Source organism: Pinus tabuliformis, chromosome 1_1 (assembly GCF_031772625.1).
Source record: "Pinus tabuliformis cultivar Carrire ecotype Pingquan chromosome 1_1, CPIR1, whole genome shotgun sequence".
NCBI lineage: Eukaryota > Viridiplantae > Streptophyta > Pinopsida > Pinales > Pinaceae > Pinus > Pinus tabuliformis.
Window position 1 is genome coordinate 446,532,939 of NC_142297.1, and position 72,089 is coordinate 446,605,027.

The following is a 72,089-nucleotide window of genomic DNA, read 5'->3' on the forward strand; positions in this document are numbered from 1 at the left end:
TTCAGCCATGCTCCATCTAAGTTCATCAGGACCCTCCATAATTCGGATATGGGATTCTGTCAAAGCAGTTATGTAATCATGCCATTCATGGTGCCATTGAGGAGGTAAGTCAAGAGCTTCAGCAGATTTCCATCCTTGAGAGAGGATGGTAGTGTTGTCATGGTCAACAATGTGAGCAATGATAGATATGTCCCTCTGGTTTAATAGCAGAATTAGATCTCTCGGGAGACGGTAGCTGGCACCCCCACCTGCCCAAGGATCCATTCCAATGCGGACACTTGTACCATCGATTATCTGCCATACAAGGTGATTTCGAATGATCGGGAGGGAATGAATGAGAGCTTTCCAAACAGAGGAGATACCTGTGGTATTCCAGGAAGGTAGACACACCCAATCCATAATCTGCATGGGCCAGATATATTTGTGGAAGGAGACAATGGTCCAGAGGTTCTATCCCATGAGTAGGGTCCATCCCATTTTTGTAGCCAAAGCCTGTGCAAAATGGCTGAGATCTTTAAGGCCCCATCCACCCCATTTTCTAGGTAGTGCAATCTTTTTCCAACTCACCCAAGAAAAGATCCTTTTATCTTGATGACCATTCCAGAGGTATCTGTTGCATATTTGTTTTAGACAGGCCAGTATGTTCCTAGGAAGCCATGCTAGGGACATCCATAAAATTGGTGTGGCCTCCAACACAGATTTGATGAGGACCAATCTTCCTGCTTGGGATAATAAATGATGACTCCAATGAGTCAACCTTTTTTCCACCTTGATGACCAACCAGATTCAATCAGCGATTTTTTGACTCAAGGGCTTAATCCAAAAGCCCAGGTATTTGAAACCTTGATCCAGAGGAAGGATGTTATAAGGAAAGTGGTGCTGGGAAAATGAGACTCTTGTATGGTGGTATAGGCTAGGGTGATGGTGGATTTCCCCTGATTTGCTAGCATTCCCGTAGCCCTAGAGAAAAGAGAGAGTGCATTTGCAAAAGATGCAGAGTCTCTGATGTTGCCATTAAGGAAAATAAGGACACCATCCATGAATAATAGATGTGTGAGGTAGCACTGCTCAGATATTTTAAGCCTGAAAAGTCGACCATTTCTCTTTTCCTGGATAAGGATTCTGCTGATACCTTCCATGACAATAAGGAAGAGGAGGGGTGATAGGGGACAACCTTGTCTTAGACCCCTTTCAGCATGGAAAAAATGTGATGTAGATCCATTAATGAGAACACTGAAAGTGGTTGAGGTAATGCAGGACATGATCCAATTGATGAAGCTGTGGGGGAAGCCCAAGTGCATAAGAAGCATTTTGATGTAAAGCCAACTGACACGATCAAAAGCTTTGGCCAAATCAATTTTTAGTATGATGCCCTTAAGCTTCTTTGACCGAATGGAATGAATGGCTTCCTGAGCCATGCCTATGGCTTCATGTATCTGACGGTTCTCCAAGAAAGAAAATTGTTCAGGGGAAATATGCTGAGAGAGGATGGGACAGATCCTATTGGCAATGATTTTAGCTATGATCTTGTATAGACAATTGCAGAGAGAAATGGGCCTGAAATCGTTAAAGGATGAGGGGGAGTTTGACTTAGGGATGAGAGTAATGAATGTGGTGTTCATAGCATCATATAATCTTCCAGTAGTTCTGCATTCCTCAATCACTTGTAGCAAGTCATTCCCTAGTAATTCATAAAAAGCAAGGTAAAATTCGACTGTCCACCCATTCAGTCCAGGGCTTTTGTCCTTTTTGAACCATTTCAGGGTTCCTTCAAGTTCAGCTGAAGAGACAGGGGAGGTAAGATCTGCCTTCTTATCTTCATCAACGAAGCTCAAGAAATGGCCAGCCACTTGGATGATATCTGCTAAATTTGTCCCAGGAGGTGACTTGTAGAGATTTTGAAAGTGAGTGGTGCCCAACTGAGATAATTTGCTGAAGGTGTTAGCCACACCTCCCTCAGGTAAGGGAAGGTTCCAGATGGTATTAGAGACCTTTCTACCCTTAGCATAATTCTGAAAAAATTTAGTATTGTCATCCCCTGCTTTCAGCCACAGAGCTCTGCTCTTCAGACGCCAGGATTCTTCTCTCTCTTTTAGAATCTTCTCCCTGGACTTCTCAAGCTCGATGAGGTGAAGTTTATCTTGTATGGATACAAAACCCTTATTGCTGTCATCCAATAAACTTTTTCAGTTCAGATTCAATCTGTGTGAGAGCCTGATCCTCCCTCTGTGATTTTTCTCTTGCCCAGGTAGTAGATAATCTCTTCAACTGGGAGAGATTATGACAGAAACCCTCAGCTAAGGAACGATAACCCGAGATAGGGTTTGTATTCCAGAAGTCAGTGACAAGCTTGATGAATCCAGGGTCTTGTAGCCAGGTGTGATTGAACTTGAAAGGAGATTTTGGCTTTGGGTGGGGACCTAGAATCTCCATGAAAATGGGAGAGTGGTCTGAAACGCCCCCCACCCCTACCCATTGTCTATATCTGTGCAGGAACTGCATCAATGGGATCTTGATCATGAAACAATCAAGCCTTCTGGCCAGAGCAACCTCCCCAACCCTACGATTCCTCTAGGTGGGAAGGGGTTTGTTCATGGGAATATCAGCAAGGTTATGGCGATCTAATATGTTCAGCATGAACTCTGAGAGGTGGTCCACTTGTGCTTGTGATCCCCACGATTCTCCGAACCCCAAAGAGAAATTTAGATCCCCTCCCATGATAATATTATTGGCCGAGACCAAGGCAAGATTTAAAAACTTGTGCCAAAAATCCTCTCGTCTGTGGAAAGGCCCGTAAATGTTAATGATTCGGAGCTCCCGACCTAGCTCAACAGAAAAAATATCCAGCCCTATAAATCCTGCGCCGCCCCAAGCAGAGAGGGCTTTGATGGATCTAGGGTTATACCCAATGGCAAGTCCACGAGATCGACCCGAGGCTCCCACAGAGTGAAAATTCCAGCTAGGTTTTAGAGTTGCCAGGGTATTAGTCTTAGCCTCACCCAAGGTTTCTTGCAGCATGATAATGTCGACGGGCTCAGACTCGAAGAGTCTCCTCAGGGCTAGTTTTTTTGAGGTACTAGCCATACCTCTGCAATTAAACGAGAGACACTTCATGAGGGAACCTGCTCCTGGGTATTCATCGCTCTAAGTACCCTATCAATGGAGGATTGTCTTCCAGAAACTATTTCGGCCCCTGCCCGAATAATAGCTTTGGATAGAAAATATTTGCAGCCTCAAGAAGATTTGGTGGAAGGACCAGGTGTAGAGAGACCAAGCCCTGATGCAGATAATGATGCTTCAGCCTGGTGGGATCGAGAGCGCAGATTATATGAGTGAGAGGGTTCAGACCCATCCTCAGAGGATGTGGGAGGGGATGTAGTGACAGATGGGAAGGATGGAGCAGTAGTAGAGAAAAAAGGTGGGGGGATGGAAAGGGAGCAAGGAATGGAGGGTATGAAATGCAGAGGAGATGATGTAACATGAGAAGCAATACATGATACAAAAGCAGAGGAAATGGGAAAAGAGAAAGTACCCGCTTTCCTTGCGGACTCAGCAGCTGCCCTAGATCGCGTCATAGGAGGTGACGGAGTTCTGTGGGAGCATTCTGCCTCTTGGGGGGAGACTGCACGAACAGAGGCCCTTTTCGTCGGCATGGGAGGACAGTCTAAGCGAGGAGTAGATTGTCCCTGAGTATCAACAACTTTGGTCTGTGTATCCGGAGCCTTTTTGACCAGAGGACATTCCTTGAAGACATGTCCAACCCTGTGACACCTCCTACAACGAAATGGGACTCCCTCGTAGTCCAAAATCTGCACCCGAGTAACATTTTTCCACCGAAGAGTAATTTTTTCTTCCAGCCCCTCTCTAGTATCCAAATGGACCAGTATTCGTGTGAGGGTTCGGTTCTTCGACTGGATGTAGGATCTATCATAATCGAGATAGGTACCAAGCATGTTCCCGATCCACACAAAGATGTCCTCCGACTAGTACTGCAGAGGGAGCCCTGGAAGTCATACCCAAAGAGGTCCAGCACCTATCTGTTCCCGTTTCGGATCGAACATCGGGCTCTAGCGCTTGAGGAGGACCGGGGCCATCTAAATATGCCAGTAGCGGGCAAGGACCAGATGTGTGTATTCTTCGTTCAAGAAGTGTAAAGCAAACCATCCACGAGGGAGGAGCTGCACCTCCGGCAGCTCTTTCGAAGTATTTCTGTTGAAAAGTGTGCAACAAGAAATGCTTGTTGAGAATACAACAAGATGATGGAGCTTAGTGAAAAGAGTCGCCTTCACTAAGTGGGCCCGCAGGCTATTTTTGGCGCAAGTCTATTTTTAGACATATGGATCATGTCTATGGATTGCAGGTTGCTGTTTATGGATGATTGGTCAAGTTGGGAAAAATAGATGGACTTCTATTTTTGATCAAAATGTGAATGATCACAGTGTGAGTGATCAAAGTCTATTTTTAGACTGGCTGTCAAAAATAGAAAAGTCAAATATTATTGTCTCATAATAATATTTGGACTATAAACTTGATCTTATTCTCTTGGAGCACTTCAGTTTGAGCTACGGAAGTGGCACATGCAGCTGTCAGAAGGAAATTCATTTTTCTTATGAGTCAGTTGAGTTGTTGCATGCATGACTTCAGTTAGAACTCAAGTGAGTTGAGTTTAGTGGACTGGAGGTACAGTTGATGGAGTTGTGTTCAGTTTAGCTTTGTTAAACTGGTTGTATTTAGTCTAACTGATCAATAGACTAAAGATGAGTTGGGTGAATTAGTTATTAATTAATTCACAAGTTATTAACTCATAATGCAACTATAGAATACATCAGTTAACTCAGTTGCATGTCAGTGCATGTTCAGTTCAGCAGGGACAGGTGTTAGAGGATCAGATTGCTATCAGTTGTGACTATAGCTGTGCATGATGATTTGCACAATCAAAGGATTGAGTATGCCAATGAGTTTGCTCACGTATCTTCATGATATTATAGCTGTTGCTCACGTCCAACATAGTGTGGGTGACTATTTTGCAGTGTAAAATCAAGTTTGGGAAGCTATTCTCATCAGTTCTCGAGCAGGTTTGAGCAGTGGAGGCAGGCAAGCAGCGGGAGAGATTTGGAGATCAAATCTGAGCTGTATTGTGTGTAACAGGTGGAGATACTTGTGAGAAGTATTATGCTTTGTATTGTTACATGATTCAATCAATATAATATACAGATAGTGTGGGGTTTTTAGCGAGATGCTTTCCCCGGGATACATACTGTGTTTATGAGTTTGATTGATGCTTCTATGTGTGCCTGTGGATGTTTCTGCTTCTGTAATTTGATGATCAACGTAGAGGAGATTATGTATTATACATGTTCCGCTTAAATTGTATGATCAGGATAATCTCTGTTGAATATGTGTCATATTATTCAAAATTTCTACATGGTATCAGAGCTAGCTGATCTGTAGAATAAATTTCTACATGGTATCAGAGCTAGATGATTTGTAGAAAAAGTTTCTACATGGTATCGGAGCTGCTTGATTTGTAAAAGAGATTTTTACAGGATATCAAGCGAGGATTGATCATCGGGTCTATTATTCAGGAAGTGTTTACATTTTATTTCTTCAGGCAGAGTCTGTAATCGGGCCAGGTAGCCTCTGGATTCATCCTTCTTTTGGAAGGTGAGATATCCGGTGAATGCCCATACAGTCGATCTCTGTACAAGAAATACTTTGTTCTCACGAATTTTAGATCGGAAGCGGTTGAGTTTTGAGCTGGTGGAATTCGAATTTAATTCCAAAGCAAGAGATAAACTCAGAAACATTCAGTGTGAGAATGGAGACAGTATGCCCCAGTATCTCACGAAGTTCACCCAATGCCAGGATGAGCTGGGAAGTGTGGGGGTTACTATTGATGATGAGGATGGTGAGTCTAGGACTCCTTGACCTTCCTAAGAGTTGGCATAGCTACCAGGACTCGGTGAATGGAAGGGAGAAACTGCCAAATTGGGAACGACCATGGTCGGATTTGATGCAGGAGGAGATTAGACGGAGCACCAGAGACGGTTCTTCATCCATGCAGGATGAGGAGAACTGTGCCTTAGCGAGTAAGGCGAAGAAGGGGAAGGAGAAGGTTTCTCTTTTCGAATCTTGTTCTTCCAGTGATGGGAAGAAAGTTGACAAGTCGAAGGTGCGATGCTTTCGTTGTCATGAGATTGGTTCACGGGTCAGGAACCTGTATGCTCTTGAGGTTCAAGATGCATGCAAAGCCTTGAGCAGCGAGGCAACTGATGGAGACTTGGTGGTTGAGAGGGAGCGTATATTACCTCTCAACATGCAGAGCCAGAAGAAGTCTCAGACGATTGTGGAGGAGCCACGATTGGTGCAGCAGCTTCAGGAGGTTGTGGAGCAGCCACAACAAGGGAAGCTGAGAGGAGATCGAGTAGAGACATCTACTCATCCAGAGACCTCCAGTAGGGGGAAACTTCAAGCCAGGTGGGCTGAGGGATCGCATGCATCCATACCTCCAGGTAGGAGGTGGGGTGATGTGGATTGATTGTCCAAGGAGGAGGGGCAAGATCCTTGAGGTACCCAACCTCTTGGATGAGACCTTGCTACGGGAGCCCCGATGTGTAGTAGCAGGAACTGACTGATTGGGTAGAGACAGATGCGGATGGAGCGGCAGAGAGAGTGACAGTGCAGGGAATCCCAGGACAGCGCATAGCTAGCAGGCTGTAGCAATGCGAGAGGCACAAGTGTTTTGCACAGTGCTAGGTGGCACAGAGAGGTGTGCAATGGTGCGAGATGCATGGAGATGTTGCAGTAGCGCAGATGTCAGAGAGGGAGCACTTGTCAGCTGCAGGTAGAGCTTCAGCATCAGAGGATGTTTCTATCCCAACAGGGAGGTCAGTTGGGAGGTGCAGTGCGGATGCAATGCTGGGAGATAGAACCAGCAGCAGCACGGATGCAGTCAGAGATCAAAGTGACAGAGGCTAGAGTAGTCAGATACTGAAGAGCACAGAGATGCAGAGTTTCAGTCGACAGAGGCAATAGCAGTCAGAGACTTTGATGACAGAGCAAGTGGACCAGCCAGATGTGTTGCATGGAGAACATTCCAGAGTTACAGGATCGGGTTTGAGAGGAAGCCTTTCTTGTTGAGAGGGAGTGTTGAAAAGTGTGCAACAAGAAATGCTTGTTGAGAATACAACAAGATGATGGAGCTTAGTGAAAAGAGTCGCCTTCACTAAGTGGGCCCGCAGGCTATTTTTGGCGCAAGTCTATTTTTAGACTATGTCTATTTTTAGACATATGGATCATGTCTATGGATTGCAGGTTGCTGTTTATGGATGATTGGTCAAGTTGGGAAAAATAGATGGACTTCTATTTTTGATCAAAATGTGAATGATCACAGTGTGAGTGATCAAAGTCTATTTTTAGACTGGCTGTCAAAAATAGAAAAGTCAAATATTATTGTCTCATAATAATATTTGGACTATAAACTTGATCTTATTCTCTTGGAGCACTTCAGTTTGAGCTACGGAAGTGGCACATGCAGCTGTCAGAAGGAAATTCATTTTTCTTATGAGTCAGTTGAGTTGTTGCATGCATGACTTCAGTTAGAACTCAAGTGAGTTGAGTTTAGTGGACTGGAGGTACAGTTGATGGAGTTGTGTTCAGTTTAGCTTTGTTAAACTGGTTGTATTTAGTCTAACTGATCAATAGACTAAAGATGAGTTGGGTGAATTAGTTATTAATTAATTCACAAGTTATTAACTCATAATGCAACTATAGAATACATCAGTTAACTCAGTTGCATGTCAGTGCATGTTCAGTTCAGCAGGGACAGGTGTTAGAGGATCAGATTGCTATCAGTTGTGACTATAGCTGTGCATGATGATTTGCACAATCAAAGGATTGAGTATGCCAATGAGTTTGCTCACGTATCTTCATGATATTATAGCTGTTGCTCACGTCCAACATAGTGTGGGTGACTATTTTGCAGTGTAAAATCAAGTTTGGGAAGCTATTCTCATCAGTTCTCGAGCAGGTTTGAGCAGTGGAGGCAGGCAAGCAGCGGGAGAGATTTGGAGATCAAATCTGAGCTGTATTGTGTGTAACAGGTGGAGATACTTGTGAGAAGTATTATGCTTTGTATTGTTACATGATTCAATCAATATAATATACAGATAGTGTGGGGTTTTTAGCGAGATGCTTTCCCCGGGATACATACTGTGTTTATGAGTTTGATTGATGCTTCTATGTGTGCCTGTGGATGTTTCTGCTTCTGTAATTTGATGATCAACGTAGAGGAGATTATGTATTATACATGTTCCGCTTAAATTGTATGATCAGGATAATCTCTGTTGAATATGTGTCATATTATTCAAAATTTCTACAATTTCCCCAAATTTCTTGAACCCAAAGAGTTAGGCGCTCTGCCGAATATGCCCTTCCCCGGACATGGCCAACCAGGACAGTACTAGATTTATCCGCAATCTCACCCATAGATAACCCTTCACCGAAATTGATTGTAAAATCCTTGGAGGTGGCTCTAATGCACTTTACCTTCCGTTTGCAGGTACGCGGCACGGTGGGATGATCCTGTAAGGGATCCGAGGGAGAGCCCCCTTCCTGATGCTGCTGCGATGTCGACTTGTCCTTGATCACAGGGGTCTCAAAACACCCAGACGGAGAGATAGAGGCTGAGGTGGGCAGACGGGAACCTTGGATCAAAATCCCCACAGATGGGTTTGCGCCACGCCTGTGAGAACTTGTTCACGGAGGGGTGGGGAGGGGTGCCTTTGGTAAATAGCCTCTGGAGGGTGGGGATCAAAATATGGCGAGGACGAAGAGGCCGCAAAGAGCAGGTGTAGAGTGCCAGGTGAAAGCGGCGGACAATCAAGGGCTGGGGAATCTATAGAAAGCGTTCTGAAATGAAGGGAGGAGGCAGAGAGCCCCGGGAGAGTGACCACAGGAGCAGAGTAGGTTAGAGCGGATACGGCAGGCACAGGAGAAGCAGAATGAGGCCGGCTAGGGTTAGGTCTGCCGAAAATGGACTGACCGGGAAATGGATCCAGCGAATAATCCACCGCCTCGAAGTCCATGTCCACATCCATCCCGAACAGTAGAGAACGACACCTAGAGACGTTCGGTGACAGGAGGCAGCTGCAACGGAGGCGGACGCGGATGGGAAGCCAGCCGGAAAAAGGAGCGGCAAGGTAAATTGTCAGGCTGTGGTGAAAACTGCAGAAATTAACCTAACCCTAAACGGAGAGGAGCGAAACGAAGCTCCATCCTTCTTTTTCCATATCGAAATTCAATTATTTATTTAATAGGTATTTATTTATTTATTATGATTGGCAAATTCTTCTCTTAATCTATCAATTTATGTCCTGATGATGGATCCCCTTTGGAGTTTGAAACATCGACATGATGAAAAAGTTACTATGGATAATTCGGGTCATATTTTTCCCAAAAATGACCACATAAGTTTAAAATTTAACACAACTAGTAAAAACCCCTTAATCCTACTTGCATTAATCAAATATATAGAGAATCTATTACAATTTCTAGCTCCAACTATGAGCTCAACCTGCAATAGAATAATTGTTCTCTCTGTTCAATGAGAAGATTTGACCCAAACTTAGTCATTTTCTACCCCCACTTGAGCTCATATTTCCTTGCGCAAATCCTAACGAAATTGGCCCCTATTATTTAGGAATTTCCTCCAAAATTATTATGCAATTCCCAAGGATTGATCACAGATTGCATGCAACACCTCTACACTCAAAACTAGTCTACAATTGATGTTACACTGCCTTGGAATCTCCACCATAGCTGAGCAATTCAAATTCTTGGCATGCTTGAACTATTTTTGGTTGACTAATTAGTTAACTGGATGATCTCTAAGTTATACTTTTGTCCCTCTCCACAACTGACCTCCAACTAGTTCTATTAAATGTCAGAACCAGTTTAACTAAGTACAACTAGAAATAATTGAACTGTATTGCTACAAATTAGAAATCAACACATGCAAACTGATATCCAAGCCCACTAACTCAAATTTACTAAGCTAATTGAGTAACAAGAACCTCGTCACCTCAGTTAACTGCCTCCAAGTTGTTTGTTGATGTGGAAATTTTCAATTTTTTTCAATTTAACTAAGGCTAAGTCAAATTGAACCTTTCTTGCTACACTTCTCAACACGGATCGACTTAGAGATGATCTCAAACATCGATTAAGTTTTAATTGTGCTCGTTGAAGTATCAACTAGAGATTATAAGAAGAGGTTGATGGGTAGATGGAGTTGACACTAGAAGCATATAATCAGTGATCTAAATAGTTTTATTCTCTAGTGTAGGTGATTAGCAGGAGAGATCGGGTAGCAAGTGTTAGAGGGGTAGAGACAGTGAATTCGAAGAAAAAGTTTCAAGTTCCGGAAGAGTCAGAAGAGAAGGCTGCGTGAGATCACCTTATACAACCACAAGGCATGCGTAGATTCTTTCGAGAAGTCGTAGATAAGGGTAGCGCGAGTTTTTTGAGTACAACCATGAGGATCCCACAGATTTTCCTAATATAGTCGTGTGGATCGCGCGAGTACAAAAAATATCACCTGCAAGGGCACAAAAAGGCTTGTGCAGGGGTTGGACAACCGATTTTTTAGAGGGATTCCGTAACCAAGATTTTGCAACTATTTCTCTTGTAGTGGATTTCTCATTTTGGGCATCCAGTTGTACTCAAATCTTCACTGTTGCATAATAATAATAAACCCTCAATTGTTGCACCGATTTTCCCACATTGGGTTTGTTGGCCCCTAATTTTGACCTTTTTCACCATGCACATTCCACCATTCTATCATCCCTTACCACCATATCATGACCATATTTGTCATATTTTGGCCTCTTTTTACACATTAAGGTAAAATAATCATGTCTTTTAATTTTTAGAAATTTTAGTAAAAAATGGGTATTAAATTATTTTTGGCAGAAACATAATTTCCTGTAATGGCTCCATTGAAGTCGTATGTGCAAGACACCTGGGCACAAATTGAAGGCATATTCGAGAAGTACATGAACTAAGGATGAATAGAATCCTATTGGCACACTCCAAATGAGTTAGAACAGACCCAGTCAAAGTTGGTCAAACTTGACCAGTCACTCAGGAAATCCCCTTATTTAGGGGCAGTTTTGTGATTTTGTGGAAACTTCTCATATTTTGTTCAACAAAGGGATGAATTCGACCCTAGTAGGTGGAATAGGGCTCTCATTGTTGTTACAACCATTATAGCTGATTTAGTTATACTTTTAGCCTATTTAAGCACAACAACTAAACAACTATGGACACATATTATTATGATCATTGTGACTTCTCTATTTCTGAATATAATTTGAAGAACTTGCCTTCTATTTCTTGTTGTGATTGTTGTGGGATGTGATTGCTGATCTACTGTAGCTGATAGTCTTCAAGTGTACCAAGCAAAGGTGGAAGGGCCCCCATTCTAAGCTAAGTACATTACATTGTAATTGTTGTGCATAATTGTTAATATCTTAGATTGCTGAATATTTCCTTTACAATTTCTTGTGAATATTTTCTGAGTCAATTCATTGTATGTCATAGCCATTTATATTTTTGAAGTGATTTCCTTTCAGTAATTGGTTTAAGTAAGGAAGGAAAACCCAGGCATCTAAGTTAGATCCTCTTCCTTGTGAGCTAAGAATTGAATTGGAAATTGTGTTTATGCATTTAATCTTTAATTCTTTCTTAATTTAATTGTGTTATGCTTTATTGTGGAATTGGTTTTGTTTAAATATGAATGATGAGGAAGGACAACCAGGACCCCTAAGTTAGAGCCTCTTCTTTGTTGACTATACTCCACATAAAATCTTTGCACATTTGCTTTTAGATCAAAATTTCAATGCTTCCTTTACAATCAGTAATTTACATTTGTAATATGCATTTCCATTATTTTCATCTAAACAACTACTTCCTACATTAGTTAAATCTAAGTTCCATATACCTTGGTGTGCTTCTAAGTTTACCAATCTAGATTGATATTAGAACAAATGCTTTAATTCACCTCCATAAATTTGACTGACATTTTTGGCACCATTGTCGGGGAAGCACGCTTAGATAAGAGCTAGTTAGGAAGATTGTTAAAAAAAAAAAACACTTTTCATTGTGGTTATTCATGCTTAAACATATAAATTAGAAAGTTAGATCCCCCAAAAAATCCCCCAACCACTAACAAAACCTCACTAAATCCATTTGCAACATAAGCTCTACAAAACATGATGTTAAAGAAGTCATTTAGAGAAGGATGGTATGCCACCTCAAGGATCTTATTAAATCCTTGTCCACAATTTAGAATGGTCACTAGGGATGAATCTTCATTTCAAAAGATAAGAGAAAAACAAAGCATCCATGAAGAGGATCCACAAGAAGAGAACCTAGAAACTTATTCTAGTTATCTTTGTGAGGAGATCTATGAGTTATGGATCACATGCGATGAATTTCAAACAATAGAGCTAGAAATTGAAGAAAATCTAGAATATGTGTCACAAGATCCCTTGTGCATTCATGATTTCGAATAAGTTCCACAAGAAGAACTCTGTGTTATGACAGTTGAGGAGAATCAAAGCCTTAAAGATCCACCCAAACTTGGTTTCAACTTGTCATTAGGCCACAACGCCACTCCATTTTTCAACATGCCTTAGTATCAAATCTTTATGATCAACTAACTTTTCATGTCCAAGCATTCATTAAGGTATATTTTTCAAACATGGATATGAGTTTACTTATGATCTTGTTACACAAATGGATGCATTGGAAATTCTCTTATACTTAAGAGAATGCTTTATTTTTCTACAATGGAGTAGGATATAATAGAATAGAATAAATAAATAGGTAAAATGAGTTCACAATAAGACTTTTGGTTCAAACTCTCATGAATAATTCTTCAAATCATTGTTCAAGCCTCATTTGGAAGGATTTTATGGGAAAATTAAGTAAGAACAATCCCATATTGGGTAACCATATATGATCATTTTCAAAGCACGTTTTTAAACAATAATCTCCTCAAATCTAGTTTTTAAACCCATTTTGAATTTTTCAATTTGGATCACAAATAAAAAAACATGATCAAAATAAATACTAGGTCTCAAGTGAAATTTTGATGACAAAGTTAGTACAACCTTGATTCGAGGGGTCTAATAAAAATATTTTTACACGATATTCATAGGGAAGATATCCCTTGGAATCTAGTTTCAAAATCAATTTGAATCACCTCAATCTGACATCATATGAAAAATTTATGCTCAAAATACTAATTGTTTGTTGAAAAGTCGGCATGGTGACAATTTTAGGTATTGACTGTTCATTGGCATATTTAAAATACTAAATCATCTTATTTTAAAAACATGTTTCTAAGGGATATATATATATATATATATTCAAGTCTAGTTTATGACACAATTTGAATCATCTCATTTGAAGGCCAAGTGAAAAAGTTATGCCACATTTAGTGACTGCATGTCTTAAAATCAGCATAGTGAAACTCTGCCTCCTAGGTCTGTTCATCAGCAATTTTGTGATATCAAACTCAGGTATTTTAAAAATATGTTTCTACTGGATAGAAAAAAATGAATCTACTTTAATATCCAAGTGGAATGACATTGATCCGATCTTTAATGAAAAAGTTACGCTCCAAATAGTGATTGTTGGTCTAGTAAAAAATACACAAGCAACTCTATCAAACATGGTACTCCTCATCATTTTTAGCATATCATTTTAAAACATTTTTAAAACTTGTTTATAATGGAAGTAGCCATATTAATTTACTTCAACTTGGCTTTGGAATCACTCTAATTGTACATAAAACAAATATTTTGTGAACAAAATATCGTTAGGAGGTATAGGTTTACCACCATTCCTCAAAAGGTAAACAAATGTATTTTCTTTGTATATCATCTTTGGACTTGTTTTTAAATTATTTATTATAATTATTTTACATATTTCTTGGAAGAAGAGAGACTATACACCTTTCTTCCCCCATCATTTAATATTGTATTGCAGGCAAATGCTATTGTTTTTACATGTCATAGGAAAATCTAATGAGTCAACTCCATGGATAAAGGATTTTCAAAGTCAATCTTTAAAAATTCATATATGAGAATATGAAATGCAAATATTCAAGTCAAAGAAAAGTGGATTCACCTGATGTTGAGTTCATCCAATGAAACTCAAAACTCATGAACCTTGCTTCCAGTTGTTGACCAACAAACTTACAAGATGGATTGAGATCAAGGCAAAAGACATGAAGCCAATCATGATAAGAAGAAGTCAAGTTCTATACCATTAAAAGTCACATCCATTGCCAAAGAATCATTTCATAAGCTATATTGTTCATGATATCATCCATTATCCATATTGTATGTTAAGCTCTGTGATCATGCATGTTGAAGTCCAGACCTATTATCTATCTATCTATCCATCTACTACTAGATCATGACTTCAACCTATCTTACTTTAATAAGCTTTCCATACTTCCCTACTCCATTATACCTCACCTCCATCGAAAAAAATAAAAATAAAAAATTATAATAATAATAAAGAGGTCTGGCTGTGAAAATCCAAATTCCTGGCACAATACAAACCTGAATTCATATTAGAAAACCAAGTTATTGGCTAGTTTGAATTTAAAAAAAAAATTCTAATTCATTTCATTGTTTATGATTTTGGTATTTTATTCTTTGCAAAATAAATTCTCCAATTTAAAGACTTGAGGACAAGTAAGAAAGGGGGAGAGGAAAACAAGAGCATTAGTTTCATTACTAAAATGCCTTGTTATCCTTTTCATCTCAAACATTGTTATCGTTTTCATTTCAAACATTTTTATCCTTCTTATCTCATCATGAAGACATTCAAGCATGTAGATACTCAATATGGAAGATGAAGATATTTCAACTTCAACACTCAACTTCAACTTCAACATTCAAAGCTATAAGAGGAGACTTCATGAAAAGTCACAAAGGGACTTGAATTTGTAGTATTTATAGAGGGACTCAAATTTACAGTATTTACAGAGGGACCTGAACATAAGGAAATTATACTTCACAAAGGGACCTAAAGATCAAGTAAAAAAAAGTGTCAGAAGGGACCCGTATACAAAGAGTGAAGACTTCAAACTAACTAAAAGAAGCCATTGGAAAGACACTTCTTTTCAAGCAACAACCAAGGAAAGTAATAGAAATATTGTAAGTTAAAAATTTATTTTTAATGCTTTTTTATTTTGAAAGAAATTCTTGAATTAGGAGACTAATTAAAACCTTGGTGCATAAAAGTGTAAGCCCTTCATTCCCTACACATACATACACTTTTTATCCTACCATATATCCTTCAATCCATCTTTCAAATCAAAGTCTCTTTGCCTACAAGACTATTCATTTTTGCAAAAAGTCACATGTCTCTTTGCTTACAAAACAAAGTCTTCTTTGTAAAACAAGTCACATTAGCAAGCATGAGTTAGTATCATAAAGATGAGAACAAAGATGTATTTTGATGTAAAGAATTATCATGCTATGGTATCAATGATGCATTTACATGATCTAAAGTGAAAATTTACTCTATTATGGGTCTTGAAATGACCTTGAGATGGTCATTTCAGAAAGAGTAATTATTATGGAAAAAAAATACATCATGAGAAGGAAGACATATAATGAGAAGGAAGACATTAAACTTTGAAGGAAAAGGAGATAAGATAAATCATTACTAGGACTTTGAAAGGACCACTGAAATCACTAGAAAGATAACAAGAATGATACATCATAAAAGGTTCATTTTAGCATGCAAAAACTCATTCAGTAAACTAGAGGGTATATGCAATCATAATGAAGTTTGTAAAAAATCATACAAATGGCATGAAAAATTCATCGAGGACATATGCAATTACAAAGAGGGTAGTATAAACAAAAACTCATCATGAAAATGCTTGTCAAAGGACTCCACTACAACTGTTGAAGAAGTAAGGAAAGTGAGGTCGTATTTTTTTTAAATACTTGGAAAAAAGGGCTTGAAAATGCACCTATGGGAAACCAAAGCAAACATATCAGTTCAAAAGCAAACATAACTCAGTTCAAAAACTACAACACCCAACGTAGAAGCTCAGAGAGGTAACAGAGACTTAGAACTAGAGAACGAAGCACATGACCACAACCAAGAAGCCAGGTAGGAAATACAACCCAGAAAGTTAGAAATCAATTTTGAAATGGAGATAGAGATAAAATCGATTAAGGAATGAGTTGTTAAAAGTATAGGGTATGCATGGATTCTAATATTGAGAAGATCTTGACAAAAGCGAGAGAAAATGCTGAGTTTTCATAAACACAACTACGCAAACTAAATGTTGAAGTCTCCAAACAAATCTCGTGAATTACATGGGGATTACGAGTTTGAGTTTGGTTAGGAATTAAAGATAGACAGTTCATTTTTATTGGTGATATCCTAAGTTTGAGTTAGCATTGAAATGATGGCAGTGTAGGTTATAAGATTGACAGTGTAGTTCAAGTCCGAGTTAGTAGATGTTTGGTGGCAGTGTAGTTCAAGACCGAGTTAACAACTGTTTGGTGGCACGTAGGCTCAAGTCCAAGCTCCAGGTGTATGGTTGGCAACACCAAGACTCGAGTTATGCTATTGATCTCTGAAACAGAGCCTAAAGTGCATGGTGGTGTTAAGTAAAGTTAAAAGTAGAGCTCAAAGTGTTGATGAGTACATGTATTGAAGGTCACTGTTTGAAAATAGAATTGTGATTGCCTAAGAAGAATAATGCCATAAGGCCTGTCGATTGTTTTACATTTCCAGAAAATCAATTTCTGAGGAGGGTATTTTCCAGAAATTGATTTCTGAAGAGGGTATTGACCAGATAATCAATTTCTGGGGTATTATAGACACAAGGTAATTTCCAAAAAAAAAAAAGTGTTTTTGAGGTGTTAAAATAGAGCCTTCTCTCCACATTAGCAGAAAAAGGTGGTATTTCAGGCAAAAAAAAAAAAAAAAAGAAGGTCGATACTCCAGCTCAGGGGTTTCTGCTTATTTTCATGGGTATTCAATAATGATCAATATTTCCATATCAGTTCAACAATTCAACTTTCCAGTTCAGAATTTTTGAGAATATATTGCAGAGTCTTGGTAAGCAAACACCTGCGTTATTTAAAAAAAAATAAAAAAAAATAAATAATGTTTTTCTTTGAATGATTGTCTACAAGAAAACATTTTCTTCTTCTCTGATATATTTATACCACAAAATGTAAATACTCTGTCATTTCAACACAAATTTCAAGCAGATTTATTTCTTTTAATAGAGTCTTTATTTTCTATGAGGTTATTCACTATTGAAGGTTATTTAAATTGGTATAGAGACCAAAACAAGAAAGAATAGAGCCATCCAGACTTCAGTATGGGAAGCAGAATTGAGCCCACAGGATTTCAAATCGAAAATTGGAATAAAGAGACTATAGAGAAGCTCTATCAAGTAGGCGTATTAGAGTTTCTTAGGAGATTTAGTGGGTATAATGAAAAAGTGATAGAGATGTTTGTATCTAACTATGATAATGAGAAAACCATGGTAGGAGGCATTCTTGTTCCAATCACACCAGAGTACCTTTCTCAAGCCACAAATCTATCAGTGACAGGGGAAAAATACAAATATGAGAAACATAAGGTAAAGAGTGCAATCTACAAAGGGAGAAGAAAAAGGACAATAAGGCATTGATATACTTTTGAAAGCAGCTCAAATAGAAGCTTCTACATTAGGGGGAAGATCCACATACAAAACAATAGGGAGATCAACATGCAGAGGCAGAAGATCCAAAAGACAAAGACAAGCATGAGGACATGCTTGTAGATCAACAAGGGGGAGATGTTGGCCCCTAATTTTGACCTTTTTCACCATGCACATTCCACCATTCTATCATCCCTTACCACCATATCATGATCATATTTGTCATATTTTGGCCTCTTTTTGCACATTAAGGTAAAATAATTATGTCTTTTAATTTTTAGAATTTTTAGTAAAAATTGGGTATTAAAAATTATTTTTGGCAGAAACAGAATTTCCTGTAATGGCTCCATTGAAGTCGTATGTGCAGGACACCTGGGCACAAAATGAAGATAGATTCGAGAAGTACAGGAACCAAGGATGAACAAACTCCTATTGGCACACTCCAAATGAGTTAGAACAGAATTGGTCAAAGCTGGTCAAACTTGACCAGTCACTCAGGAAATCCCTTGATTTAGGGGCAATTTTGTGATTTTGTGGAAAATTCTCATATTTTGTGCAACAAAGGGATGAATTCGACCCTAGTAGGTGGAATAGGACTCTCATTGGTTGTTACAACCATTATAGCTTATTTAGTTATACTTTTAGCCTATTTAAGCACAACAACTAAACAACTATGGACATATATTATTATGAACATTGTGACTTCTCTATTTTTGAATATAATTTGAAGAACTTGCCTTCTATTTCTGGTTGTGATTGTTGATCTACTGTAGTTAATAGTTTTTAAGTGTACCAAAAAAAGGTGGAAAGGCCCCCATTCTAAGCTAACTACACTGCATTGTAATTGTTGTGCATAATTGTTAATATCTTAGATTGTTGAATATTTCCTTTACAATTTCTTGTGAATATTTTCTGAGTCAATTCATTGTATGTCATAGCCATTTATATTTTTGAAGTGATTTCCTTTCAGTAATTGGTTTAATTAAGGAAGGACAACCCAGGCATCTAAGTTAGATCCTCTTCCTTGTGAGCTAAGCATTGAATTGGAAATTGTGATTATGCATTTAAACTTTACTTCTTTCTTAATTTAATTGTGTTATGCTTTATGGTGGAATTGGTTTTGTTGGAATAGGAATGATGAGGAAGGACAACCATGACCTCTAAGTTAGAGCCTCTTCCTTGTTGACTATAATCCACATAAAATCTTTGCACATTTGCTTTTAGATTAGAATTTCAATGCTTCCTTTACATTCAGTAATTTACATTTGTAATATGCATTTCTATTATTTTCATCTAAACAACTACTTCCTACATTAGTTAAATCTAAGTTCCATATACCTTGGTGCGCTTCTAATTTTACCAACCCGGATTGATATTAAAACAGATGCTCTAATTCACCTCCAAATTAGATTGACATGGTTTTTCTGGGGACAATTGTCCAAAAATAATTGTGTCATTTTTGTATGTGTGTGTGCTTGCATTTCTCAATTCCTATTTTTGCCTTCGCGATATTTTTATGGTGAAGAAATTATAGTGTGATTAATTCGTTGTTAGTTGTAGTAAATAAATTGTTAAATTATTAACCAATTAGAAGAGTTAATTCCAGTTGTTGCATTTCAAAGAAATTTTCACATGGTATCAGAATGTAGTTGATGGATCAGAGGCTTAGAGACGAAGAAGGAAAAAATCGTGGCTCAGAGGGAGTAACAATACACATTTTTCGGAGGGCTACGTGGTTTAGCTCAGTACAATTGCCAGAACCTCGCGTGATTTCTTTGTACAACCATGCAGATCATGCGAATACAATATGGATAACCATGAGTGCAACGTAGGAAGAGGAAGCAACAACTCAGATTTTCATAAAGCAGACTCTTGGTCTAGGCACAAATGGTTTGCAGCACTTTGCTAAAGCTAATTTAGTGTCGGGTGGAAGACAAAGTGCAAACACATAGGGAGTTTTCCTAGAGGGTTTCCAGTTCCAGTTTTCTAGAGGAGATCTTAGATTTCTAGTTGTAGTAGGCAGTGCAAGTTTTCCAAAGCAACCAGTTCGAGTTTTTGGGATTGCAGTTTGTATGCCAGTTTCTGGAGAAGGACATTTAGAAAGGATAAGTGAGTAGTCTTAGAAAACAACTGAAGGCAGAGCAAGGTAGACAATAGCAATTTTGTGCATTCCAGGAGGGAGTACGAGTTTCCGAACTAGTAGCCATGTAGGGAAGGGAGGAGATTCCTATTTAGTTCTCTTGTTATTTGAGTTTCACATATTTTGAAACTTTCTAGAGATGGTCGTACGAGATTACCAGAAGAGGCCATACGAGTTAGCTAGAACGCAGATCTAGGAAACAGATTGACTTCTAGTTTCCAGAGACATGTGCCGAAGGAAGTACGAGTTGTCTAGTGAGAGTTGCAAAGCAAAGAAGAGTACCAACCAGGGACTAGGCTCAAAAGGAGATAGTAGGGCACCAGATCCAGGAGAAGGAGTATGAGAATCCAGTGTTCCACATTGGGCAGGATCCATGGATGAGCAGTAGATTAGATCTAGTTGCTGCAGATTTCTCACATGGATTAGTATCCTTTCCACGGGAGCCAAAAAAAATGAGTAGTATGAGGATCACAATGTAAGTAGGTGCAGTCAGTTATTCAAATGACAACTGCATAACTAGTTAGTACCTGAGAGACAGTTTCATAACTAGTTGCAATGACACAAGTAGTGTGAATTGCCTAGTTGTAGTATGTAGGCGTAATTCCAGCTAAAAAATTCCCAACACAGAGCTATGCAGTCTAGTTTCCAGTTCATGAGGAGAGTACGAGTTGCCAGGAGGGAGTAGAGAGATTTCCCATAGGGAGATCGAGACTCAAAGGGAGTCTAGCTTCAGAGGGAGCAACCCTATGGAAGCTAGCACTTTAGGATCTAGGGAGATCAGACTCATGATTGCAGTAGTTGCAGCAACAATGCAGAGATAGTAGTAGAGCAGTAGAAATAGTAGTATGAGTAGATCAAAGTTTGGAGTTACAAACATTCAGGTAGAGTCCATTGAGGTGAGCATCAGTTGGTGTTTCCTCATGGATCATTACCTTTGTTAAAGGGCCCACAATATTTAGTAACAGGAGGATCGATGTCGGTTGGTGCAGTCAGTTCTAGAGTGACAGTTGTAGATTAGTTGCAATTAGATGCTGAGGAGCATAGAGCAGCGTTGATAACATTGCAGGAGGCACAATATAGAATCAATAGTAGCGCATAATTCCCAGTGGATAGTGCATATGCTAGTAGCAGTTAGAGACTCAAGAGACAGTTGTAGCATAAAGTCATTGTTGATTCAATGTTTTGGTGTTTCTCAACTGCAGTCGTTGTAATGACAACAACAATAGTGAGAGGGATTTTCAAATTAATTGCAGTGCAGATGCAGAGTTAGAAAAAATATTGGTTGTATAGTGCAGTATCAACAACAACATGGATGCAACATAAGAGTTGCATAGTAGTTGGTGGACAGTGGCAGGCAACTACAGTTGTTAAACATCAACAACATGTATGGAGGATGTCATGGAGATAGTTGGAGAAAACCTTCCTCACTAAGAGGGAGTGTTAGTTTTTGTAGCATCAGATGGTGTTCTAGTCTTGAAACTTTGTGGAAAGGCTCAAACACATGATTTCTCCAAACCATAGAAATCGTTTTTGGAAATTCCACCTGGATATAGCCAAATTAAATTAATTGACTATCATTTAAATTTTTCTTAAGTCTAACTTAGGAAAAGTGGTTAATTAATAGTAATTAATTGAGAAAGGTGAGAATCTTCTAGAAACTCACACGGATTGAATTAGAGATGATATAAACCATCCATTAAGTTTTAAAAGTGGTCGTTGAAGTCTCAACTGGAGATTATAAGAAGAGGTTGATGAGTAGATGGATGGGACAATAGTTGCAGATACTTATTGATCTAGACAATTTAATTCCCTAGTGTAGGTGATTAGTAGGAGAGATCGAGTAGCAAGTGTCAGAGGGGAAAAGATAATGAATCCAAGGGAATTTTTTCCAGTCCTGGAAGAGTCAGAAGAGAAGGCTAATTGAGATCACCTGATACTGCTGCAAGGCGTGTGCAAATTCTTTCGAGAAGTCGCAGATTAGGGTCATGCGGGTTTTCTTAGTACAACTGCGAGGATCACGCAGATTTCCCCAGTACAATTGCGAGGATCACACAAATTTCCCCAGTACAACTGCGAGGATCACACAAATTTTCCAATACATTTGTGCAGATCGCACGACTATATAAAGATCAATCGCAAGGGCGCAACAAGGTTTGTGTAGGGGTTGGACGACTAATTTTTCAGAGGGAGCCTGTAACCAAGATTTTTCCAGTATTTCTCTTTTAGTGGATTGCTAGTTTTGGGCATCCAATTGTACTCAGATTTTTACTACTTCATAATAATAATAATAAACCCTCAGTTGTTGCACCAATTTTCCTGTATTGGATTTTTACGGGGACAATTGTCCAAAAATAATTGTGTCATTTTTTATGTGTGTGCGCTAACATCTTAGTTCCTCTTTTTTCTTCCACAATATTTTTATGGTGAAGAAATTACAGTGTGATTAATTTTTTGTTTGGTGTAGTAAATAAATAGTTAAATAATTAACCAATTAAAAGAGTTAATTCGAGTTGCTACATTTCAAGGGAATTTTCAAATCTCTCTCTCTCTCTCTCTCTCTCTCTCTCTCTCTCTATATATATATATATATATAATTACAGTGTGCTTAATTTGTTGTTTGGTGTAGTAAATAAATTGTTAAATAATTAACCAACTAAAAGAGTTAATTTGAGTTGCTGCATTTCAAGGGAATTTTCAAATCTCTCTCTCTCTCTCTCTATATATATATATATATGTGTGTGTGTGTGTGTGTGTGTGTGTGTATATATATATATATATACATATATCATTTTCCTTTTAAAGTAATTGAAATTTAATTTTAAAACTTCAAAATCAATAAAAAAAAGTTTGCACTATTTAAAAAAAAAATCTTCCATTAGCTTAATGCTTTGTAAAGTACTTCCATTAACGTAACAAGAAAATTATAACATAGATAACTACCTCAAATTTTACATGTTTCCCTTCAAAATATCCTTATGTATGGTATGAACTAAGTAGTTGAATTCTCTAGAGTGTGTCCTCTCAAACCAAAATCATTGGGCATACTTAAACTGCTTCTGTTAGGAATTTTGTCATACAAACATCATTATATAAGCCATATTCCTAATACTAAATATCAGAGGAATAACTAATAGCTACAATATCATTAAAATGAGCACAAGAAGCTTTGTCCATTTCACTCTTCTTACTCAATTTCAATGCCCTTAAAGTCATGCTTTTACATGTAAAAATATACAACTCTTATATCTATTTCAACCTGTTGGACACCTAACCCATAAGGGTTGGTGTGGAGAAATTCCAACCGTTATTGAAAGTCCAAGTGGCTTCTTTGAATATGAAACCAAGGGTCAAGACATATGTATTAATATGTACATCTTGTGAATATAATGAATCACATGAGTTATTCCAATTTTGTCTATCAAGTTTGTGTGCCTTTTAACATGGTATCAAAGCTAAGTTTAGGCATATCTACCCCTCTTTGTAACTTCTTTCTCTGTTGGTTCCTTGCCATCCTCATTTGTTAGGTCAATGACTTACCTATGCTCTAAAACCCTAGCTATTTCATTTGTCTCCTCTTTGAGTAATCTCTAGCAATAATGGCACACTCATTATTTGGGCTTGATTCTTTATTCGTGTCTCAAAATCCTTGCAATCTACTTGCGCTTTGATCATTATCACCTATCTCTAGTTGGATTGTTTTTTGAGAGGCTCGTGAAAATAATCGAGTGCTTGTAATCACAACCACCTAGTAGCATAGTCCAATACTAAATCGAGCATGAATTTCCTATTCGACTACTCATAAAACAATGAGTATAAGGAATCACTGAAAATGAGCCCATTTGAAGCACTTTATAGGAGGATTTGTAATACCCCTATTAGTTGGAATGTTATAGTGAATAGGGTCCTTATTGAGCTTAATATGTTGAAAGACATGGAACAAGAAATGAAAACCATTAGAAGGTAGTTAAAGGTGGCATGGGATAGGAAAAAGAGTTATTCAAACCAACATAGAGTACATAAGCATTTCCAAGTTGGGGAACATGTTTTCCCATGAGTTAGACCCAAGAAAAGCTCCTTAAAATTTGAACCATGTGCTAAGCTGGTACCACAACTTTTGTGGGCCTTTTGAAGTGCTAAAAAAATAGATCCAGTGGCCAATAGGTTGGCCTTACCTCCATTAATAAGAGTTCATGATGTATTTCATGTTTCATTGCTTAAAAGATATGTGAAGGATGTTAATCATGTAATTGATTGGTCTGTGTTACAGGTAGAACCATAGGGAGAGCTCCAACTAGAACCTCTATGCATCCTAGATAAGAGGCAGTGCACACTCTAGAATCAAGCAACAGAGCAAGTCAAAGTGTAATGGAGACAATTTGGGCCCACGGAAGCCACATGAGGAATGACTGACCATATGCAAGCAACATACCCTCTTTTGTTTCCTGGATAAAGCAAATGTAAATACATTGTAAATGTTGTATAAAGCTCAATATGAATTGTGCTTCCTTTTTAAGCATGTGTTGTTTGTATATGGTTATTGAACATTGAGGATGGTGTTCCCCCCAAGGGGAGGGGACTGTGACAACCCCCGCTTAATAATAACTCATTGTAAACAATTGTAATTATTTACAAAATCTAAGAGAAAGGGACACAAATTTCAGTTGTTTTGGGAGGGAGATTGCTTAAGGAATTGGTGAAATTAAATGCATCAACAATGAGTTGGCTAAGAAGTTTAATGGGTTAATTGTGAAATAAAAAAGGACAAGCTCATGTGTCTCTTAGTGATAACAACATATAACAAAAAACATAAATTAAAGAACATGAATGGGATGTGTTGTCCAAGGAAATTTGACTATGTGGAGCCGAAAAAATGATAGTCGATTAGTTGTTAAGGGAGCATGAAAATAAATCTACGGGGATAGCATGGAGTAGAGGACTCTATTGTGCACACACAGTGGAGGATAACAATGGTGAACATAAGGATAATTTCCTCCAAGGGCCAAAGGTGTGACAAGAGAGCAACGACCAAAATCATAGTGATCAAGATTTGGAGAAAGTGAACCAACTGAGGAACCCATAAAGAGGCTTGCTGGGTGAAATATTATAGATAGTAGTGGCTTTCCTGAAGGATGAAGAACCCACTGGAAGCTTGTGGATTGATGAACCTACTGGATTGGGAAGAGACACTCTGTTACATGTGAGGAGTGATGAACCAACAAGAGTTTCCTTGGGGCTGAAGCTCTAGTGCTTGACTCACTGATGAAATACCTAGAGAGGTGATATATTTAACCATTAATGGCTTATCCACTGATTAAACTTCCCTTGATGTGGATTCTCTTCTCCTGAAAGTGAGCTGAGACTCTCTGCACTATGGTATCTTGGCATGGACGTTAATCATGCCTGTAAAGTCAAGAAGACTGAGTGGAAGCTTGTGTAGTTGTTGGAAGAAGACGGAGTGACCTTGTGACATCATGTTTCAATTGTCAATATTGGTTAAGTTTCCTCTCAAAAGCACTCCACCTCAAGCACTAGAATTTGGCTCAGGGGTGACAGCTACAAGTAAATGTGGTTGTAGCTTGTCTAAGGTTGGGTGGAGAGTTAGAGTCCTAATCTCAGTTGCTAGATCTCTTATAAGATAAGTATTCTCTTATGTACTTGTGAATGTGATTATCATGTCTCTGATCATTGTACTAAAATATTGTCATGATAATGTTAAGGAGTGTTGTTTTCCTGCATGAATGAAGAATATCAATATCTTGTGTAAATATTTTAAGTAATGGTACATTTCTTGTGGATATTCCGAAGATTTAAATTAATCTAGGATCTCTCGAGCATGAAGGGATGGGAATCTCTATTAATGAATAACTAATTCCATTGAAATTCTTGAGTATATGACCACTGTGTTGGTGAAATGTTCAGGTCAACAATAAGGAATATGATTTCCTATATAGAAGTGCTTGTTGTATATTTTCTTAGAATTGTTTATTCTTATATCCATCCTAAGTATGCAAATTGGCCTAAATAGCCTATGTATGTAAAGATAGATCAATATCTATTAGTCACATGAATACCTGCATTAAATTGTCTTGGCTATTAGGTCAGTACTTACCCATAAGCTCCATAGGGATAACCTAGAGAGATCTGCATATACATTTGTATGTTTGTAGTCTATGCGTCGAAGGATTGGGCGAAGGCCCTTATACGTGAATTAAAAATTTCTAAGCGTGGGTTGGAATCCTTAAGACCAGAGTGCAAGATCGAAAGGAAAAGGCATAACCCTATTCAATCATATGACCACATGTGGTAATCAAGCACTCAAATAGGAGAATTTTTTGTCGTCGAAGGGTAAACGCTCTTGCCCATTAGATTATACCATAATTTTCTCCCTAAAGGTTTTAAAGGGTGTCCCCAAAGGAAAATCCCAGGATAAAATCCCCAGGACAATGTGGCATGGTGGGCCATTATATGGGCGCATATGTTTACAAGGAAAAAAGCCCATTTTTTGTATAATGTGAAACCTATGAATTGTATGGGTTCCAAGAATGACATGGAACCCAGGCCACGTGGAAGACATTTTAATGGATGATGTCACTATGACATTTAGCACCAATGATGTCGCCCCAGACCCTAGAACCTAGATATTTTGGACGAAGGTCATGTTAGAACTCTCGGGATTCGAGCCTCGGGGTGACTTGGCAAGTGAGACATGTTAAGTTGGGACAAGTGTCGTGTGGTGTAAATTATTTAATGTACAAGTCAACGAGGTGGATAAGATTTATTGCAAGGTGTATATTTCCATACAACTTAGAAGATTTTCCCTGACCGTTTCAACGGTGGACAATATTAATACTCGTTGGAATTAAATTCCAAGGGTGGCATGGCTAAACAAGGGTCACACCCACGTACATTGAACACACACACAAACACACACATAGTTATAGTTTGGGTTTTGTGAGCACAGAGGGGTTAATTCATGACCTAGTGTGAGTGAGTTGGCAACTACCATGTGATATGACATGGCATAGGTACTTGGGTGCTACATGGAAGGTAGTGTGAAGTGGCACTATCTTATAAGCTAGCTTTTAGATGATCATATCTTTCGATCTGGGAGCCGGATTGAAGAAAATTTTATATTGTTGGAAAGGTCCCAACAAGACAAATGCAATGATGGTATCCATTTTCAGTTTTGAAGAAGTTGTAAAGGATTGGAAAAAAATAGACCCAATTTTCATAACGGGACATTGAAGGTCGGGTTAGTGTAGTAAGTGCCTCCATCTACCCTTAATAGGGGCTAGGGATAGTAGGGGGTATGTTACAGGTTGGTATAAGAGCTACCAATTTCAACACTTGGAATGGATGGCCTCTATCACAAAATTAATATGGCGAAGGTTTAACACTGGACCTTTGGAGATTAAGTGATGCCCTAAAGCCTTGTGATAAAGTGTGAGAAACTTGATTGTCATGTGGATTGATCATATGTACTATTTGATGTTTCTTCCCTATGATGACCATATGCATGTAGCATGGTAATAATGATTGATATGATTTTATTGATACTGATGTGCTAACTCAGGTGTAATGTTGCAACTAGCTTTAAAACAATACATTTCCAACAACAAGCCAAGGTGATAATCTTTATTATGAATTTGAGACTTTTTAAAATATAACAATTATGTGTGTGCATGATTGAACATGAAGGCTAAAGTCTGTATGAACAACAAAGGATGGTACAATATAGAATTGAAGGACTAAGGAATGAATGGTAGAATGGTGCAGTATAGATTTGATCAAACATAGAATGGATATGAAGAAGTAAGGACAGATGAAGATGATAGATCAATTGGACAACGAGGGGAGGTAGATTCTCCTAGTTGGATGGATACCTTGAGGAGATTGAGAGATGAAATAAGCAGTTGTAAGGCTAACAATGCAATGCTCCTTAGAGCACAAGAAAAACATGAAGAAGTCAATGTATTCATACAAAAAAGCCTATCAAACTTGCAAAGGTAGAGGAAACACAAGTTTGGGATTAGTCATAAGGATGGGTAGAGTCTTTTGAGACAAGAATAAATAACTAATGGGGAAAATGAGAGTAGATTTAGAAAGAGGCACAGGTTTTCAAGTGAAGACATTGTGAAAGGAGGCACTCTACTAAGTACTCCTTAAAAGGAATTAAGCACCCATGAAAAGAAGTATGCAAACACTCAAAAAAGGCCATATCATCATCATAGGAGAAGAACAAAAATAATATATGCACCAAAGAAGTTTAAGAAGGCTAAGCCTCCTATATTTGATGGCAAAATGAAGACATAAGGGCATGCAAAAGCTTGTCTATTGGGAATGAATAATTTCTCATGAATTCATGACTATTCAGAGAACATGAAAGTGAAAGTAGCTAATTGCAGCCTAAAAGATAAGGTTGATATCTGGTGAGAATATTTGAAAAATGTAAAGGGCATAAAAGAAGAAGAATTGTCCTGGAAGGAATTTGAGGAATATTTCAGGGACAAGTATCTATTAGAGAGATACTTCGATAATAAGGCTAAGAAGTTCTATGAGATTAGATTGGGTCAAATGTTAGATGAAGAGTATACCACCAATTTCTTAGATCTCCTAAGGTATGTTCCCTACCTTAAGGAAGAAAAAGCAAATATTTAGAGATATGTTAGTGGAATGCCACAATACTTCAAGGATAGAATTGAATTCGATGAACCCAAGAAATTAGAGGATGCAATAATGAAAACTGATGCACTACTATGAACAATCTAGGCATGGGCCTAATAATAAATCAGATTGGAAATTCAAAAGCAATCCCAAGCTCAAAGGAAAAATGTAGAGAGCAACCAAGGAAATGAGTACGACTTCGGTTAATCAATAACATTAACTGAGGTCCAACAATGCTAGCAAAGGTCACTTTACTTGGGCTATGGGGGAAGAATATAAGAGTTATGAGAAGGGTCCATATAAGTGCTGGAATTATAGAGGAAATCACTTAAGGAAACATTTCCCATAACACATGCACATTGCTTTAAGATTCTACAATGCGCAGGAAGTAGAGACAACCAAAGACTTAGCACAAAATATACCCATAAATTATGCAGTAGTGGATAATATTAAAGATGATCATGATAAAACGATTATAGAGATGGAATGTATGCTCTATGACCAAAATATTTCAGTTTTGATTGACCTTGGGTCATGTTAGAGCAGGTTAGTTTATTAGTCGAAAGCCTTTGAACTATTATTTTGTTGTCTTGGAGGGGGTCAAATTCATAAACGTTTTCAAAGTCATAAGTTTGACCTTTTATTGTCTGGAAAGTCATTATGAACCTAGTTATCACCTTGATCATTAAAATTGAATCATGGGAAGGGGTGTTTGAGCATTGAGAGATGTTTATGATGACTGTTGAGTCAGGGTATTGAGAGTTTGTTAGGATGTCTACTTGATCATGTGTCTAAAGTCAAAGGAATGATGTCTAAACAACATGGTCACAAATATCACAATATTCGCCCTCTTCTAATATAATCTATTTCCCTCATTTCCTATTCCCTCATCCCCTTATTCTTTCAAAATTTCCCTATCCCCAAATATTCATGTTATCCCTTATTCCTATTTTAGGCCTAAATTCCCTTTTATCCTAAGTTTAAGTCCCCTTTTACCCTAGGCCTAAATTCCTTTAGCATCATTTCCATGATAAGTGAACATCATTCACATATCCCCTACACCCTAATCATTTCCCATACTCCCTACACTCATGCCAAGCATGGAGGGCTTCCACACTCTGCAATGCAATTTCCTCTGAAATTGACTGTTTCAGCCACCATTTTTCATAACGGTTTCTGGCCACATGGAGAAGAATTTTAGAGAATGGAAAGAGGTTTTCCTTAAGAAGAGGCAAAATCACAATAACCTCTTCCATATTTTTAACAAGTGTCATGGATCTAGATATTTGATTGGATCTTCAAAGCCCATTTTTCGGACTACACAAATAATCTATTTGAATTCATTGTTTTGCAGATAATTTTCTGAGAAGATGGGAAAGAAATTAGAGAAACTGAGAGTGTTTTATCTTCACAAAACTATCATCTACAATAACCTCCGTCGATTTTTACACAGGTATTATTTTTTGGGATATATTGCCAGTTGAAAATTCGTTGCACAGACATTGCGCAACTACTAGGCAGGCCATGCCCACACTATTACATGCATGCTGGAGGGAAGCCACATGTCAGGTTTTCAAGGGGTTGACATGGAGCACGGGTGGCATCCATCTCACATCCTCAGTAGTCCGCCATGTGCCAGTTTCAAAAGAACAATGTGTTGGTTGTTGTGCAACTGCTACATAACCTTTTGAACACTCAACAATCAACCTTTGTGCTTTTTGCCATTTTCACTTCATGCTGATCATATTCGAAGATAATATTGTTTCTTTTAGAAAAAGTTCAGTTTTAAAGATAAAAAACACTTTTATGTTTTTGTTTTTTAGGAAAAGGACTTTGAAAAACAACATTTTTCCTCCTTTTGAATTTTAGGATCGATCCTTTGTTGGATCGAAGATGAATTGAATTTAGACATTATAATATCTTATGTATGGTCTATATAAGTTGATCAATGGATATGGAAAAGGTTGTTTTTGGTTTCACTATTGCCAGGAAAACTATTGCAGTTTATTCTTGTGATCTGTATTAATGCATTTGCTTGAAAGTTAAAGAGATTCCAGTGGAGTTGCAGAGATACTTATGGATGTATCAGAAAAAGTTTCTTCTTAGTTTGTATGTTATCCTGTTGTGTTATATTCTTAAACTGATTTGAAGGTGTATTGAACAATCGCACTTGAATTAATTTCATATTATCATGTCTAGATGTACCAAATATTTTAGTTTGCAAATGGAATATGTATACCTTTGGCAATTTTGTGTTTTCGTCTTGATAGTCATTTATCTAAGTCGCAGTAATGAACTTTCATTTATTCTGCTATTTTTTATGAATGTATAGATAACTTCATTTTCACTATACTACAATTTGTTGTTCATTCCGAAGCCATACTAATTGAGCCTCTATACATGAAATTGGTTTGAAATACATCAACATGTTAGACTAGGGAGGTCATGATCACATCACTAATTTTTCGTAGAACCCTCTAGTACCCCCATACCAAAAATCAAACATTTTCAGAACTGGTCTCCGTCAAAGATCATATTCAAAGGTTTTCTCTCTGAGTTTTCTCAATGAGGGAGCCCCCTCAGGTTGAAGATGACCAGCCTATCAACCAAAAGAGGTCTGTGGTTACCTCTGAGTTTTCTCCTTTCAGCCTAGAGAAAAATACGAAGTGTTAAAATATTGGCACCGTTACTGGGGACCGAACGGTTTCATCTTCCCCGGGAAAAAAATTTCAAAGTGCAGATCTGATTGCTGATGGTGGACAACAGTCAGACACAAGAAGGATGAACCATTCATCTAGCGACTGCAGTATTCAAAGGTCAATAGTTTCAGTAGTTTCAAGATGAATTCTCAATCTAGAAGGTATGCTCCCATGAATCGAGATCACATTCCATGTTTTCCAAACCCTATGTCTCGTGTTGATTGGTTAACCTATCTTCCATTATCTAAAGATAAAAAAGGAGATGATGGTGCTTTACATCTGCTCAAGTTTCATTTGCATGTACATAAGCTTGGGGTTAGGTTTCCTGAGGATTGTTTAATGAGAATTTTCATGGAAACCTTAGAAGACAAAGCTAGATCCTGGTATGAAGGTTTGCCACCTACCAGTTTGTGTTCTCTTATAGATTTTTACATAGTGTTTTATGAGAATTTTAAGGAATTTTTCCTCTCCTGCCTCCGGCTGAAAATGCTGTGCATGTATTGAAGATTTCTTCAAAAATCTCGAAAATATTTTTAGGGATGAAGAATGTAAGGATGATGGAATTAAAGAAGCCATTTGTGAATTTCCATCCCAATATCAAGGGTAGTAAATTTAAGAGGTATGTTGCCTAGATATTCATGAAGATTCCCAATAGGCAACGATTTTTGCAGCTGAAGATGAAACTGAGCAGACAAAGGTCGATGAAGAAATGAAACAGGGTTGTCCTCTTGAGCCTGATCAATGTATTTAGCAGATTGTTAATGATCAATAAGAGGAGAGTAGCGAAAAAGAAGGGGATATTTTAGAGCCTTTTGCACATGAAAAGTCTGCTGAAAAAGAGCAGGTTGTCTCGAATCCTATGGATGTGCACATTATTGATGTGGATATGGTGGTTTCCTCAATTGAAGAGGAAAAGAGCAATGAATTGGATGTTCTATTTCCTCCAGAATAGATTCCTTTACTGATTATCAAGTGAAGGTAATCAATTATATTTGAAGATTATTTTGTTGGTCTCTTGGAGCCTGTGAAAGGAGAGTTTTGTTGCCTCATGGATAGTATGTTGCAGGAGTTTTGGGAGCTTGTACTCTTCATCGATGTTGGTTTTTAGGATAAATTGAGTTTTGGGTTGCCAGTCAAACATTTTTTCTTCCTGTTCAAGGCAATAATGAGCGCACTCGGTCAAGTAGCCTTCTGCTTGACTGGCTACATTGGAAGGAGGTGATTACCTAGTGTACATACTTTCAACATTTGCAAGATTCCATAATACATACCACTTTACTTTTGAAAAATGAAAGTGTGGGTATTTGGAGTTGGGATTTAAAGCCCGAGGTGAAGGCCATATGGTCCTAGATTTCGACTTCCATAAGTAAATCAGTTTGTCAGATAGGAGTCTGTCAGTTATCTAGTCTTTTTTAGTTAGTCCGGTCACTAATTTTTCCACATTTGTTGGTATTTTTCTCAGTTTTTCACATTGTTTCCGTTGCCTGATGGATAGGCTTTTGGTCTGCGGTGTCATTCTTGGCACCTCACAGGGAGGCTTCCATCCCCAACAAAGCCAATGTAAGAGTAGGTTAGTTTATTAGTCGAAAGTCTTCGAACTATTATTTCGCTGTCTTGGAGGGGGTCAGATTCATAAACATTTTCATTGTCATAAGTTTGATCTCTTAATATATGGGAAGTCATTATGAAACTGGTTATCACCTTGATCATTAAAGTTCAATCATGGGAAGGGGTGTCTGAGCATTGAGAGATGTTATGATGATTGTTGAGTTAGGGTATTGAGACTTTGTTAGGATGTCTACTTGATCATGTGTCTACAGTCAAATGAATAATGTCTAAACAACATGGTCACAAATATTACAATATTCCCCCTCTTCTAATATCATATATTTCCCTCATTTCCTATTCCCTCATCCCCTTATTCTTTTTAAATTTCCCTATCCCCAAATATTCATGTTATCCCTTATTCTTATTTTAGGCCTAAATTCCCTTTTATCCTAATTTTAAGTCCCCTTTTACCCTAGGCCTAAATTCCTTTAGAATCATTTCCATGATAATTCAACATCATTCACATATCCCCTACACCACAATCATTTCCATACTCCCTACACTAATTCCAAGCATGGAGGGATTCCACACTCTGCGATGCAATTTCCTCTGAAATTCGTTGTTTTAGTCACCATTTTGTAGAACGGTTTCTGACCACATGGAGGATAATTTTGAAAAATGAAAAGAAATTTTTCTTAAGCATAGAACAGAGCATAATAACCTCTTCCAGATTTTGCACAGGTGTCACGGATCGAGATATTTGATTGCATCTTCAAATACCGTTTTTTGGATTGCACAAATACTCTATTTTAAGTCATTATTTTGCAGAGTATTTTATGGCAAGTTGGGAAAGAATTTAGAAAAATAGAGAGAGTTATATCTTCAAAAAAATATCATCTATAATAACCTCCTTTTGTTTTTACACAGGTATTATTGTATGGGAGATATGGTCTGTTGAAAATTTCCTTGCGTAGGAGCTACGCAGTCACTGCCCAATTGTTGGGTAGGACATGCCCACACTATTACACACATGCTGGATGGAAGCCACATGTTAGGTTTTCAAGGGGTTGACATGGAGCATGTGTGGAAGCCAACTGACATCCTCATTAGTCCTCCATGCTCCAGTTTCAAAAGCACAAAGTAATGGTCGTTGCGCATCTGCTACGCAACCTTTTGAACACTCAACAATCAACCTTTGTGCTTTTTTCCATTTTCACCTCATGCTAATCATATTCGAAGATAATATTGTTTCTTTTAGAAAAAGTTCAGTTTTAAAGATACAAAAACAATTTTCTGCTTTTGTTTTTTAGGAAAAGGACTTTGAAAAACAACAATTTTCCTCCTTTTGAATTTTAGGATTGATCCTCTAATGGATCGAAGATGCATTGAATTTAGACATTATGATATATTATGTATGGTCTATATAAGTTGATCAATGGATATGGAAAAGGTTGTTGTTGGTTTCACTATTACCAGGAAAACTATTGTAGTTTATTCTTGTGATTTGTATTAATGCATTTTCTTGAATGTTGAAGAGATTCCAGTCGAGTTGCAGAGATACTTATGGTATGGATGTTTCAAAAAAAGTTTCTCCTTAGTTTATATGTTATCCTGTTGTGTTATCTTCTTAAACTGATTTGAAGGTGTATGGAAAAATGCACTTGAATTCATTTCATATGCTCATGTTTAGTTGTACCAAATATTTCAGTTTGCAAATGGAATATGTATACCTTTGACAGTTTTGTGTTTTCTTCTTGATAGTCATTTATCTAAGTCATAATAATGAACTGTCATTTATTTTGCTATTTTTTATGAATGTCTTGATACCTCTATTTTCACTGTACTACAATTTGTTGTTCATTCTGAAGCCATACTAATTGATCCACTGTATATGAAATTGGTTGGAAATACATCAGCATGTTGGACTAGGGAGGCCATGATCACATCACTAGTTTTTCCTAGAACCCTTTACTACCCCCATACAAAAAATTAAACATTTTTTTAAAACTAGTCTCTGTCAAAGATCATATTCAAAGGTTTTATCTCCGAGTTTTCTCAGTGAGGGAGCCCCCTCAGGTTGAAGAAGACCATTCTATCAACCGAAAGAGGTATGTGGTTACCTCTAAGTTTTCTCCTTTCAACCTGGAGAAAACTACGGAGTGCTAACATATTGTCGTCGTTACTGGGGATCGAATGGTTTCATCTTCCCCAGGAGAAAAAATTCAAATTTCAGAACTGATTGCTGATGGTGGACAACAATCAAACACGGGAAGGCTAAACCATTCATCTGATGACTCTAATATTAAAAGGTTAATAGTTTCAGTAGTTTCAAGATGAATTCTCAATCCATAAGGTATGATCCCATGAATCGAGATCACATTCCATGATTTCCAAACCCTATGCCTCATTTTGATTGGTTAACCTATCTTCCGTTATTTAAAGATAAAAAAGGAGATGATGTTGCTTTACATCTGTTCAAGTTTCATTTGCATGTACATAAGCTTGGGGTTAAGTTTCCTGAGGATTATTTAATGAAAATGTTCATGGAAACCTTAGAAGACAAAGCTAGATCCTGGTATGAAGGTTTTCCACCTGCCAGTTTGTGTTCTCTTACAGATTTTCACACAGTATTTTATGAGCATTTTAAGGAATTTTGTCCTCCCCTGCCTCCAGCTGAAAAATGTTGTGCATGTTTTGAATATTTCTTCCGATATCTGGAAAATATTTATGGGGATGAAGAATGTATGGATGATGGAATTAAAGAAGCCCCTTCTGAATTTCCATCCCAATATCAAGCACAGAAAACAGAAGAGGTATGTTGCCCAGATATTCATGAAGATTCCCAACATGCAACAATTTTTGCAGTTGAATATGAAACTGAGCAGACAAAGGTTGATGAAGAAATGCAACAAGTTTGTCCTCTTGAGCATGATCAACGTATTCAACAGACTATTAATGATCAAGAAGAGGAGAGTAGCGAAAAAGAAGGGGAATTTTTAGAGCCTTTTGCACATGAAAAGTTTGTCGAAAAAGAGCAGGTTATCTCGGATCCTATGGATGTGCACATTATTGTTGTGGATAAGGTGGTTTCCTCAATTGAAGAGGACAAGAGAAATGAACTGGATGTTCTCTTTCCTCTAGAACATAGACCTTTATTGATCATCAAGTGAAGGTAACTAGCTATATTTTTGAAGATTCTTTTGCTGGTCTCTTGGAGCCTGTGAAAGGAGAGTTTTGTCACCCCATGGATATTATGTTGCAGGAGTTTTGGGAGCTTGTACTCTTCATCGATGTTGGTTTTTAGGATAAATTGAGTTTTGGGTTGCCAGTCAAACATTTTTTCTTCCTGTTCAAGGCAACAATGAGCGCACTCAGTCAAGTAGCCTTCTGCTTGATTGGCTACATTGGAAGGAGGTGATTACCTAGTGTACATACATTCAACATATGCAAGATTCCATAATACATACCACTTTACTTTTGATAAATGAAAGTGTGGGTATTTGGAGTTGGGATTTAAAGCCCGAGGTGAAGGCCATATGGTCCTAGATTTCTGCTTCCATAAGTAAATCAGTTTGTCAGATAGGAGTCTGTCAGTTATCTAGTCTTTTTCAGTTAGTCCGGTCACTAATTTTTCCACATTTGTTGGTATTTTTCTCAATTTTTCACATTGTTTCCATTGCCCGATGGATAGGCTTTTGGTCTGCAGTGTCATTCTTGGCACCTCACAGGGAGGCTTCCATCCCCAACAGAGCCAATGTAAGAGTAGGTTAGTTTATTAGTCGAAAGTCTTCGAACTATTATTTTGCTGTCTTGGAGGGGGTCAAATTCATAAACATTTTCATTGTCATAAGTTTGATCTCTTAATATATGGGAAGTCATTATGAAACTGGTTATCACCTTGATCATTAAAGTTCAATCATGTGAAGGGGTGTCTGAGCATTGAGAGATGTTACGATGATTGTTGAGTTAGGGTATTGAGAGTTTGTTAGGATGTCTACTTGTTCATGTGTTTATAGTCAAAGGAATGATGTCTAAACAACATGGTCACAAATATCACAATATTCTCCCTCTTCTAATATAATCTATTTCCCTCATTTCCTAGTCCCTCATCCCCTTATTCTTTCAAAATTTCTCTATCCCGAAATATTCATGTTATCCCTTATTCCTATTTTAGGCCTAAATTCCCTTTTATCCTAAGGTTAAGCCCCCTTTTACCCTAGGCCTAAATTAATTTAGCTTAATTTACATGATAAATCAAAATAATTCACCTATCCCCTACACCCTAATCATTTCCCATACTCCCTATATTCATGGCAAGCATGGAGGGCTTCCACACTCTGCAATGCAATTTCCTGAGAAATTGACTGTTTTAGCCACCATATTGCACAACGGTTTCTAACCACATGGAGGAGAATTTTGGAAAATGGAAAGACGTTTTTCTTAAGCACAAACTGAAGCACAATAACCTCTTTCATATTTTGTACAAGCGTTAGATATCTGGATATTTGATTGCATCTTCAAAGCCCATTTTTCGGACTACACAAATGCTCTGTTTTAATTCATTGTTTTGCAGAGTATTTTCTGGGAAGCTGGAAAATAATTTAGAGAAACTGAGAGAGGTTTATATTCAAAGAACTATAATCTACAATAACCTCCTTTGGTTTTTACACAGGTATTAATTTTTGCGAGATATGGCACATTTAAAATTCGCCGCGCAGGCCATGCCCACACTAATAACACGCATGCTGGAGGGAAGCTACATGTCATGTTTTCAAGGGGTTGACATGGATCATGTGTGGAAGCCATCTCACCTCTTCAGTAGTCTGCCACGTGCCAGTTTCGAAAGCACAAAGTACCGGTCATTGCGCAGCTGCTGCGCAACCTTTTGCACACTCAACAATCAACCTTTGTGCTTTTTGCCATTTTCACTTCATGTTGATCATATTCGAAGATAATATTGTTTCTTTTAGAAAAAGATTAGTTTTAAAGATAAAAAACACTTTTCTGTTTTTGTTTTTGAGGAAAAGGACTTTGAAAAACAACAATGTTCATCCTTTTGACTTTGAGGGTCGATCCTCTGTTGGATCGAAGTTGCATTGAATTTAGACATTATGATATCTTATGTATGGTCTATATAAGTTGATTAATGGATATGGAAAAGGTTGTTGTTGGTTTCACTATTCCCAGGAAAACTATTGCAATATATTATTGTGATAGGTATTAATGCATTTGCTTGAATGTTGAAGAGATTCCAGTGGAGTTGTAGAGATACTTATGGTATGGATGTTTTGGAAAAAGTTTCTTCTTAGTTTATATGTTATCCTATTGTGTTATCTTCTTAAACTGATTTGAAGGTGTATGGAACAGTTGCACTTGAATTCATTTCATATGCTCATGTCTAGCTGTACTAAATATTTCAGTTTGCAAATGGAATATGTATACCTTTGACAATTTTGTGTTTTCTTCTTGATAGTCATTTATCTAAGTCGCAGTAATGAGCTTTCATTTATTCTGCTATTTTTTATGAATGTCTTAATACCTCCATTTTCACTATACTACAATTTGTTGTTCATTTCGAAGCCATACTAATTGAGCCTCTATAGATGAAATTGGTTGGAAATACATCATCATGTTGGACGAGGGAGGTCATGATCACATAACTAGTGTTTCCTAGAACTCTCTACTACCCCCATACCAAAAATTAAACATTTTCAGAACTATTCTCTGTCAGAGATCATATTCACAGGTTTTATCTCTAAGTTTGCTTAGTGAGGGAGTCCCCTCAGGTTGAAGAAGACCAGACTATCAACCAAAAGAGGCCTGTGGTTACCTCTGAGTTTTCTCCTTTCATCAAGAAGAAAATTATGAAGTGCTAACAATTCAAATTTTAGTTACATTAGTCTCGCCATTGTTGAAAAATGTGTACTAAAAAGAAAGGGCACACTGAGCCTTGGCTAGTTTAGTTGGAAAAGGGGACGAGAAGGAGGGTGAAGCACAGAGTCATGTCATGCCCAATTGAGAAAAATGGAAGGCCGAATTTCGCCAATTTCAGTGGACTACCACTTGGATCATATGACACGTTGCTGGGGATTGACTAGTTGTATACACATCACACCAAGGTTGATTATTTTGAGAAGACCATTAAATGCCTTGATGAATTGGGAGAACTTAAAATATTGTGGGGAAAACTGAAACATACTACTATGAGGGTAAATTCTGCTATGCAATCCAAGAGAAGCCTTAGGAAGGGACATTTTTTTATTTCCTTTGCAAATAACTAGCAATGACAAAGCTAGCAACAACGCTTGGGAGAGAGGTTGTGACATCCTGTCAAAATATCCCATTTTGAAATGGTTTCATGATATTTTTCCTGAAGAGACACCTGGGTTGCCTCCTCATAGAGAGGTGGTATTCTATATTGAACTTATGCGAGTTCCTCCAACATCCAAGGCCTCATATAGGATGAGCAGTGCAAAATTAGTTGAGTCAAAGCTACAACTCAAGGAGATGCTGGAAAAGAGTTACATAAGGCCAAGCATGTCTCCTTAGGGAGCACTAATTCTATTCATGAAGAAGAAGGATGACACAATTAGGCTGTGCATTTCCTATAGAAAAGTGAACAAAGTGACTGTTATCACTCAGGTTGTTCCCTTTGACTCCCAAGGGAATACGGCCGAGGTAACCACTAACCAATCTTTGGGTCACAGGTTCTAGCCTACCTATGACCAGAGAGGGCTCTCTCTTTATGTTTTAACTTTGTTTGGATAGTATTTTAGGCTAGCTATGATGTTCAAGGTTTTGTTTTTGGAATGTGTTTGGTGATGACTTCAGTCAATATATATATGTGCTCACTAGCATGTCCTAGTCCATTGGGCATGGAGTCAGTGGTCCTTTAGTTTGTCTGATATGCTGTGTGATACTGTAGTGATGCTGCAGAGCCAGATTAGTGTCTGAGAAACAATTTTTGAAATGGTGATTGAGTGTGGTGTATCCAGTATATGAAAGGCAATTAAGAATCTTCCAATAAACTGCTAAAGAAAGACAGTGAGAATATTATTCTAGAAGCAATGAAGAATTTCTAGATAACATTCATATTTATAGAATTAATAGAAACATGAGCAATTAAGAATTCATGTCCATGGTTAATTCTGAAGACAAACATTTACAGCAGTAAAAATTGAGCACAAGGTGTAATAAAACAAATCCTGCACTATTCTTTTTCTTCACTGCTAGTTTAGTGCAACATGAGTATGATTTAATAAACATAAGAAGACAAAAACAGAGATTGAGGAAAACTTGTCATTTCATCAGACAGCACTAGAATTCTGCATCAGCACGCATAGCATCATCTAGACATCAAATTTTCAGGAAATCACTGAGCTGGTCTAGCCCTTTGTATTAGATAAACTGAAAGTATACAATAGATTTGCCTTAGAGTCAAAATCACCAACCCCTAATGCGTTGCCAAGGGGGGTATATATACAAAATTTACATGAGAAAAATATCAGAGAATGAGTTAATGGCTCATTTATGTTATGCCAACTCCTGGAGCATTGTAGCTGAGAAAGTTAATGCTGAAATAACTCTTCAGTGCTTTAGCTGTCCAAAATAGTCAGAAATGGTTGGTTTAGCGGCTGCTGGAGTCGGCTGTGGTTACGCTATCAAAATTTGCATATTTTCTTATCCTTTAGGCTAGCTGTCGTTGTCCATGTGCTGAGTCATCTTTCAGCTGCCTTTAATGCTGACTTTATTCTGCTGTTTGTCTTTTAGTGACTTGGAGCTGGCAGTGACCCAGCAAATGAGGCTACCGTGGCAGAATTTGAAGCATTGCTTGCCACCAATCCTCCTTAGGCATTTGATGTCTTCGAATCTTTATCAAAGTCTCATCGGCTTCTGTATATCTATAAAAGTTAGGAGGGGTTTCAAAAAGGTGATTTACCTCATTTTCAATAAAGAACAGGCCTTCAAGTTTATCGTATAAGCTCTGTCCTGTGGGAGGCCCTGTTTGCTCAGATGTACTGCCAGATGCAGTGATCTGATTTTCAATATAGGTTGCCATTCTGTTGGAAAATTGATCTCGGGAGATCAGTCTTCCTGCACCGCTTAGGAGGTTGGGCAGGCCTTTTGCTTGCAGCACTGCCATTTTGACTTTATACTCCTCTACATCAGCTTGTATCTCATAGCACTTCCTCTCCACAATTTGTACATAATTCTTGAGAGTTAGTACCTTCTTAGCAGTGAGGACAGCCTCTGTTCTGTTGACAATGCCTATGGCTGCCAGTTCCTCCTTTTCTTGTTTGTTCAGAAAATCTATCATTCTGTTTGCATGTTCAGGCCTGTCTCCCAGTAATGCTTTGGCCTTTTGGATTTCTGCCTGTGCTTGGCCCATTAAGTCCATCTGCTCATGTATTGTTTTGATTGACCTCCATTGTTGAGTGATGGATTGGCCAATTTTGGCCCATAGAATCCTTTTTATGTCGGCCATGGCAGTCTCTAGATTCAGCTCTTTCTCTAAGGCCTTTATCTTTTCTTTTAGGGCCTTTATTTCTCTGCCCTGCTCTGCTACAGTCACTTTTGATTTATCATACTTGGCATCCAGTTCTGCCAATTTTTCCTTGGCCTTCTTTATTTCATTTGCCTGGAGCTCCATTTCTTTGATGGCCTTAGTCAATTCTTCTACGCTTGTGCTGGCATCTGGAGCTGTTATTGTTCCTGCTGCTTCTGTTGTGGGGGCCACTGTTGCCTCTGTAGTTGCTGCTGTTGTTGAAGTAGTTGGAGGAGCTTGGGATGTGGATTCCCCCTGTTTATCTTGTAATACTACCTCAAGCTCTTTCTCCAAGTCGAGGACCTTCTGGTTTAGCTGCATTATGAGGTCCAGTTGCTCATCGGCTTGCTTTTCCTTTTGTAGCTCTGCTGTTTGAGGGTGCTCTGTGGGCAGCAGCTTCAACCTCTTCTTTAATGCATTGAGGTCATCTTCTTTCTTCTTCATAAGGGCCTTTACACCCTTTGGATCACTAGGATCATGTCCTAGATCAATAATGATGTCCTCAAGTGACTTTATTCTATTGTCTTTGGCCAGGGAAGACATTCTCTCAAAATCCAACTGTGTGTTGGTATTTTTTAGTGACTCCTTTAGTTCATGGGCCATGGTCGCCCTCTCCACCAAGGTTGCATAAACCATCTCTCCAGCTTGCTTGTGGAGTTCAATTTGGTCCATGGGATGGATGTCTTTGGCCATGACCTCCACCCTTGTCCTCACAAAATCTGCAGCTGACTTAGGCTGCGGTATTGTAGGCTTAAAATGACTGAGGAGCAATTTTTCCTCTTTAATGTCGTATACAGACATTAGCCTTTCTTGCTGGGCTGGTGTAGCATTTAGAAATTGTTTGTAGACTTCCACCCTCAGCAAGTCATTTTGTGCCTTTATTTGTTTGAAAGAAGCCTTAGTGCTTTTAGGCTTCTTGCTCTGCTGAGAGGACGAAGACACCTCCAAACCAAGTTGCAATCCTTGCTCCTGCTGAAAGGAGCTTGTACCTGTCTGTTGGCTGCCCTCCCTATATTTTCTTGCACTGTCCAGGACATCTTCAGTGATGTCTTCTACCTCTGGGGAGTCTACCCTTTGCCTTTTGGCTCCTGGTTGTTGGGAGGATCCACTAACAGGAGTGGACTCTTCTCTATCCCTTTTCATACCCCTCTCCTCATGTGCTGGGGTCTGCAAAATTGGAGCAGTTAATGGCTCAGTTTGTGGAGGTGGAGTTTGCATTATTGGAGCTGTTGGTAGCTCCATTTGTGGAGGGGCAGTCTGCTCTTGTTGCTGTTCTGGTTGCTGCCCTTGTTGGGGCTCTTGCTGCTGCTCATTTGAAGGGGCAGGTTTTTCTTTTACTGTTTCTTCTTCTGCACCCATTATTCCTTTGCCTTTGTCAGTACCTGGTGCTGCTATAGAGGGTACCCGTGTAGATGGTGCAGCTGTTGTGGCCGAGGTCCCTTCTCCTGCGGGGTGCGTTCGTTTGAAGGGTACCTGCTGCACAGAATCTAAGTCAAGCATCTTTTCCAATTCTCTGACATTCTTTTGCATTACTTCTTCCTCAGTTAATTTTTCAACTAAAGTATCCGGTTGCCATTCTTGTTGGTTGGCATATTTTTCAATGTGTGGATATTTGCAGTGCTTATAGCCTAGTAGTCTGTACTTGACTCTTCTAGCAGTAATGAAGCCTTCAGGGTCATAAGGGACCCACCGGAAGCTCTGTGATAGCTTGTATTTGTCTTTGAGGATTAGGTCAACCTCTGTCCATCCTTCTTTTTTATTCATGATGAAGGCTCCCAGGTGGTCCTTGAACTTAAGATGGGCTTTCTTTTTAGAGTTGTGAAAATGAGTGAGGTCAGAGTGAATTAATTGCCTATAATACTCCAAGGCAAATATCCTCATGGGCACATATTTTGGGAGTCTGTATGGACAGAGCTCACAGCCATAGACTCTGATGACTGTATGATCCTCATATAGGTACCAATCACCTATTTTGTACTTCCTGGAGAGCTGCAGGACCTTCTGTATCTCAAATGATATTCTGGGAGGAGGGGACCTCATCAATAAGCAAGATACAGGATATACAAATTGATCAATAAATTCACAATAAGAATAGGGTGAATTTTGTACTTCGTGGTAGACAGATGTCCAGAAGATAACAGATCTTCTTTCCCCTCTATAGTCCAGCTTTTTGATGTAGCATGGAAAAACCTCAGACTGATAGTACATGAAGAGGTGGTAGATATAAGATGAATATTTGAAGACACCCTGTCTGTCTACTGTGCACAACTGATCATGAATCTTGTTAGCTATGAACTTGGCAAAGTTATATTTGCGGGCAGGGGGCTGGCCTGGGCTGTAAGCAGCTAACAATACCAGCATTGTTGCATCCACATGCTCACTGGTTCTGTACCCCAACACATAGGCAATCATGTCCAGCAAAAGCCTGCCTACATCAGTGAAATAGACATCCAGGTAGGGAGGTGGCCCTGTGGGCTGGCATTCAGGCCTCATAAATGTCTTGGTGATTCTTTGGATCTCTTCACTGGTCATCTTGGCACCATTGTCCAGCAGATAATTCATGGAAAAAGGGAACAACAGCTCTGTTTGATCAAAGTTGAGCATCTTATTGATAGATTCTGGATTAATGTGGAAGAGGATGCTCCCAGATGGAGACTTAACAGCTCTGTGTTGTACATCATAATTTTCAGCACATAGGTGGATGACCTCTGGAAAAATGTTGACAGAGGGAAGACAGTAGTGTGGTAGATTTGATTCCCATATCCCATAGGTGTCCTTGCCTTTGAGGTAGTCATCTCTCAATTGTCTGTAGGTCTGCAAAAAGTCCCTGCCAGTCGCAGAGTCTTGGATGAGGTAGTCCTTGTCAGCAAGAGGCAAGGACTCCAGGTCTTTATTTGGTGGATTCATAGGAGCCACACTGAGAGCTGTGGGTGCAGGAGCAGCCATTATGCAGTTTGAACTTAGACCAGGTGATTACAATGTTTGCAAATTTCCTCAAAGATTTGAGTGACAGGCCTATTGCAGATAGTGCTTGAAATTTTCTTCAAAGTGAAAAGGCAGGCTTGGCAGACTTGTTTTTTCTGTTTGCTGGTAAATTCACAGGGATTGTGAATTCGTGAAGATGATTGCAGAGGGTGAGCGGGCTTCAATCTGGTGAGATGCAGCCTTGGTGCTTCACCCGGCAAAAGGGAACAATGCCGGGCAAGTTCGAGGCCGAACTGGTAACCTTCGACCGTGAATTATCGTTTTAATGCAGAATTGTCGGGGCAAAGGGTAATGCAGGTGGATTTAATGGCAAATTCAGTGACAGACAGTGTGCAAATTAGGATTTGAATGATTCTTATGGGGAATTCACATAGAAATTGGTATGCACAGGGGCGAAACAGGGAAATTGCGGTGAATACCTGGAAAACAAGCTCGGAACGCCTTCGGGCCGAACAGGGGGAGCTTACTGTAGCTGAATTGCCAAGTTACAGCGGCCGCAGCTTCGAATTTGATGGCTGGAGGCGATTTCGCGGTAAGCAGGTTGACAACGACTTCGTCTTCTTCGCGCGAAAATGACCACAAACGGCTAATTTGGGCGTTTATAACGGAAAATTTGCACAATAAGGGTCATTGGCGCTTTTTCCGCCAATGACGTCAACATGACGTCACGGCGGGCCCGGTACGGAGGTGACGTGGACGCTGAGCTGGCGGCCAGTGTGGCTGATGCAGTGGCAGGCCACGTGGAGGGCCACGGGGCGCGGGGCGGGCGGAGTGACGTGACATCAGTGTGACGCAGGCGCTGACGTAGGAGGGGTGGTAACGGGGAGGCGGTAAGCGGTCTCCCCGCACCGCTTTTGGCGACAGGCGGTATCAAGGAGGGGGGCTCCGAACAACCCCCGTGCCTGCCACGCGTCTCGGGTACGGCGCCTAATACCGCCCTTCCCCGGACGTTAAAGGGAGGCAGGTTGGGGAGTGAAAACGACCGCCCACCGTTAGATCGGGGCGGCGGAGATCGGACGGCTGGCGGGTACTGCCGTCGGTCGCACAGCTCTAGGTTGGGTCCCGCCCGCATATTAAAATATTCAATTTAATATTTATGCACGGGACTATAGGATTTAAGGGTTTTGGTTGGGTTTTTTGGGTTTTTTCTGTAGGAAAAAGGGTTTTTAGATTAATCTTTAGGAAAAAGAGGTTAAAAGTGGGTTTGAGCAGAGGTAAAGGGGTTTTTGTGGAATTTCTGAACAGAGGGGAGGTGAGGGCTTAGGGGGAGGTTATTACTCTAACCAGGGGTTAGAGCAATCCCATGACAGGGTTGACTATAGTCCCTGGTGGACTAATGTCTCCCTTAGACACACTTATTTAGCTATAGTGCTAAAAGGGAGGATATCTATACATTGCTTGGGATTTATACACCATGGTGTTATAATAGTAGGGAAAGGGTAATATAGGGGATTTAGATAATAGAAGTTAGGGGTTAATATGGATGGAAAAGGTGAATGAGGAGTGATATCACTAAGTTTATTTGAAAACCACTTAGCTTAGGGAGTAGATCAAAATGAAAAGAATTTTAGACAAGAAATGTGGCTTTTAAAGGAATAAGAACCACCATAAAACCTCAAATTCTTTCATGAATCTCAACTGATGAAGGGATGTTAGTAATGAATGTGAAAGGGGAAAATGGGAAGTTAGACATGCTCCTTTGCTTTGCTGCAACATGATGGAGAAGAGGACCTTCTCAATCCACTGATATTCCTTTGCAAACAGGTTATCAAACACTCACTTGAAAGGAATGACATTTCTGCAACCCCATCTGCCTACCCCTCTATTTCCTAGCATTTTTTGTTACTTCATGGAGGGTGCACTTGGACTTGCAAACCCTTAGGTGCCTTTTCTTTTCTTTGGCTTTTTTCTTTTGATCTTCTATCTAAGGCTACCCTTATTGCTTCCAAGGTCCCAGATTAAGCAGTTGGGAACCTTCTTTCTCTACCTAGCTACTTTGTCTGCCAGGATTGAACTGTCTGGACAGACTTCTTTCTCTATTCTACAACAGAAAATTGAAACATGGCATGATCCAGATTAGGCTGTTGGACCATCCATCAAAACTGAGTCAACATCAAGCTATATACACACATTGTTTTCTCTTGGAAATATGGGATCTTTGCATCACCAAAGCAGAGCATATTTGGACCTTTCTTTGCCAATCATGAAATATGAAACCTATTGGTATAGGTAGCTAACAGTGGCTCCACATGGGGATGGTTTTTCCATTTGAAAGACCAAGAACAGCAGGTCAGAATGCCTTGGCCCTTGATCTGTTGTCACCAAAATTTGAAAATTCTCTCTTTGTATTTCAAAACTAGAGGCTATTACCTCTGTGGAATTTCTGGCATGTTAAGCCCCTTTCTACTTATTTACAGTGAGTTCTCAAACTGAACTATTTATCTGCTGAAAGAAAATATATACAGCTGATTATGTACAAAGGAAAATTAGGCTGCACTCATGGATGGTAGTCAAAATAGTGCTTCAGCATCCTGCCATTCACAGGACCTTCACCTAAGTTAGTTCCCTCCAAATTTTCCAAAAAATAAGTGTTATTTCCCTGTATTGCTTGTATGACAAAGGGCCCTCTCCAAAGGGAGTCAAATTTGCCATGCTTACCCTTGTCTTCTCTTCTTGAATCCCACTTGAGGACTTTGTCTCCAATGTTAAAATCTTCTGCCTTAGTTCTTCTGTCAAAGGCTTTCTTTAGCTTTTCTTGTAAAACTTGAACTCTGCTGTACACTTGATCTCTAGTTTGCTGCAAGCATATTATCTGATTGATCCTTCTTTGCATGTCATTGGGCTCAGCTTGACTTTCTTGAAGTAGTCTCATAACAGGAACCCCTAGTGATGAAGGGAATTTGGCTTCTAGCCCATAGACTAACTCATATGGGCTGACCCCAATTGATCTCTTGGTTGTTGGTCTATCTGCCCATAAGGCATTCACAAGCTTCTTGTGCCAATTCTTTTTATTTTCTTCTAACACCTTCTTTATGATGTTTACAAGGCTTTTATTTGATGATTCAGCCAAGCCATTACCTTGGGGATAGTATGCAGTAGAATGGCCCAAGGTAATGTGAAATTTGTGGCAGAAATTCACCATTTTCTTGGATCTGAAAGCAGCAGCATTGTCTGTTATTATCTTGTTGGGGCAGCCAAATCTTGACAATATGTTATTCTCCAAAAACTGAATGATTGTCGAATCATTTGCCTGCCTACATGGGATGGCTTCAATCCATTTAGTAAAGTAATCTGTGGCTGTTAGAATCCATCTATGCTGGCCTGAAGATGAGGGATGAATTTCCCCAATGAAATCCAAGCCCCATTGTTGAAACGGTCTCTCTGTTGCAATAGGCCTCAAAGGGAGTGGCAGTAACTTTTTCTTTCCCTCAAATACTTGACATTTATGACATGATGTGGTAAACTTTTTAACATCAGAGAACAAGGTGGGCCAATAGTAACCAGCCCTCAGTATTTTGTCCACAGTGGACTTCCAGTACAAGTGTCCACCACAGTCACCTGCATGAAAGTCTTTCATGATGTTGTTAGTCTCATTCTCAATCAAGCAGTTTAACAGTATACCTTCATGGTTTTTCCAACACAAATTGCCATCCATAACACAAAATCTTGAAGCTTTCTTTTTTAAGAACCTACATTTAGTTCTGGACAATCCTGGAGGAGCACACAGGTTTTGTAATACATAACAGATGTCAGAATACCAAGGAGATTGTTCAAAGGCTACATTGATCTTTGGAGTCGCCAGCTCCGGTTCATTGTCCAGCTGGTTTATGTCTAAGGCTTGGAAGTTTGCTTCTGTCATTAATTTGGCCAAGCCTTGCCCTTTGATTAGTTTTGTTGGTTTTATCTCAATATCAAATTCCAAGATGTTGGCAATCCATTTTCCTCTTCTACCCTCTAAGTTTTCTTGAGTGAGTATGTCTTTTACAATGGGACTTGACACATAAGCTATAACATGTGAATAAAGGATGTAAATCCTGAAGTCTTTGATGGCCTTGACCAAGGCATAAGCTTGTTTTTCCATGATTTGATATTTCAGAGGTGCATCCCTAAGAGCTCTACTAAAGAAAGCAATGGGTTTTTCATTTCCTTGGTCATCTTTCTGTAATAAAACAGCAGCAATGGTATGCTGGGAGGCAAAAGAGAAAATGATGAATTCTCTATCAAACTGAGGATTTGTTAAGACTGGGGTTTGGGTAAGGGCCAATTTTATACCTTCAAAGGCTTGATTGGCTTCCACTGTCCATTTCACTTTTGAATCCTTCTTTAGCATGTTATTTAGTAATCTGATCAATTCTGCTAAGTTTGGGATAAACCTTCTTAAGAAATTGATTTTACCCAAGAAGGCTTGCAATTCTTTGATGTTTCTTGGGTGGGGCATTTGTAAGATAGCTTGGATCCTATCTGGATCAATTCTTATGCCATCCTTGGAAATGATATGTCCTAACAGCTTACCTTCTTCCAAGCCAAACAGAGACTTCTTGGGATTCAAGGAAATTCCATATTTCGTACATGTTAAGAAGATCTGCCTCAAGTGTTTCAAGTTTTCTTGGTCAGATTTTGAAAAAGGTGTCAGGTCATCCAAATAAATGACAAGAAAGTCATGAATCTCCTTGGAAAAAGCAATATCCATTGCTCTTTGAAATGTTGCCCCTGCATTTTTCAATCCAAAAGGCATTTTTACATATTTGAAAGTTCCCCATGGGGTTGTAAATGCAGTTTTGTCTTGATCATCAGGGTGTACTAGGATTTGATTAAAGCCTGAGAATCCATCAAGAAGTGAGATCCTTGAGGCTCCTACCACTCTTTGGAGAATGTGATCCATCTTGGGGAGGGGATAGTTGTCTTTGAGGGACACTTGATTCAAGTTCCTTAGATCCACACAAAGCCTTATTTCACCAGTTTTCTTTCTTGTGGGCACCAAATTTGAAATCCAATCAGAAAACCTGATTGGTGCTATGATGCCAGCTTTAAACTTTTTTTGCAATTCCTTTTCAATTGAAGGGAGAAGCATGGGATTAATCCTTCTCAATTTCTGCTTGAATGGCTTTTGATTTGGTTTGAGAGGGATAGTATGCTGGATAACAGAGGTGTCATAGGATTTTAAATCCTCATAACCCCATGCAAAGACATCCTGAAACTCTTTGAAAAGGTCAATGTATTTGGGTTTTTTATCAGGAGGTAAGGATGCAGACAATTTTATTATTTTGGGTTTTTCAATAGTTCCAATGTTGCATTCCTCAATGGCAGCATTTAGGGGCTGCATTTTTGGTTTTCTAGGGATGTCATTTGAGTCAAAGATGTCCTCTAATGGAGTTAGGCCTGTTGGAAGAAAATTGTCTTTTAGCTCTATGATTTCAGCCTCTGCAACAGCTGCTTCTTCACAACTGATTTGTTGAATTTCTTGTATGTTTTCTTTGTTGAAAATAGTTGGATGTAGCATTTGGTTGGCTGTTTTGGGTGATATTGGGTGGTTATTCTGTTTACTCTGTATTTGTGATTGACTTGCTCTCTCAGTGTCAATGTTTAATCCTGCAAATTCTTGTTGCAAAGTCAAAAAATTGTTTATTTGTGTATCATCCTCAAATACTTGCCAATCTTTGACATTGTTTGGAATAGAGGGCCTGTGTTTTATCTCTGCTGTAAAGCAATTATTAGGTTCAAAAGGCAGTTTGCAGGTACTTGCAAATGTAGCCAAACTATGAGCATGAAGATTGTGGGTCCTAGCAATTTTGGTGATTTGGAATTCAGTGAAGGAGTTTAGTATTTCAGCAACAGCAGACCTGTAAGACCTCAGTCTTTTGTCATTAGTGACAAAATTTCCCTTTACTTGTTGGATGATTAAATCTGAATCTCCCATAATTGAGACTTTTGTGGCTTGTAAGGACTTTACTAGCTTGAGGCCTAGTAGAAGAGCTTCATATTCTGCCATGTTATTAGTGCATCTGAAATTTAGTCTATAAGCTCGACCTTCTGCATGACTGTTTTGTTTATTATGTATCCAAACTCCAGCTCCTGCCCCTAATTTGTTTACTGACCCATCAAATTCAAGGAACCATAGGATATCTTGTTCTAGGGGAGACTTAATGACCTCTTCATGAGCTGGAATTGTAAGTTGAAGTTCCGGTTTGTCATCTGGTTTGTCTTCTAGGACAGTCTCATCACTTGATTGAATCTGCTTGATTTCTGGAGCAACAGCTGTGTTTAATGATTGCTTAACCATTGTTTCTGGGGTAGCAGTGTATTCATTAGTGCCCTGCTCTTGTTTGAGTGTCTTGGTTTCAACATCATTATTTGTAAGACCTGTATTATCATTGAAGAGAATGTATGAGTCTATGTCTGAATGGACAGCATATATGGGAAAATTTTGAGGCTTTTCTTCACTGCTGACAATGTATTTCATTAGTGTTTCTCTGTATAGTCTCTTTGGTTGCCCAAAGACAGAGATAGTAGCATATGACATGTCCAACTGCAGGGAACCTTGGAGTTTAGCTCCCCATGATCTTGATAACAGCATTCCATACTTGGGTGGGATATCAGCAACTACAACATCCATCAGGATTGTCTTATTGGGGTATTGGACAAGTGATACACAGAGATCTTTTATGAGGCCCAAGCACTTGACCTGGCTGGAGTCAAAGGAGAATAGGTCCTTATATGGTCTTGTAATGTCCAGATTTAGTCTTTCCATGACTGATTTGGGCATTAGGTTGTGAGAGGCACCTGAGTCAAACATTGCATTGTGTAGTATCTTATCATGAACATGCAGGCTGACGTAGAAAGGTAAGATGCCTGCAACTGCTGTCTTTCCATCCACCTCTGGGCCGAAAAGTAGTTCTGGGGTATCATCCAACACATTAACATCATCTTTGTTGTTAGTGAGTTGAAGGGATTTCCTGATTTGTTGTTTTTAGATGTTGTGTTTGGCCAATTCTGAGAGGGGAATGGCTATCTTTAATTTGCCAATCTCAGCTTCCAAGTCAAAGGGCTTTTCAGATTGGATCTTGGTGTTGTGGATGACAGTCTTTTCCTTGTTTACTAAGTCTTCTTCTTGATTTTTGTCTTGATCTTGAGGCTTGTCCTTGTTACTTATCTCTTGAGGAGGGTTACTTGGATTTGGCTGTAAGGATGATGCAGCCATAGGCTGTTGTTTTGAGGAAAACGGTTCAGTGACTTCTTCAACAGTCACTTCCTTTGTAGCTGACTCAATTGTGTCATTTGGCTCTGTGACTATGGCTCTTTTAGGCTGCTAGCTATCCTTTACCTTTTCAGGCTGTGTTATATTTACCGTTCTGCTCCTTAGCTTGTATTGTTTATGAACTTCATAAACAGCTATGTCATAGCCTTGTTTAAAGTCAAATGACTCCCCTGATTTGGTTTGGAGATGCTTGATGTCATCATCCTCATGATCTTCTTGACTCAGAAAAACTTGGTGCTCATCATTCAGGCCCATTAGGTTAATGTGGGTGTCATCTGTTTTCTCATTTGAGGTGGATGCTTCAGTATAGTTTTCCTGGAATGGAGGTCTTATGTCTGGATCAGAACCAGCCTTGCCAACGTTTGGGTTTTGAGTTCTCCTAAAATTTGGATTCCTAGTAGGGTTATTTTGTGGTGCTTCCCATGATGACTTTCTCTCAACTGATTCCACTCTATCACCCAATCTCTTCATACCAGTGAGTATTGCATCCAGTTTTTGATCAAAAGCTGAGGGTTCTTCTTTGAAGGTGGTTCTCTTTTCCAATCTTGCCCTGTTTCTTTTGGCAATCAGGTTAGCCTCTACTGTGACAGCAACCTTTTGAGCATCTTCAAGGGTTTCAGGGGCTCTTTCCTTCAATTGATATGCCATGTCAGGGTCAAAACCATCAGGAAATTTGTACAAGGCTAAATCAGGAGGGGGTCTTAAATTCTGTGGTATTGCGTTATATACATTGTTGAATCTTGCACAATACTCCAAAACAGTCTCTTGAGGACCTCTTTTGATTGTATCATATTCACCAAGTATGTGCAGGGGATCTTTCTTCTTCTCCCATCTGTTAGTAAAGGCTTGATAAAGCTCATCAGGAGTTGTGATGGTATTTACAGTCAGGGATCTAAACCAAGTTCTTACATCCCCAGTCAAGCTTTGAACAAAGATTCTCATTCTCACACTGTCATCATCTATTTCATAGTTCTCAAAATGGTCTTGCATCCTTTTGGCATGCTGAATAGCTGTGAAAGGGCCAGTGGAGTCAAAATATGAGATCTTGGATTGATAGTCCTGGGGTAGAGCTGCAGCATTAGCAGGTAACTGCAAGGGTGCATACCTATTGGCCATATTTGCAGGGTTTATAGGATTGACAGGGATAAATGGGATAACAGGAACGATTGGTACTACAGGGGTGATGGGAACGGTAGAAACTACAGTGCTGGTTAAGGGGATATGTGCAGTGGATGAAGGTGTGAAAGGAGGGCTTTGAGATGTAGATGGTGAACTGGGGGAAACAGGGGTAGACCGAAATAGAACCTTGATTGGAGTTGGAACTGGTTCAGGGTAAGCTGTCTTAGGACTCAAATCAATAGGATTTTCCTGCCTTTGCTGTTTCCTGATGATTTTAGGGATTGTATTAGGATTTTAAAAAATAGTTGGTGGATTTGGGTCAGGATTTGACCTAGTGTGTCTAGTTTCCCTTTTAGGAGCCAGCTTCTGAACTTCTTTTTGGTATTTTCTAAGATATTTTTAGGATTGTTTTAAGGGACTGCTCAAGCTTTTAGAACCACTGTCTTTGGACAGACAACAGTTGAAAAATATGCTTTGTCCCCAACGGAGTCACCAATTATGTTATCACTCAGGTTGTTCCCTATGACTCCCAAGGGAATACAGCCGAGGTAACCACTAACCAATCTTTGGGTCACAGGTTCTAGCCTACCTATGACCAGAGAGGGCTCTCTCTTTATGTTTTAACTTTGCTTGGATAGTATTTTAGGCTAGCTATGTTGTTCAAGGTTTTGTTTTTGGAATGTGTTTGGTGATGACTTCAGTCAATATATATGTGTGCTCACTAGCATGTCCTAGTCCATTGGGCATGGAGTCAGTGGTCCTTTAGTTTGTCTGATATGCTGTATGATACTGTAGTGATGCTGCAGAGCCAGATTGGTGTCTGAGAAACAATTTTTGAAATGGTGATTGAGTGTGGTGTATCCAGTCTATGAAAGGCAATTAAGAATCTTCCAATAAACTGCTAAAGAAAGACAGTGAGAATATTATTCTAGAAGCAATGAAGAATTTCTAGATAACATTCATATTTATAGAATTAATAGAAACATGAGCAATTAAGAATTCATGTCCATGGTTAATTCTGAAGACAAACATTTACAACAGTAAAAATTGAGCACAAGGTGTAATAAAACAAATCCTGCACTATTCTTTTTCTTTACTGCTAGTTTAGTGCAACATGAGTATGATTTAATAAACATAAGAAGACAAAAACAGAGATTGAGGAAAACTTGTTATTTCATCAGACAACACTAGAATTCTGCATCAGCACGCATAGCATCATCCAGACATCAAATTTTCAGGAAATCACTGAGCTGGTCCAGCCCTTTGTATTAGATAAACTGAAAGTATACAATAGATTTTCCTTAGAGTCAAAATCACCAACCCCTAATGCGTTGCCAAGGGGGGGTATATATACAAAATTTACATGAGAAAAATATCAAGAGAATGAGTTAATGGCTCATTTATGTTATGCCAACTCCTGGAGCATTGTAGCTGAGAAAGTTAATACTGAAATAACTCTTCAGTGCTTTAGCTGTCCAAAATAGTCAGAAGCTGTTGATTTGGCGGCTGGTGGAGTCGGCTGAGGATACGCTGTCAAAATTTGCGTATTTTCTTATCCTTTAGGCTAGCTGTCGTTGTCCATGTGCTGAGTCACCTTTCAGCTGCCTTTAATGCTGACTTTATTCTGCTGTTTGTCTTTTAGTGACTTGGAGCTGGCAGTGACCCGGCAAATGAGGCTACCGTGGCAGAATTTGAAGCATTGCTTGCCACCAATCCTCCTTAGGCATTTGATGTCTTCGAATCTTTATCAAAGTCTCATCGGCTTCTGTATATCTATAAAAGTTAGGAGGGGTTTCAAAAAGGTGATTTACCTCATTTTCAATAAAGAACAGGCCTTCAAGTTTATCGTATAAGCTCTGTCCTGTGGGAGGCCCTGTTTGCTCAGATGTACTGCCAGATGCAGTGATCTAATTTTCAATATAGGTTGCCATTCTGTTGGCAAATTGATCTCGGGAGATCAGTCTTCCTGCACCACTTAGGAGGCTGGGCAGGCCTTTTGCTTGCAGCACTGCCATTTTGACTTTATACTCCTCTACATCAGCTTGTATCTCATATCACTTCCTCTCCACAGTTTGTACATAATTCTTGAGAGTTAGTACCTTCTTAGCAGTGAGGACAACCTCTGTTCTGTTGACAATGCCTATGGCTGCCAGTTCCTCCTTTTCTTGTCTGTTCAGAAAATCTATCATTCTGTTTGCCTGTTCAGGCCTGTCTCCCAGTAATGCTTTGGTCTTTTGGATTTCTGCCTGTGCTTGGCCCATTAAGTCCATCTGCTCATGTATTGTTTTGATTGACCTCCATTGTTGAGTGATGGATTGGCCAATTTTGGCCCATAGAATCCTTTTTATGTCGGCCATGGCAGTCTCTAGATTCAGCTCTTTCTCTAAGGCCTTTATCTTTTCTTTTAGGGCCTTTATTTCTCTGCCCTGCTCTGCTACAGTCACTTTTGATTTATCATACTTGGCATCCAGTTCTGCCAATTTTTCCTTGGCCTTCTTTATTTCATTTGCCTGGAGCTCCATTTCTTTGATGGCCTTAGTCAATTCTTCTACACTTGTGCTGGCATCTGGAGCTGTTGTTGTTCCTGCTGCTTCTGTTGTGGGGGCCACTGCTGCCTCTGTAGTTGCTGCTGTTGTTGAAGTAGTTGGAGGAGCTTGGGATGTGGATTCCCCCTGTTTATCTTGTAATACTACCTCAAGCTCTTTCTCCAAGTCGAGGACCTTCTGGTTTAGCTGCATTATGAGGTCCAGTTGCTCATCTGCTTGCTTTTCCTTTTGTAGCTCTGCTGTTTTAGGGTGCTCTGTGGGCAGCAGCTTCAACCTCTTCTTTAATGCATTGAGGTCATCTTCTTTCTTCTTCATAAGAGCCTTTACACCCTTTGGATCACTAGGATCATGTCCTAGATCAATAATGATGTCCTCAAGTGACTTTATTCTATTGTCTTTGGCCAGGGAAGACATTCTCTCAAAATCCAACTGTGTGTTGGTATTTTTTAGTGACTCCTTTAGTTCATGGGCCAGGGTTGCCCTCTCCACCAAGGTTGCATAAACCATCTCTCCAGCTTGCTTGTGGAGTTCAATTTGGTCCATGGGATGGATGTCTTTGGCCATGACCTCCACCCTTGTCCTCACAAAATCTGCAGCTGACTTAGGCTGCGGTATTGTAGGCTTAAAATGACTGAGGATCAATTTTTCCTCTTTAATGTCGTATACAGACATTAGCCTTTCTTGCTGGGCTGGTGTAGCATTTAGAAATTGTTTGTAGACTTCCACCCTCAGCAAGTCATTCTGTGCCTTTATTTGTTTGAAAGAAGCCTTAGTGCTTTTAGGCTTCTTGCTCTGCTGAGAGGAGGAAGACACCTCCAAACCAAGTTGCAATCCTTGCTCCTGCTGAAAGGAGCTTGTACCTGTCTGTTGGCTGCCCTCCCTGTCTTTCCTTGCACTGTCCAGGACATCTTCAGTGATGTCTTCTACCTCTGGGGAGTCTACCCTTTGCCTTTTGGCTCCTGGTTGTTGGGAGGATCCACTAACAGGAGTGGACTCTTCTCTATCCCTTTTCATACCCCTCTCCTCATGTGCTGGGGTCTGCAAAATTGGAGCAGTTAATGGCTCAGTTTGTGGAGGTGGAGTTTGCATTATTGGAGCTGCTGGTAGCTCCGTTTGTGGAGGGGCAGTCTGCTCTTGTTGCTGTTCTGGTTGCTGCCCTTGTTGGGGCTCTTGCTGCTGCTCATTTGAAGGGGCAGGCTTTTCTTTCACTGTTTCTTCTTCTGCACCCATTATTCCTTTGCCTTTGTCAGTACCTGGTGCTGCTGTAGAGGGTACCCGTGTAGTTGGTGCAGCTGTTGTGGCCGAGGTCCCTTCTCCTGCTGGGTGCGGTCGTTTGAAGGGTACCTGCTGCACAGAATCTAAGTCAAGCATCTTTTCCAATTCTCTGACATTCTTTTGCATTACTTCTTCCTCAGTTAATTTTTCAACTAAAGTATCCGGTTGCCATTCTTGCTGGTTGGCATATTTTTCAATGTGTGGATATTTGCAGTGCTTATAGCCTAGTAGTCTGTACTTGACTCTTCTAGCAGTAATGAAGCCTTCAGGGTCATAAGGGACCCACCGGAAGCTCTGTGATAGCTTGTATTTGTCTTTGAGGATTAGGTCAACCTCTTTCCATCCTTCTTTTTTATTCATGATGAAGGGTCCCAAGTGGTCCTTGAGCTTAAGATGGGCTTTCTTTTTAGAGCTGTGAAAGTGAGTGAGGTCAGAGTGAATTAATTGCCTATAATACTCCAAGGCAAATATCCTCATGGGCACATATTTTGGGAGTCTTTATGGACAAAGCTCACAGCCATAGACTCTAATGACTGTATGATCCTCATATAGGTACCAATCACCTATTTTGTACTTCCTGGAGAGCTGCAGGACCTTCTGTATCTCAACTGATATTCTGGGAGGAGGGGACCTCATCAATAAGCAAGATACATGATATACAAATTGATCAATAAATTCACAATAAGAATAGGGTGAATATTGTACTTCATGGTAGACAGATGTCCAGAAGATCACAGATCTTCTTTCCCCTCTATAGTCCAGCTTTTTGATGTAGCATGGAAAAACCTCAGACTGATAGTACATGAAGAGGTGGTAGATATAAGATGAATATTTGAAGACACCCTGTCTGTCTACTGTGCACAACTGATCATGAATCTTATTAGCTATGAACTTGGCAAAGTTGTACTTGCGGGCAGGGGGCTGGCCTGGGCTGTAAGCAGCTAACAATACCAGCATTGTTGCATCCACATGCTCACTGGTTCTGTACCCCAACACATAGGCAATCATGTCCAGCAAAAGCCTGCCTACATCAGTGAAATAGACATCCAGGTAGGGAGGTGGCCCTGTGGGCTGGAACTCAGGCCTCATAAATGTCTTGGTGATTATTTGGATCTCTTCACTGGTCATCTTGGCACCATTGTCTAGCAGATAATTCATGGAAAAAGGGAACAACAGCTCTGTTTGATCAAAGTTGAGCATCTTATTGATAGATTCTAGATTGATATGGAATAGGATGCTCCCAGATGGAGACTTAACAGCTCTGTGCTGTACATCATAATTTTCAGCACATAGGTGGATGACCTCTGGAAAAATGTTGACAGAGGGAAGGCAGTAGTGTGGTAGATTTGATTCCCAGATCCCATAGGTGTCCTTGCCTTTGAGGTAGTCATCTCTCAATTGTCTGTAGGTCTGCAAAAAGTCCCTGCTAGTCACAGAGTCTTGGATGAGGTAGTCCTTGTCAGCAAGAGGCAAGGACTGTAGGTCTTTATTTGGTGGATTCATAGGAGCCACACTGAGAGCTGTGGGTGCAGGAGCAGCCATTGTGCAGCTTGAACTTAGACCAGGTGATTAAATTTCCTCAAAGATTTGGGTGACAGGCCTATTGAAGATAGTGCTTGAAATTTTCTTCAAAGGGAAAAGGCAGGCTTGGCAGACTTGTTTTCTCTGTTTGCTGGTAAATTCACAGGGATTGTGAATTGGTGAAGATGATTGCAGAGGGTGAGCGGGCTTCAATCTGGTGAGATGCAGCCTTGGTGCTTCACCCGGCAAAAGGGAACAATGTCGGGCAAGTTCGAGGCCGAACTGGTAACCTTCGACCGTGAATTATTGTTTTAATGCAGAATTTTCGGGGCAAAGGGCAATGCATGTGGATTTAATGGCAAATTCAGTGACAGACAGTGTGCAAATTAGGATTTGAATGATTCTTATGGGGAATTCACATAGAAATTGGTATGCACAGGGGCGAAACAGGGAAATTGCGGTGAATACCTGGAAAACAAGCTCGGAACGCCTTCGGGCCGAACAGGGGGAGCTTACTGTAGCTGAATTGCCAAGTTACAGCGGCCGCAGCTTCGAATTTGATGGCTGGAGGCGATTTCGCGGTAAGCAGGTTGACAACGGCTTCGTCTTCTTCGCGCGAAAATGACCACAAACGACTAATTTGGGCGTTTATAACGGAAAATTTGGACAATAAGGGTCATTGGCGCTTTTTCTGCCAATGACGTCAGCATGACGTCACGGCGGGCCCGGTACGGAGGTGACGTGGACGCTGAGCTAGCGGCCAGCGTGGCTGATGCAGTGGCAGGCCGCGTGGAGGGCCACGGGGTGCGGGGCGGGCGGAGTGACGTGACATCAGTGTGACGCAGGCGCTGACGTAGGAGGGGTGGTAAGGGGAGGCGGTAAGCGGTCTCCCCGCACCGCTTTTGGCGACAGGCGGTATCGGGGAGGGGGGCTCCGAACAACCCCCGCGCCTGCCACGCGTCCCGGGTACGGCGCCCAATACCGCCCTTCCCCGGACGTTAAAGGGAGGCAGGTCGGGGAGTGAAAACGACCGCCCACCGTTAGATCGGGGCGGCAGAGATCGGACGGCTGGCGGGTACTGCCGTCGGTCGCACAGCTCTAGGTTGGGTCCCGCCCGCATATTAAAATATTCAATTTAATATTTATGCGCGGGACTATAGGATTTAAGGGTTTTGGTTGGGTTTTTTGGGTTTTTTCTGTAGGAAAAAGGGTTTTTAGGTTAATCTTTAGGAAAAAGAGGTTAAAAGTGGGTTTGAGTAGAGGTAAAGGGGTTTTTGTGGAATTTCTGAACAGAGGGGAGGTGAGGGCTTAGGGGGAGGTTATTACTCTAACCAGGGGTTAGAGCAATCCCATGACAGGGTTGACTATAGTCCCTGGTGGACTAATGTCTCCCTTAGACACACTTATTTAGCTATAGTGCTAAAAGGGAGGATATCTATACATTGCTTGGGATTTATACACCATGGTGTTATAATAGTAGGGAAAGGGTAACATAGGGGATTTAGATAATAGAAGTTAGGGGTTAATATGGATGGAAAAGGTGAATGAGGAGTGATATCACTAAGTTTATTTGAAAACCACTTAGCTTAGGGAGTAGATCAAAATGAAAAGAATTTTGGACAAGAAATGTGGCTTTTAAAGGAATAAGAACCACCATAAAACCTCAAATTCTTTCATGAATCTCAACTGATGAAGGGATGTTAGTAATGAATGTGAAAGGGGAAAATGGGAAGTTAGACATGCTCCTTTGCTTTGCTGCAACATGATGGAAAAGAGAACCTTCTCAGTCCACTGATATTCCTTTGCAAACAGGTTATCAAACACTCACTCGATAGGAATGACATTTCTGCAACCCCATCTGCCTACCCCTCTATTTCCTAGCATTCTTTGTTACTTCATGGAGGGTGCACTTGGACTTGCAAACCCTTAGGTGTCTTTTCTTTTCATTGGCCTTTTTCTTTTGATCTTCTATCTAAGGCTATCCTTATTGCTTCCAAGGTCCCAGATTAAGCAGTTGGGAACCTTCTTTCTCTACCTAGCTACTTTGTCTGCCAGGATTGAACTGTCTGGACAGACTTCTTTCTCTATTCTACAACAGAAAATTGAAACCTAGCATGATCCAGATTAGGTTGTTGGATCATCCATCAAAACTGAGTCAACATCAAGCTATATACACACCTTGTTTTCTCTTGGAAATATGGGATCTTTGCATCACCAAAGCAGAGCATATTTGGACCTTTCTTTGCCAATCATGAAATATGAAACCTATTGGTATAGGTAGCTAACAGTGGCTCCACATGGGGATGGTTTTTCATTTGAAAGACCAAGAACAGCAGGTCAGAATGCCTTGGCCCTTGATCTATTGTCACCAAAATTTGAAAATTCTCTCTTTGTATTTCAAAACTAGAGGCTATTACCTCTATGGAATTTCTGGCATGTTAAGCCCCTTTCTACTTATTTACAGTGAGTTCTCAAACTGAACTATTTATCTGCTGAAAGAAAATATATACAGCTGATTATGTACAAAGGAAAATTAGGCTGCACTCATGGATGGTAGTCAAAATAGTGCTTCAGCATCCTGCCATTCACAGGACCTTCACCTAAGTCAGTTCCCTCAAAATTTTCCAAAAAATAAGTGTTATTTCCCTGTATTGCTTGTATGACAAAGGGCCCTCTCCAAAGGGAGTCAAATTTTCCATGCTTACCCTTGTCTTCTCTTCTTGAATCCCACTTGAGGACTTTGTCTCCAATGTTAAAATCTTCTGCCTTAGTTCTTCGGTCAAAGGCTTTCTTTAGCTTTTCTTGTAAAACTTGAACTCTGCTGTACACTTGATCTCTAGTTTTCTGCAAGCATATTATCTGATTGATCCTTCTTTGCATGTCATTGGGCTCAGCTTGACTTTCTTGAAGTAGTCTCATAACAGGAACCCCTAGTGATGAAGGGAATTTGGCTTCTAGCCCATAGACTAACTCATATGGGCTGACCCCAATTGATCTCTTGGTTGTTAGTCTATCTGCCCATAAGGCATTCACAAGCTTCTTGTGCCAATTCTTTTTATTTTCTTCTAACACCTTCTTTATGATGTTTACAAGGCTTTTATTTGATGATTCAGCCAAGCCATTACCTTGGGGATAGTATGCAGTAGAATGGCCCAAGGTAATGTGAAATTTGTGGCAGAAATTCACCATTTTCTTGGATCTGAAAGCAGCAGCATTGTCTGTTATTATCTTGTTGGGGCAGCCAAATCTTGACAATATGTTATTCTCCAAAAACTGAATGATTGTCGAATCATTTGCCTGCCTACATGGGATGGCTTCAATCCATTTAGTAAAGTAATCTGTGGCTGTTAGAATCCATCTATGCTGGCCTGAAGATGAGGGATGAATTTCCCCAATGAAATCCAAGCCCCATTGTTGAAACGGTCTCTCTGTTGCAATAGGCCTCAAAGGGAGTGGCAGTAACTTTTTCTTTCCCTCAAATACTTGACATTTATGACATGATGTGGTAAACTTTTTAACATCAGAGAACAAGGTGGGCCAATAGTAACCAGCCCTCAGTATTTTGTCCACAGTGGACTTCCAGTACAAGTGTCCACCACAGTCACCTGCATGAAAGTCTTTCATGATGTTGTTAGTCTCATTCTCAATCAAGCAGTTTAACAGTATACCTTCATGGTTTTTCCAACACAAATTGCCATCCATAACACAAAATCTTGAAGCTTTCATTTTTAAGAACCTACATTTAGTTCTGGACAATCCTGGAGGAGCACACAGGTTTTGTAATACATAACAGATGTCAGAATACCAAGGAGATTGTTCAAAGGCTACATTGATCTTTGGATTCGCCAGCTCTGGTTCATTGTCCAGCTGGTTTATGTCTAAGGCTTGGAAGTTTGCTTCTGTCATTAATTTGGCCAAGCCTTGCCCTTTGATTAGTTTTGTTGGTTTTATCTCAATATCAAATTCCAAGATGTTGGCAATCCATTTTCCTCTTCTACCCTCTAAGTTTTCTTGAGTGAGTATGTCTTTTACAATGGGACTTGGCACATAAGCTATAACATGTGAATAAAGGATGTAAATCCTGAAGTCTTTGATGGCCTTGACCAAGGCATAAGCTTGTTTTTCCATGATTTGATATTTCAGAGGTGCATCCCTAAGAGCTCTACTAAAGAAAGCAATGGGTTTTTCATTTCCTTGGTCATCTTTCTGTAATAAAACAGCAGCAATGGTATGCTGGGAGGCAAAGGAGAAAATGATGAATTCTCTATCAAACTGAGGATTTGTTAAGACTGGGGTTTGGGTAAGGGCCAATTTTATACCTTCAAAGGCTTGATTGGCTTCCACTATCCATTTCACTTTTGAATCCTTCTTTAGCATGTTATTTAGTAATCTGATTAATTCTGCTAAGTTTGGGATAAACCTTCTTAAGAAATTGATTTTACCCAAGAAGGCTTGCAATTCTTTGATGTTTCTTGGGTGGGGCATTTGTAAGATAGCTTGGATCCTATCTGGATCAATTCTTATGCCATCCTTTGAAATGATATGTCCTAACAGCTTACCTTCTTCCAAACCAAACAGAGACTTCTTGGGATTCAAGGAAATTCCATATTTCCTACATGTTAAGAAGATCTGCCTCAAGTGTTTCAAGTGTTCTTGGTCAGATTTTGAAAAAGGTGTCAGGTCATCCAAATAAATGACAAGAAAGTCATGAATCTCCTTGGCAAAAGCAATATCCATTGCTCTTTGAAATGTTGCCCCTGCATTTTTCAATCCAAAAGGCATTTTTACATATTTGAAAGTTCCCCATGGGGTTGTAAATGCAGTTTTGTCTTGATCATCAGGGTGTACTAGGATTTGATTAAAGCCTGAGAATCCATCAAGTAGTGAGATCCTTGAGGCTCCTACCACTCTTTGGAGAATGTGATCCATCTTGGGTAGGGGATAGTTGTCTTTGAGGGACACTTGATTCAAGTTCCTTAGATCCACACAAAGCCTTATTTCACCAGTTTTCTTTCTTGTGGGCACCAAATTTGAAATCCAATCAGAAAACCTGATTGGTGCTATGATGCCAGATTTAAACATTTTTTGCAATTCCTTTTCAATTGAAGGGAGAAGCATGGGATTAATCCTTCTCAATTTCTGCTTGAATGGCTTTTGATTTGGTTTGAGAGGGATAGTATGTTGGATAACAGAGGTGTCATAGGATTTTAAATCCTCATAACCCCATGCAAAGACATCCTGAAACTCTTTGAAAAGGTCAATGTATTTGGATTTTTGATCAGGAGGTAAGGATGCAGACAATTTTATTATTTTGGGTTTTTCAATAGTTCCAATGTTGCATTCCTCAATGGCAGCATTTAGGGGCTGCATTTTTGGTTTTCTAGGGATATCATTTGAGTCAAAGATGTCCTCTAATGGAGTTAGGCCTGTTGGAAGAAAATTGTCTTTTAGCTCTATGATTTCAGCCTCTGCAACAGCTGCTTCTTCACAACTGATTTGTTGAATTTCTTGTATGCTTTCTTTGTTGAAAATAGTTGGATGTAGCATTTGGTTGGCTGTTTTGGGTGATATTGGATGGTTATTCTGTTTACTCTGTATTTGTGATTGACTTGCTCTCTCAGTATCAATGTTTAATCCTGCGAATTCTTGTTGCAAAGTCAAAAAATTGTTTATTTTTGTATCATCCTCAAATACTTGCCAATCTTTGACATTGTTTGGAATAGAGGGCCTGTGTTTTATCTCAGCTGTAAAGCAATTATTAGGTTTAAAAGGCAGTTTGCATGTACTTGCAAATGTAGCCAAACTATGAGCATGAAGATTGTGGGTCCTAGCAATTTTGGTGATTTGGAATTCAGTGAAGGAGTTTAGTATTTCAACAACCGCAGATCTGTAAGACCTCAGTCTTTTGTCATTAGTGACAAAATTTCCCTTTACTTGTTGGATAATTAAATCTGAATCTCCCATAATTGAGACTTTTGTGGCTTGTAAGGACTTTACTAGCTTGAGGCCTAGTAGAAGAGCTTCATATTCTGCCATGTTATTAGTGCATCTGAAGTTTAACCTATAAGCTCGACCTTCAGCATGACTGTTTTGTTTATTATGTATCCAAACTCCAGCTCCTGCCCCTAATTTGTTTAGTGACCCATCAAATTCAAGGAACCATAGGATATCTTGTTCTAGGGGAGACTTAATGACCTCTTCATGAGCTGGAATTGTAAGTTGAAGTTCCAGTTTGTCATCTGGTTTGTCTTCTAGGACAGTCTCATCACTTGATTGAATTTTCTTGATTTCTGGAGCAGCAGCTGTGTTTTATGATTGCTTAACCATTGTTTGTGGGGTAGCAGTGTATTCATTAGTGCCCTGCTCTTGTTTGAGTGTCTTGGTTTCAACATCATTATTTGTAAGACCTGTATTATCATTGAAGAGAATGTATGAGTCTATGTCTGAATGGACAGCATATATGGGAAAATTTTGAGGCTTTTCTTCACTGCTGACCATGTATTTCATTAGTGTTTCTCTGTATAGTCTCTTTGGTTGCCCAAAGACAGAGATAGTAGCATATGACATGTCCAACTGCAGGGAACCTTGGAGTTTAGCTCCCCATGATCTTGATAACAGCATTCCATACTTGGGTGGGATATCAGCAACTACAACATCCATCAGGATTGTCTTATTGGGGTATTGGACAAGTGATACACAGAGATCTTTTATGAGGCCCAAGCACTTGACCTGGTTGGAGTCAAAGGAGAATAGGTCCTTATATGGTCTTGTAATGTCCAGATTTAGTCTTTCCATGACTGATTTGGGCATCAGGTTGTGAGAGGCACCTGAGTCAAACATTGCATTGTGTAGTATCTTATCATGAACATGCAGGCTGATGTAGAAAGGTAAGATGCCTGCAACTGCTGTCTTTCCATCCACCTCTGGGCCAAAAAGTAGTTCTGGGGTATCATCCAACATATTAACATCATCTTTGTTGTTAGTGAGTTGAAGGGATTTCCTGATTTGTTGTTTGTAGATGTTGTGTTTGGCCAATTCTGAGAGGGGAATGGCTATCTTTAATTTGTCAATCTCAGCTTCCAAGTCAAAGGGCTTTTCAGATTGGATCTTGGTGTTGTGGATGACAATCTTTTCCTTGTTTACTAAGTCTTCTTCTTGATTTTTGTCTCGATCTTAAGGCTTGTCCTTGTTACTTATCTCTTGAGGAGGGTTACTTGGATTTGGCTGTAAGGATGATGCAGCCATAGGCTGTTGTTTTGAGGAAAACGGTTCAGTGACTTCTTCAACAGTCACTTCCTTTGTAGCTGACTCAATTGTGTCATTTGGCTCTGTGACTATGGCTCTTTTAGGCTGCTAGCTATCCTTTACCTTTTCAGGCTGTGTTATATTTACCGTTCTGCTCCTTAGCTTGTATTGTTTATGAACTTCATAAACAGCTGTGTCATAGCCTTGTTTAAAGTCAAATGACTCCCCTGATTTGGTTTGGAGATGCTTGATGTCATCATCCTCATGATCTTCTTGACTCAGAAAAACTTGGTGCTCATCATTCAGGCCCATTAGGTTAATGTGGGTGTCATCTGTTTGCTCATTTGAAGCGGATGCTTCAGTATAGTTTTCCTGGAATGGAGGTCTTATGTCTGGATCAGAGCCAACCTTGCCAACGTTTGGGTTTTGAGTTCTCCTAAAATTTGGATTCCTAGTAGGGTTATTTTGTGGTGCTTCCCATGATGACTTTCTCTCAACTGATTCCACTCTATCACCCAATCTCTTCATACCAGTGAGTATTGCATCCAGTTTTTGATCAAAAGCTGAGGGTTCTTCTTTGAAGGTGGTTCTCTTTTCCAATATTGCCCTGTTTCTTTTGGCAATCAGGTTAGCCTCCACTGTGACAGCAACCTTTTGAGCATCTTCAAGGGTTTTAGGGGCTCTTTCCTTCAATTGATATGCCATGTCAGGGTCAAAACCATCAGGAAATTTGTACAAGGCTAAATCAGGAGGTGGTCTTAACTTCTGTGGTATAGCGTTATATACATTGTGGAATCTTGCACAATACTCCAAAACAGTCTCTTGAGGACCTCTTTTGATGGTATCATATTCACCAAGTATGTGCAGGGGATCTTTCTTCTTCTCCCATCTGTTAGTAAAGGCTTGATAAAGCTCATCAGGAGTTGTGATGGTATTTAGAGTCAGGGATCTAAACCAAGTTCTTACATCCCTAGTCAAGCTTTGAACAAAGATTCTCATTCTCACACTGTCATCATCTATTTCATAGTTCTCAAAATGGTATTGCATCCTTTTGGCATGCTGAATAGCTGTGAAAGGGCCAGTGGAGTCAAAATATGAGATCTTGGATTGATAGTCCTGGGGTAGAGCTGCAGCGTTAGCAGGTAACTGCAAGGGTGCATACCTATTGGCCATATTTGCAGGGTTTATAGGATTGACAGGGATAAATGGGATAACAGGAACGATTGGTACTACAGGGGTGATGGGAACGGTAGAAACTAGAGTGTTGGTTAAGGGAATATGTGCAGTGGATGAAGGTGTGAAAGGAGGGCTTTGAGATGTAGATGGTGAACTGGGGGAAACAGGGGTAGACCGAAATAGAACCTTGATTGGAGTTGGAACTGGTTCAGGGTAAGCTGTCTCAGGACTCAAATCAATAGGATTTTCCTGCCTTTGCTGTTTCCTGATGATTTTAGGGATTGTATTAGGATTTTCAAAAACAGTTGGTGGATTTGGGTCAGGATTTGACCTAGTGTGTCTAGTTTCCCTTTTAGGAGCCAGCTTCTGAACTTCTTTTTGGTATTTTCTAAGATATTTTTAGGATTGTTTTAAGGGACTGCTCAAGCTTTTAGAACCACTGTCTTTGGACAGACAACAGTTGAAAAATATGCTTTGTCCCCAGCGGAGTCGCCAATTATGTTATCACTCAGGTTGTTCCCTATGACTCCCAAGGGAATACGGCCGAGGTAACCACTAACCAATCTTTGGGTCACAGGTTCTAGCCTACCTATGACCAGAGAGGGCTCTCTCTTTATGTTTTAACTTTTCTTGGATAGTATTTTAGGCTAGCTATGTTGTTCAAGGTTTTGTTTTTGGAATGTGTTTGGTGATGACTTCAGTCAATATATATGTGTGCTCACTAGCATGTCCTAGTCCATTGGGCATGGAGTCAGTGGTCCTTTAGTTTGTCTGATATGATGTATGATACTGTAGTGATGCTGCAGAGCCAGATTGGTGTCTGAGAAACAATTTTTTGAAATGGTGATTGAGTGTGGTGTATCCAGTCTATGAAAGGCAATTAAGAATCTTCCAATAAACTGCTAAAGAAAGACAGTGAGAATATTATTCTAGAAGCAATGAAGAATTTCTAGATAACATTCATATTTATAGAATTAATAGAAACATGAGCAATTAAGAATTCATGTCCATGGTTAATTCTGAAGACAAACATTTACAGCAGTAAACATTGAGCACAAGGTGTAATAAAACAAATCCTGCACTATTCTTTTTCTTCACTGCTAGTTTAGTGCAACATGAGTATGATTTAATAAACATAAGAAGACAAAAACAGAGATTGAGGAAAACTTGTCATTTCATCAGAAAGCACTAGAATTCTGCATCAGCACGCATAGCATCATCCAGACATCAAATTTTCAGGAAATCACTGAGCTGGTCTAGCCCTTTGTATTAGATAAACTGAAAGTATACAATAGATTTGCCTTAGAGTCAAAATCACCAACCCCTAATGCGTTGCCAAGGGGGGTATATATACAAAATTTACATGAGAAAAATATCAGAGAATGAGTTAATGGCTCATTTATGTTATGCCAACTCCTGGAGCATTGTAGCTGAGAAAGTTAATGCTGAAATAACTCTTCAGTGCTTTAGCTGTCCAAAATAGTCAGAAACGGTTGGTTTAGCGGCTGCTGGAGTCGGCTGTGGTTACGTTGTCAAAATTTGCGTATTTTCTTATCCTTTAGGCTAGCTGTCGTTGTCCATGTGCTGAGTCATCTTTCAGCTGCCTTTAATGCTGATTTTATTCTGCTGTTTTTCTTTTAGTGACTTGGAGCTGGCAATGACCGGGCAAATGAGGCTACCGTGGCAGAATTTGAAGCATTGCTTGCCACCAATCCTCCTTAGGCATTTGATTTCTTCGAATCTTTATCAAAGTCTCATCGGCTTCTGTATATCTATAAAAGTTAGGAGGGGTTTCAAAAAGGTGATTTACCTCATTTTCAATAAAGAACAGGCCTTCAAGTTTATCGTATAAGCTCTGTCCTGTGGGAGGCCCTGTTTGCTCAGATGTACTGCCAGATGCAGTGATCTGATTTTCAATATAGGTTGCCATTCTGTTGGCAAATTGATCTCGGGAGATCAGTCTTCCTGCACCGCTTAGGAGGCTGGGCAGGCCTTTTGCTTGCAGCACTGCCATTTTGACTTTATACTCCTCTACATCAGCTTGTATCTCATAGCACTTCCTCTCCACAGTTTGTACATAATTCCTGAGAGTTAGTACCTTCTTAGCAGTGAGGACAGCCTCTGTTATGTTGACAATGCCTATGGCTGCCAGTTCCTCCTTTTCTTGTCTGTTCAGAAAATCTATCATTCTGTTTGCCTGTTCAGGCCTGTCTCCCAGTAATGCTTTGGCCTTTTGGATTTCTGCTTGTGCTTGGCCCATTAAGTCCATCTGCTCATGTATTGTTTTTTTTTACCTCCATTGTTGAGTGATGGATTGGCCAATTTTGGCCCATAGAATCCTTTTTATGTCGGCCATGGCAGTCTCTAGATTCAGCTCTTTCTCTAAGGCCTTTATCTTTTCTTTTAGGGCCTTTATTTCTCTGCCCTACTCTGCTACAGTCACTTTTGATTTATCATACTTGGCATCCAGTTCTGCCAATTTTTCCTTGGCATTCTTTATTTCATTTGCCTGGAGCTCCATTTCTTTGATGGCCTTATTCAATTCTTCTACGCTTGTGCTGGCATCTGGAGCTGTTGTTGTTCCTGCTGCTTCTGTTGTGGGGGCCACTGCTGCCTCTGTAGTTGCTGCTGTTGTTGAAGTAGTTGGAGGAGCTTGGGATGTGGATTCCCCCTGTTTATCTTGTAATACTACCTCAAGCTCTTTCTCCAAGTCGAGGACCTTCTGGTTTAGCTGCATTATGAGGTCCAGTTGCTTATCTGCTTGCTTTTCCTTTTGTAGCTCTGTTGTTTGAGGGTGCTGTGTGCGCAGCAGCTTCAACCTCTTCTTTAATGCATTGAGGTCATCTTCTTTCTTCTTCATAAGGGCCTTTACACCCTTTGGATCACTAGGATCATGTCCTAGATCAATAATGATGTCCTCAAGTGACTTTATTCTATTGTCTTTGGCCAGGGAGGACATTCTCTCAAAATCCAACTGTGTGTTGGTATTTTTTAGTGACTCCTTTAGTTCATGGGCCATGGTTGCCCTCTCCACCAAGGTTGCATAAACCATCTCTCCAGCTTGCTTGTGGAGTTCAATTTGGTCCATGGGATGGATGTCTTTGGCCATGACCTCCACCCTTGTCCTCACAAAATCTGCAGCTGACTTAGGCTGCGGTATTGTAGGCTTAAAATGACTGAGGAGCAATTTTTCCTCTTTAATGTCGTATACAGACATTAGCCTTTCTTGCTGGGCTGGTGTTGCATTTAGAAATTGTTTGTAGACTTCCACCCTCAGCAAGTCATTCTGTGCCTTTATTTGTTTGAAAGAAGCCTTAGTGCTTTTAGGCTTCTTGCTCTGCTGAGACGACGAAGACACCTCCAAACCAAGTTGCAATCCTTGCTCCTGCTGAAAGGAGCTTGTACCTGTCTGTTGGCTGCCCTCCCTGTCTTTTCTTGCACTGTCCAGGACATCTTCAGTGATGTCTTCTACCTCTAGGGAGTCTACCCTTTGCCTTTTGGCTCCTGGTTGTTGGGAGGATCCACTAACAGGAGTGGACTCTTCTCTATCCCTTTTCGTACCCCTCTCCTCATGTGCTGGGGTCTGCAAAATTGGAGCAGTTAATGGCTCAGTTTGTGGAGGTGGAGTTTGCATTATTGGAGCTGCTGGTAGCTCCATTTGTGGAGGGGCAGTCTGCTCTTGTTGCTGTTCTGGTTGCTGCCCTTGTTGGGGCTCTTGCTGCTGCTCATTTGAAGGGGCAGGCTTTTCTTTTACTGTTTCTTCTTCTGCACCCATTATTCCTTTGCCTTTGTCAGTACCTGGTGCTGCCGTAGAGGGTACCCGCGTAGATGGTGCAGTTGTTGTGGCTGAGGTCCCTTCTCCTGCGGGGTGCGGTCGTTTGAAGGGTACCTGCTGCACAGAATCTAAGTCAAGCATCTTTTCCAATTCTCTGACATTCTTTTGCATTACTTCTTCCTCAGTTAATTTTTCAACTAAAGTATCTGGTTGCCATTCTTGCTGGTTGGCATATTTTTCAATGTGTGGATATTTGCAGTGCTTATAGCCTAGTAGTCTGTACTTGACTAGAATATACAGAGTGACATAGATAGACAAGATGTAGTTGAAAGGAGGGTTTGTCCTAAGGCTGAAAAGCCTTAGAATTGTAACCATGCTTTGTATATAATAGAATATATGTGTGTTTATGTTGAACTGTGCATCTGTCTGTATTTCATATATATATGTGTGTTAATGGCTTGAAAGCAGCGTTTATAAGTGTGTTAATATATTGCAGGTTGACCGACCATCGATCACGGAAAGGATCGATGGTGGCACAGAGATACAAATAGAAGCTATGCGTGAATGGCAGAGACTGTGGCAAAATTGCGTTTAATGCAGAAATTCCCCAAAAAGACAATCGGGACTAAGTTAAGGAGGAACAACTGAGAAAAAATAGGATTCGTTGGATCAAATGATCAACGGTCCAGATCAACCTTTATCGCATTGGTGGAACTCTTATTGAGTTATCAGAACGACCAGTTGAATCATAGCGATAGTGATATGCGATTAAATTGCACTCGTCGGTTCAATGGTTCATATCGACGGCTTAAGTGCGATCGACGATTGCATATTAGAGCGGCAGTGGACTTGGATAGTGGAATAGTAAAGGCCGATACGTTGATGGTGATATCGTCGATAAATCCAATTGGCAATTGGAGGTCGGGTTGATCGCTTGTCGGAGTTCGGAGGTCGACGTTGGAACAGGGTTGTGGAAAGCGAAGGAGCGGACCCTGTCGAGCAGTAAAAAGGATCTTTTTCACCTCTATTTACCCTACATTAATTATCAATCTAGGAACGATTTGTTACCTCAAAGAGTGTCTCAGTTTGAGACGGTCATTTGTCAGAGTAATGCTAGTAGTATAGTGCTCTAAATACAAGAGTAAAAGGATGCTTGGAATAAAATCTACTTGCAAAAAGAAACCTAAAACTCAAATCATGCGTTCAGAAAGCTACAACAATTTATCAGTCAAGGGTATAGTAATGGTAACTCTTCCCTCTGTAAACTGATGCAATTAAAAGGCAATCAAGGAGAAGACCATCAATCTGGGGACTAGACAACATATGTCAATGTTCACTACAGTCTCAGATCGTTCTGCACACCAAAGCGATGAATGACAGGATATGGAACAACAACTAATTTTATAAACAGGATTGAACAGCAAAACCTTAACCTACGGAAATGAATGCAACAGTAATTATATCCTACAGGAATTAAGTAACAATCCTTACTTCAGAGATGAATTGAATAGCAAACAGAAATGGAACAACAAACTAATAGAAATAAAATATAGAACAACAACTTAGATCAAATATGAATGTACAGCAAACCAGATTAAACACACGACACTCTTAATATTAAAAGGAACAGTAATCTGAGTTTCGATACAACGAGTATGAATCATAGCTATAAAGTAACAGCAATTGTGATCACAATGGAATAGCAATCCCGAATGAACAACAATCACATTTAAAGAATAAACCATACAGTAGTACCGATTAGGAATATACAACACTGTTAATCTGTAATCGAATAGTAATCTGTAAGGAACAACAATGTTATATCAATTATCAAACGGAAC